Source organism: Bidens hawaiensis, unplaced genomic scaffold (assembly GCF_021521415.1).
Source record: "Bidens hawaiensis isolate Kalapana, Puna unplaced genomic scaffold, B.hawaiensis_p1.1 tig00000055_1, whole genome shotgun sequence".
Lineage (NCBI taxonomy): Eukaryota > Viridiplantae > Streptophyta > Magnoliopsida > Asterales > Asteraceae > Bidens > Bidens hawaiensis.
This window is the reverse complement of record NW_027491016.1, coordinates 3,947,051-4,019,139: the sequence shown is the minus strand read 5'-3', so window position 1 is coordinate 4,019,139 and position 72,089 is coordinate 3,947,051. Positions and strand designations below refer to the sequence as shown.

Genomic DNA, 72,089 nt, shown 5'->3' with positions numbered 1-72,089 from the left:
GACATAAGTATGTTTTCATTAAAAATAGAATAATATTTTGAGCGGAAAATTTGGCTAAAATGAATCTCTAGGTGACATGTGTCTCTAATTATTTTATTTTATTGTAATATATATATATATATATATATGTGTGTGTGTGTGTGTGTGTGTGTGTAATAGTTTTAGAACCCGTGTCACACACGGAATAATTCAAGTTATAAAATTATAAGTAAAACAAATAATTGCATAGCGTATAAAAAAATGTATTACATCTATACTTGTATCTATATAATGTGTACATAAATTGATTTTATTTATATCACAAAATGATTTTTTTAAATGAACTTAATAAAAAAATGCCCATGCAAAATCGTACCCGAGAATGCTTCTTTCTATTCAAAAATTCATTCCCGGTTTCATATATGTATAATAAAAAGAATTTTGGTTATGAACCAATTTCGAAAATAAGACTTCTCATACGATAGTAGTTCTAACCGCTCAGCCTAAATACAAAAAAGGTGTTACCTTTATTGACATATTTATCAATTTACAAAGGAAAGTAGGACATTAAATTGCAGCAATGGATGTTCTTCAAGAACTATGTTTTTCTGAGCTACACCATAAAAAAGATTTTGATACGTTTCAGAGGGCTTCTCGACTTTGTCATAATGACAACATAAAAAATAAAATGTTAACCCATGATAAAAGTTAGAAGCATTGATAGGCATGTGGTGTCATGTAGAAAGTGTTCACAATCTTTTCTTAAATTTTAATAGTTGAGGGGAAAATAGTCAATTTGCAAAATCCCGAACCTTTTGATTATTCAAAAAATGCCCTTAAAAATAAACTTGAAACCCGAATCATGTTTAAAATTCTAACTTTCATATTTTTGGCATATTAAAGTCAACACTTTGAACCCATAACAAATTTGACGATAAATCTATTTTGCATTCTCAAACTTTTAAAAATACTCAAAATTTTCATTTTGACCCGTAATAAATCTTAACCTAAATGTAGTTAACTTGTACCAAACAATCTATTTACCAACTTTTGACCCATAAAATCAAATTTAACTTTCATAAAAAACCCGAAACAATTTTCATTTGAGAAACATGATTTGTTGTTGATTTTTAGAATTCACCAATTATTTTGAAATATATAGTAAAATAATATGTTAATATTTATATTTATAAAAATATGTAGATATTATATAAATATAGTGTAAAATGAAAGTGAATAATTATTGATTTATTACATATATTAGGGTATATTAGTTTTGGAGGGAAAAAATTGTGAGAATTAACCAAAACATGACAAGTGTTCACATTTATTTTACTTTATTAGAATAGGTAGATATACACACACACATATACATATATAATAGTTAAAATAAAAACGCATAGTTTTCTAGGAAGTGTAAAATGACATAAAATTTGGAGTTAGGAAACTGTGCGAGTCTCTCTAAAGAACTACGTAACCTAAATCCTATATCCTAGGAAAATATTTGGTATTTTGGAAAGGGAAAATCTCATAGAATATTAACCAACTTTCAAAAGTGTTCCAATTAGTCACTGATGCATATTTTCCTCAAATCGGGTCACTAAATCTTCAAATCAAGTCTCATCGATTTTTTTGTGCGTCAAGAAAGAAATGGAGGATAAAATGTCGGGGTCGGAATTTTTGCAATATATGTAGTTAAATTCAAAAATTTTTAAAAAACGTTAATTATACTAATCTCAATCACTAGATCCTAGAACTATTCTTACCCTATCTAGGAAACTATCTCTTTTTACTTTAACCTACCCATATAATAAGAAATGTGGTAAGGATTTGTGACTACAAAAATACCCTCAACAAAAATTCAAAAAACATAATAAAAAAATTATAACTCAAAATATAAATAAAAAGCAAAAAATAAAAAATAAAAAAAACTCAAATGATTCTTATTAAAAAAAGGATGAAAAGACACAATGTCGAGATCAAAGACATAATGATGAAACGAGCAAAAGACAAAATAGATTGAAAAATATAACGCAATGCCGAACAAAATTGTAAGGCCCCGAACCCCGGGAACCCCACAGTTGGTAATCATGGAAAACACTTGTAAAAGTATTTAAACTTAAAAATGATTCATTTCATTAAAATAAGCAATTCAGAGTATAATTCAGCGGAAAACATAAATGATAAAATAAGTTCCCAAAACCCGGGAATTTTGCCCAAAATCTACATAGTTATCTTTAAATAAAAACTTTTAAAAATAAATGTTTAATAGTAAATCTTCAATTCTCGTATGCCCTCACCTTCCAAGTAGCTTCGTGCACGTCCAAGCGATAAGGCATCCTCTTCCTAACTTGAAACTCACACTAACATGCACACTAAGTCAGCTTGAGCTGAGTGAGTTCAAGTTTTAAGTAAATAATATCAGTAGTAATAGTTATGATAGTCAAACCAAAAGTTTTAAAAAGTAAAAGGGTGCATCCATCAAATCATCATTACCGAAAACTAAACATCCTCATACATACATATACAAAATGTATATGTAAACATCCTTCCAATTACATCTCTATATATATCACAGTATATATATATAACATCCACGTATAACATCAGGGTCGAGTAAACGTACAACCCAAACACGTAACATCAGTGCATGCAAACACAAAGTAGGCATACACAACATCAGTAGTCGAAACGACTACAACATCGCCAGATATAGGCCAAGCAATAATGTATATACATATATATATTTAACATCCCAAGGCCTACTATATGCTAGCAAGCCTATATAAATTCGTTTAAAACATTTCATCATGTAAGAAAACACTTAGGTGTGCATGCTAGCCAAAAAGTAAAAAAAGTAAAAAGGGCATCATGAACTCACCTGGAATCAATCGAACACCTGCAACGAGCTAGGAAATCCCTAAGTGCACAATCACAAGCAAGGGCCTGTAAATTATACACAACACGTTACTAAACTAGACCGTAAGAACACTCTTGCCTAATAGGCCGTTCAAGCCCAACACTTTGGCTCGAGGCCCAACAACTTGGCCCAAGGCCCAACACTTAGCCCATGGCCCAAGGCCCAACACATGGCCCAAGGCCTAACAACTTGGCCCAAGGCCCAACAACTTGGTCCAAGGCCCAAGGGTGATCAAATCGGGTCGAATGCGCGTGTAATAAACCTTAAAACCATTGGTTAAACGAATCAGCACCAAATGGACCAAATTCCATTTAAATCTTTTCATTCATCAAGATTATGTCACCCGAGTTGATAGGGTTGACTGTTCCTTTTTACAACTCTTACTTTAACATTTAAAAGAAATTTCGCGCACCGCCGACTCGATTGACAAAGCACTAACCACAACAGCCCCGAGCATCAAAAAAAATAATTTTTCCACAGCCCTTAAACCCCCATAGGGCTATACAAACTGATTCGGTCGGTCACCCGATCAATTAACGCATCAAACTCAACAATTTGCAAATCTACACCCGATAAACCCTAGTTTTCGAACTAAAATCGATTGACCGACCTAAACACCTCCAATGACCACGAAATTTTAATATGAAGTAAATGCCATACCTGGGGATCTTTCTACACCAAAAACTCTAATTTTTATCCACGGGAAGTGGGTCAATTACACCTTGGCCGAAAATCTATCCAACGAAAAGTTTCGGCAAAATTGAGCATCAAAATGATTAGGGGTGAACAAAAAGAGTGTTATGGATTGTAGTACATACCTTGAACGACCTCTAGGATCTTGGAATCGAACAAAAAGTCGAAGCAAGGAAGGGAGGGGGCTGGTCCTTTGGGCCGATCGCTGCTGCAGCTAGGGTAGGGGTTTAGGGTTTTTTGTTTATTGTTATATTATAAAACGTTTTCATTTTAGCCCCCGGAAGTTAATAATAATGCAAATTGGAAGAAATGTTAAGCGATTAGACGTACCGGGATGACGAAAAGGCTTCCGAGAAACGTCGGATAAATCCCGAGAATTATACATACTCTACAAGCTTTAGTTCTTGAAACCGGAATTAACGGGCGTTACAAGTCCACCCCCCTTACAATGGGATTCATCCCCGAATCCCGATGCGACAGGAAAAACTACGGATAATGCTTCATCATCTCGTCTTCGGTCTCCCAAGTGGCCTCGGAACCCCTACGGTGTTTCCACTGCACCTTCAACTGTCTAACCACCTTATTCCTCAAACGCCTCTCATGACGGTCAAGAATAGCAATCGGTTGTTCAACGTAGTTCAGCTTACTATCGAGTTCAATATCATCGAGAGGCACATGGGCCTCTTCATCCGCTAAGTATTTCCTCAGATGGGACACGTGAAAAGTAGGATGAATCCCCGCGAGCTCCTCGGGCAATTCCAGCCTATATGCTACCTCACCTACTTGGGCCAATATACGGAACGGGCCAATAAACCTTGGACTGAGCTTCCCCCTCTTAAGAAAACGAATAATGCCCTTCCAGGGAGAAACTTTTAACATAACCCGATCCCTAACCTCAAACACAATAGGCCTTCGCCTTTTATCTGCATAAGACTTCTAACGATCCTGCGCGGCCTTCATAAATGCTTTAATCTTGTCGAGCTTCTCAGTCGTAGCCTCGACCACCTCTAAACTACCCAACTGCTTTTGACCAATGGAACCCCAACAGACTGGAGTCCTACACCTTCTACCATACAACATTTCAAACGGTGGCATCCCAATCGTGGCATGATAACTGTTATTATACGAGAACTCTATCAACGGTAAGTGACGGTCCCAACTACCACCAAAGTCGATAACGCAAGCCCGCAACATATCCTCGAGAGTCTGAATGGTCCTCTCGGACTGACCATCCGTCTGCGGGTGATAAGCAGTACTGATGAGGAGTTGGGTGCCCATCTCCTCGTGAAACCTTTTCCAAAACCTTGAGGTGAAACGCGTATCCCTATCCGAAACAATAGACACCGGCACCCCGTGCCTAGAGACGATCTCACGAATAAACACATCGGCCAGCTGCTCAGAATTAAAAGTCTCTCAAATCAGCAAGAAATGAGCGCCCTTGGTCAATCTATCCACGATTACCAAAATGGTGTCATAATTACCCCTAGGAGTACGAGGCAATTTAGTCACAAAATCCATAGTAAGATGCTCCCATTTCCACTCAGGTATTTCTAACGGCTGAAGTTTCCCAAATGGCTTTTGATGCTCGGCCTTAACTTGTAGACACGTCAAACACTTACTCGTACTGAGCCACCTCAAACTTCATCGCAGGCCACCAATAATTCTTTTTCAAGTCTTGGTACATCTTGGTCATGCCTGGATGAATGGAATAGCGCGACTTGTGCGCCTCATCCAAAATTTTATCTCTGAATCCCCCATACCTCGGTACCCATAAACGACCATCCTTATATTTCACCCCGTCACCGACGTCTTCCAACAATTTCTCCTGACCCCAAACACGTTCTGACATAATCCATTCCACCTGCAACGCTTCATTTTGGATGTTGGCTATTTGTTTCAAAATGTCGGGTTTGAGAATAAGCTGGTAGGATTTCACACGAATCGGCTTCGGTCTCTCCTTCCTGCTCAACGCGTCGGCTGCCACGTTAGCCTTACCTGGGTTGTACATAATATCCAAATCATAGTCCTTAATCAACTCCAACCATCGATGTTGGCACATATTCAGTTCCTTTTGTTCAAAAAAGTATTTTAAACTCCTATGGTCGGTTTAAATAACGCAAGGAACACCGTACAAATAATGTCTCCACAACTTAAGCGCAAACACCACCGTCGCCAGCTCCAAATCATGGGTAGGATAATTCGCCTCATGAGGCTTCAACTGACGTGAGGCATAAGCGATGACTCGACCTCGCTGCATCAAAACACACCCAAGCCCCTGATAAGAGGCATCTGAATACACCACTAAATCATCGATGCCATCAGGTAAAGCTAAGATCGGGGCATGCATCAATCTGTTATTCAACTCAAGAAAAGCCTCCTCCTGTTCCGTACCCCAAACGAACTTAACACTCTTCTTAGTCAGCTTGGTCAGTGAAGAAGCAATTTTCGAAAAATCGGGAATAAAGCGGCGGTAAAACCCCGCCAAACCCAGAAAACTACGGATTTCGGTTGGAGACTTAGGAGACTCCCATTCATCCACGGCTTCCACCTGTGCAGGGTCAACCAGAATACCACTCGGGTTAATAACATGGCCCAATAATTGAACCTCACGTAACCAGAAGGAACACTTAGAAAATTTCGCATACAATTTGTTCTTTCGCATGCCTCCAGCACTTCCCTGAGATGACCGGCGTGATCGGATTCACTTTTTGAGTACACAAGAATGTCGTCGATGAACACAATAATCGAACGATCGAGCATCGGTCTACACACCCGGTTCATAAGATCCATGAACGCAGCCGGTGCGTTGGTCAAACCGAAAGACATCACTAGAAATTCTTAATGTCAATAACGATTGCGGAAGGCAGTCTTAGGAATATCTTCCTCCCGAATCTTTAGCTGATGATATCCAGACCTAAGGTCGATCTTCGAGAACCAATTAGCCCCTTGGAGTTGATCAAATAAGTCATCGATCCTCGGGAGCGGGTACCAATTTTTAACAATGAGCTTATTCAACTCACGGTAGTCAATGCACATTCGCATGCTACCGTCCTTCTTCTTAACGAACAAGACCGGGGCACCCCAAGGCGAGATGCTCGGTCGAATAAAGCCCTTTATCGAGCAAGTCTTCCAACTGAGCCATAAGTTCCTTCATTTCATTCGGCACTAGGCGGTAGGGAGCTCGAGCAATAGGCTTGGCGCCTGGTACAAGGTCTATCTGGAACTCGACCTCGCGATCCGGCGGCACATCCGACAAATTATCTGGAAATACATCCGGGAAATCCCGAACAATAGGAACATCACCGACGGTAGCCACCTCGGTATTCACATTCATAGCATACGCCAAATACGCCCCGCTCCCCCGCTGCATCAACTTTCCCGCCTTAAGCATGGATATAATATGTCGCATCGCAACATTCCGATAACCAAAGACCGTAATTCGAGTCCCATCCGGGGCCCTTAGACGAACGAGTTTCTGACCAGAAATGATCTGAGCATCAACATTCGCGAGCCAATCCATCCCAAGCACCACATCGAAACGACCAAGCGGCATCAAATACAATCGCACCGGAAATCTATAACCAGACAATTCGATAGAACAACCCAGAATAGCCCTAGACACGGACACGGATTTTCCTACGGTGACCTCAACCTCAAACCCATCGACTACGCGCTCGGGTGATTTATTCAACAAGGAACAGAAAGCGGTAGACACAAAACTCCTACTGGCGCCCGAATCAAATAAAACTGAAGCCTGTAACTCATCAAGTAGGAAAGTACCTGGGACGATATTATACTACTGCTTAGCTACATGGTCAACACATACGATTTCAAAGGAACAAGAAATTATAACGGTGGAATGAAAGCTAAATAAGGAAAAAGTACCTGAAACGACATCCGCATCCTCTTTCGCTTCCTTCTTGGAGATGTTGAAGGCCCTCGCCCTGGCCTTCGGCTTCTCATCCATCTTCCCCCTCGAGGAAGTCCCCTGCCCGGACCCCCCCCCCCCCCCCCGCCTTACTGGAAGGACAGTTTGATGCCAAGTGACCCGAACCCTTACAGCGGAAACAGGTCAATGTCGGACACTCGAAATGGGGGTGTCCCACCTTATCACAACGAAAGCAAGTGCCCGACCCAATCCTACATTCCCCCTTGTGCGGCTTCTCGCACTTCTTGCAATTACCGAACTCCGCACCCCTTTTAAACTCAGAGGTCTCAGTCTTTACCCTTTTCTCAGACGGATTAAAAATTGCTTCCCCCGGGCCGCTTACCGTACGAATTTGAGTTCCATGCCTTCCTATTCTCGGGCGGCGGTAACTTCTCTCTCTAATCATACAGCGTACCTGCTAGAGTGACCACCGAGTGAAAAGAGTTCATGTCGGTAGTCAACACAACCCTACGAATATCCACCGGAAGCCCCTTCACGTACTTCTTAATCCTCTTGGTTTTGGGAGTAACCAAATCGGGACATAAACGAGCCATCTTGTTAAACTTGGTGGTATACTCCCGATGCGACATAGTACCAGCCTCCAAGGTCAAGAATTCCTGTTCTATCTTATCAAATTCATGCGGAGGACAAAACTGATCGAGAACCAATTTCTTCAACTCATCCCACGTCATCCTCCTAATCGAACGATCACCCATAACTTGCGCCAAGTTATCCCACCAACAAAATGCCTCGGAATGAAACGAGGCGGTAGCATAAGTGACCATGTCATCCCCCTTGCACTTACTAACCCTCAGAACGGCCTCCATTTCTCTCACCCACTGATGCGCTGCCAAAGCGTCTTTAGTACCATCGAAGGAAGGGGGGTCGCATTTCTTAAAGTCACCATACGAGCAACCCCGGTCGATACACTAACTGTCCGCACCTCATCTTCATCCCCACTCGGCACATATACTTCCTCTTCCTCTTCGATCTGTACCTCCGTACTCTTCCTTCCCCTATTCGAACCCTTACCAACCAGTGACTCCTCCATGGCCCTGACGGCCTCAGCAACGATCTCAGGAATGACGCTATGGAGCACCTGGTAAACCTCATCCACGATAGCCGCGCGCATAGCAGGACCTAAGGCGGGGTTATCCCCCTCCTCATGAATCGGGGTGTCCTGCTGGGAAGTAGGAATCTCACTCTCGGCTTCGGCACGTGGCTTACAACCACGACCACGAACACTAGAACCACCTCTCTTAGCTGCTCGAGTATTAACCATGACTTATCCCTACAAAGACAGAATTTTAATATGGTCAGGTACAAGTGGCATTTAGAACATGTAAGGTAACGGTAAACTGCTAATGACGTTAATCAAGTGTAATTAGTCGTTTACTTTACCCGCCCGTCCTAATCACCCCCTGCCCCTATCCACATTAGCCTTCTATCTAACACTTAAACAGTTAATCACATAATGCAAACTTTTAAACTTAAAGTAATGACTAATAATCTAAAGTTACCTCTTCGCGTGCAGCTACTCGCGGTGGGCATACTGGTCTTTTTTCTTACAGTTCGAGTCCAAGCATTCGGGGATGCTCGGATCCCTTGAACCAAGGCTCTGATACCAACTTGTAAGGCCCCGAACCCCGGGAACCCCACAGTTGGTAATCATGGAAAACACTTCTAAAAGTATTTAAACTTAAAAATGATTCATTTCGTTAAAATAAGCAATTCAGAGTATAATTCAGCGGAAAACATAATAATAAAATAAGTTCCCAAAACCCGGGAATTTTGCCCAAAATCTACATAGTTATCTTTAAATAAAAACTTTTAAAAATAAATGTTTAATAGTAAATCTTCAATTCTCGTATGCCCTCACCGTCCAAGTAGCTTCGTGCACGTCCAAGCGATAAGGCATCCTCTTCCTAACCTGAAACTCACACTAACATGCACACAAAGTCAGCTTGAGCTGAGTGAGTTCAAGTTTTAAGTAAATAATATCAGTAGTAATAGTTATGATAGTCAAACCAAAAGTTTTAAAAAGTAAAAGGGTGCATCCATCAAATCATCATTACCGAAAACTAAACATCCTCATACATACATATACAAAATGTATATGTAAACATCCTTCCAATTACATCTCTATATATATCACAGTATATATATATATAACATCCACGTATAACATCAGGGTCGAGCAAACGTACAACCCAAACACGTAACATCAGTGCATGCAAACACAAAGTAGGCATACACAACATCAGTAGTCGAAACGACTACAACATCGCCAGATATAGGCCAAGCAATAATGTATATACATATATATATATATTTAACATCCCAAGGCCTACTATATGCTAGCAAGCCTATATAAATTCGTTTAAAATATTTCATCATGTAAGAAAACACTTAGGTGTGCATGCTAGCCAAAAAGTAAAAAAAGTAAAAAGGGCATCATGAACTCACCTGGAATCAATCGAACACCTGCAACGAGCTAGGAAATCTCTAAGTGCACAATCACAAGCAAGGGCCTGTAAATTATACACAACACGTTACTAAACTAGACCGTAAGAACACTCTTGCCTAATAGGCCGTTCAAGCCCAACACTTTGGCTCGAGGCCCAACAACTTGGCCCAAGGCCCAACACTTAGCCCATGGCCCAAGGCCCAACACTTGGCCCAAGGCCCAACAACTTGGTCCAAGGCCCAAGGGTGATCAAATCGGGTCGAATGCGCGTGTAATAAACCTTAAAACCATTGGTTAAACGAATCAGCACCAAATGGACCAAATTCCATTTTAAATCTTTTCATTCATCAAGATTATGTCACCCGAGTTGATAGGGTTGACGGTTCCTTTTTACAACTCTTACTTTAACATTTAAACGAAATTTCGCGCACCGCCGACTCGATTGACGAAGCACTAACCACAACAGCCCCGAGCATAAAAAAAAATAATTTTTCCACAGCCCTTAAACCCCCATAGGGCTATACAAACTGATTCGGTCGGTCACCCGATCAATTAACGCATCAAACTCAACAATTTGCAAATCTACACCCGATAAACCCTAGTTTTCGAACTAAAATCGATTGACCGACCTAAACACCTCCAATGACCACGAAATTTTAATATGAAGTAAATGCCATACCTGGGGATCTTTCTACACTAAAAACTCTAATTTTTATCCACGGGAAGTGGGTCAATTACACCTTGGCCGAAAATCTATCCAACGAAAAGTTTCGGCAAAATTAAGCATCAAAACGATTAGGGGTGAACAAAAAGAGTGTTAGGGATTGTAGTACATACCTTGAACTACTTCTAGGATCTTGGAATCGAACAAAAAGTCGAAACAAGGAAGGGAGGGGGCTGGTCCTTTGGGCCGATCGCTGCTGCAGCTAGGGTAGGGGTTTAGGGTTTTTTTTTATTGTTATATTATAAAACGTTTTCATTTTAGCCCCCGGAATTTAATAATAATGCAAATTGGAAGAAATGTTAAGCGATTAGACGTACCGGGATGACGTAAAGGCTTCCGAGAAACGTCGGATAAATCCCGAGAATTATACATACTCTACAAGCTTTAGTTCTTGAAACCGGAATTAACGGGCGTTACAAAAATATAACACAATGTTGAGTAATATAACACAATATCAAGAAAAAAAACACAATGAAAAGGAAAAGACACAATCAATAATAAAAATAAACACAAACGCAATGATAAACAAAAAGACACAATGACTTTTTCCCTTCACATTGTGTGTGTTTTTTTAACAGGGAAGACGGTGGAAACATTTTTTTGTTTTTTTATTTTTTTTTAATTAAATTTTGAGTTATGTTTTTGTAGAATAACTTGACTCTCTCTCTCTCTCTTTATATATATATATATATATCCCTAATGTCACATGACATGTCATAACACCTTTTTATCCTGTGTGGCACTACATAAAGCTTTCTAATCTTCCACTTTGCCACATATGAACTAATAAATGCAAATAAATTTTCATAATAAATGCAAACTAATAATTAATAAATATGGAATAAAAATAATATGTTGTTGCTAATTTATTTGTATCATTATTATTACTATTATAAGTAGCCTTTTAGTAATCAACAAAGGAGTGTGAAAAACCAACAACGTAGTTAAGAAAATAAGGATCGATCATCGGAATTTTATAAGTTTCTAAGTGCAAAAGAGTAATTTTATCATAGTCAATTTTTTACAATAGATTAGTTAAACTGAATCAAGGGTTTTGGACAATTTGGAAAAAAATGATTTCTGGTTATAATCATTAGCAGGGGCAGTTTAGAAACAACGCTTTTTTACTGCAAAATATTGTTAATCGATTCATAATTTGATACAGGTCGAAGTGGTTTTTTAAAAGCATTTTTATTTAAAAAGATTTGATGGGCCAAAGTGTGTTTTTAGGTGATGATTTTGTGACAAATCTTTGGGGTCCTGACTTTGGTGACATATCAAAAGACTTATTTTGGAAATTTAAAATTTAGTTTCGGATTAGATTCAAAGTCAATATTTTTTGCCATGATATTTTTTATTTGATAGAGGTCAAATTTCTAAAATAACATTTTTTGAATCTTGGTTTCTTTTAAACTACTAACAGGTCAAAGAAGAATCAATTCGTATAAAAGTTTGAAGAGGTACATGCATATGTTAGTCTATTTAGGTTATATGTTAGCCCATAATAATATCTCATTGTATGTATAATTTTTCTAAGTTATTAAATTTTGTGCATGACGTCGTGATATAGGCCACAAGAAAAAAAAACTATAATAATGTCATCGATATACAAAAGTTTGAAATGATTTATCGTTCAAATGTAATTTAGGGATATGCATGTTTATTAAATATTTCATATATTTTGAGTTTTTTATTACTTACAAAATTTAAATTGTCCAACCCCTGTAATACACAGGTAGCTAAGCCAGTATATAAATATAGGGAAAGAGTATATATATATATATATATAGGGAAAGAATCAAGGTAGAACTCTTTTGAGAGAGAATTAGATGACTAATAAAGAAATATTTTTAATTGAATTAAAAAAATAGTTTTAAATTTTTTTTCCTTCATCCTTCTTATCTATACTATACATAATGTATGGAAGGAGTGCAAATTAAGACACCTTGGCTTTAAGGGATTTACAATATATGTAACAAATGGTACAATCTTCAATGCATCTAGGATAAGGGCAAACTTGCCCAATAAAAATGCAAATGCTGTTATTAAACAATAGTTTACAACATTGGCCACTACACTTTGCCTAACTTTTGTAAATTTTAAAAACAGTTACAACTATGATCCTTGATCTTGCACCAATATGCGATTTTTAATTTCACTTTTAACCCAACTTTCCCCATTATTTTTAAGCGTTAATAACCTTTTCATACGTTAATATATTTTTAAAGAAATTACAACAAAAAAACGAGCATATTTTCCTCTTTAATTTGAGTAAGATATTGTTATAATTTTTTTTTCAGTTAAAAAAATAACATTTTATTTAACGGCGTGCGCGGTCTGGTTTTGATGGTTTTTAAACAGAACAGCAGACCAAACCGTTAGTAACGGGTTCTCGTTGTCGAAAACTAAAACCGAAACTTTGAAGACCGAAGATAACCTGCCAAAAGTTAATGAAAAAATTCAATCGTGAAACCAAACCAATGGCTAGTTTGAACGGTTTTACGGTTTCAAACCAAACAATGAACACCCATAAACTTGTTACGTGATTACCAAGTCTATGTTTCTCGCTGCATCGTGCGGGCACCCGTCTAGTATGTTGTTATTCTTCACCATAAAAAATATAAAAATTAAAAAAAACTCGTTGTAATGTGCATATGCAATACATCGGCTTTTTTTAATGCATATATGTAATAGTGTATATTTTGATATGTGCAATAATGTTGAATAGCATATATGCAATTTTTTGTATTGTATATATGTGCAATGGCATTATATTATAAAAAACATCAATATATAGTGCATATGTGCATTAGTGTTGTATTACATATATGCGATAATGTGTATTGCATACAATTATTAGTGTTGTATTTGCATATATTCATTAGTGTGTATATGTATAATGCAATTGTGTTGTATTATATGCAATAAAACACTATTGTATATGTGCAATACACATTAGTGCACATATGCACTACATCAACAGTTTTTTTCAGGAACAATATCATCCTATTAGAAGGAGGAAAGAAAAAAAATACGAAGAATTTAAAAAAAAAAGTTAAAAATAAGTTTTTATTAGTTCTCTAGTTCTCTCTAAATCACACCATATATATATATATATATATGTGGTGAAGATCCTAAGAGAACTTTGTGAAATTGAGAAGTTTGAGTACCATTTTGAACAATTAAAAAAACTCCATTTAAAAATATATTAAAAAATATATAACTTAAAAAAATTTAAAAAGTAAAAAAAATCAAAATGCTTATTTATCATCCCGGTTTCATAAAAAAAACCTGTAATTGTACATATATGTATATTATCATTTAATCTCTGGTTAAATAATATATACACATGTACATTATTATTTATCTAATTGTACATATGTGTATAAAGAAATACATATCTAAAATTAAAAAATAAATATTATACATATATGGTATAATTTAGCTAAACCGATAATTTTTTATTTTTTTATGAAACCGGGATGGTAGATAAATATTTTGGTTTTTTTATTTTTTTATTTTTGCGTTTTTTTTTTTGGTTTTATGAATTTTTTTATTTTTTAAGGGGTTTTTTTGTGCTTCAAAATGGTTCTCAAAGTTCTTAGTTTTCAAATGGTTCTCATACCATACCAATCCTATGTATGATATATATATATATATATATATATATATATATATACTAGGTTAGATCCTGTGTTACACACGGGTGGAAATATATAGAACTTCATACATATATACATATATATATATATATATATTTATGTGTTATACATTTTAATGAATTATAAACGGCAGATAATATAACATTATTAATATAAGGTATCACATTGTTGTTTTAATTAAAAAAATCCAACATATACAAAGAAAAACAAAGATTAATAACAATTTAAAATATATTTCTAACTTATACAATGAAATAATCAAAACTTCATCATATACTGAAATCATATGTTGTAAGCTATGAATCGTAAATATGTAGATGCTGTAGCATAAGTTGTGTGCTATAAAAACTATTTTTATTGAAATTATAAATATATAAGTACACAACATAAAGAATGCTACAATGAATATAACAATGAGATATAACAATTATAAGTTTGATTAAACCGTTTAATAAAACAACAACAAAATCTAAACTTTGTGACTTAACCACCATTTCAATTCAAATATCCATACATCCAGTCAAAACATTCATAAATAATTGCTCAAAATCCAAAAAAAATAAAATACAAAGTCTCAAAATTTTAGAAAATAACAATGAAGACAATTAATTGCATTTGTTATTCAATAAATGGTGCTTATAACCATTTATTTTTAAACATTCTCCAACTTAGGAGTTAATGTAAATGAAATTGTTTATTAGGTGAATAATTTATTTATAAAAATTGTATACTTGGCATCCTATATGGATAACCTAGTTAAATGAGATATGGAAAAAATATGTTGCTTTAATAGTATAAGTAAGATGGTTAGGATAAAATAAAAACCCATTTAAATTGAAAAAACTTTAGAAACCCATTCCCAAACATATGTTTTTAATTAAAATTTAAAACTTATGGTCAATAATTAAAGTTAATAAAACTTTAAAATTAAACTTATATTTTCTCTTTCTTGAAAAATATTTTAAAAGATAAAAAATGTAAAAAAATAAGAAACAATTTTTTTCTTTGTTTTGTATTAAATGTAAAAACATATACTACGTATGTAAAAAAGACAAAAAAAAAAAAGAAAAGATATGACATAAGGTTCTCTCGACTTAAATGGGTTTTCATTCTATACAAGCTATATATATATATACACACACAAGCTTTAAGAACTTGAGAATACAAGCTATATATATAAGGGAGGGATATTTTGAGAATCTTGTTAGGTTTTAAGAACTTAAGAACTTCATTTTCGACCACACATTTAGTTAAATAGATTAGATTATATGGTTGAGATTAAATGTAATTAAAAAATTAAAGTAAAAAAGAGAATAAAGATGCACAGTGATTACACAAATTTAAACGTCCGTTACACATATGTAATAAGTCGACTCGGTGCGTAAAAATTCTGTAATTTTTTTACGTATATGTAACCTACATATATTACGTATGTGTAAAAAAAATTCAAAAAAAGAATTGTTACGTTGAGTTCTTTCGAGTTCTTAAAACTCAAAGTGGTTCTCATTTGAAATATCACATATATATATATATATATATAATTTCAAGGCTGAAGGTTTTGGACCCAAACCAATAGATTATCTTTTTATTATTGTGGGTCGCCGTCAGTAGTGCAAAATATGGTTTAGGGTTACATTTACTATTCTATATAAGGAATGAAACTCCAATCACATAACAGCCGCTCTCTTCTCTCACTCTCTAAATCCTTCTCCCAAAGATGACATCTCTTATTCTGTGTACAATGTAAGCGTTTTTAATTATGTTTTACTTATTTGCCTTGTAATCATTCATTACATGTTTTAAAATCATAGCTTGTTTTCAAAAGTACGAATCAGGATTTTTAAGTTTTGATATTTTTATAGACATATATCCATTGATTGTGTTGATGTAAATGTAGCATGTTCACTTATGTTTGAAAAATGAAGTAAATCGACATTGAAAGCATTTTCTTAAACATTTTAGGAATTTTATTTTACTGCATGCACGTTATGACATAGATCGAAAACAAATGAAGAATGATTAATTTGTAGTGGAAATATCTTTTCTGGTTCTATATTTGGTTTGTTTAAAGTATCGGGGATTTAACGTTTTCTAATTGCTTTGTCCATTATTAATTTCAGGGTTGATGCTACCCCTTTTACGTTACAAACAAATTTGGCTAATCAGGAGGAGGTTATAACATGTTGATTATTCATAGTATCTCGGTGGTCGACATCAAGATAAACGCTTAAGAAACTTAACTACTTAAGAAAATGGTAATTGACAAAAACGTGGGATGAATTAGAAAATTAACTTTGTTTAGTTGCTGTGATATTCATTTGTTTTTGTGATTTTAACAATTTGCATATTATGTTGTTTTGGTCAATGTCGAGGGCGAAAAGTTGAAAAAGTTAATGTGAAAGTTGAGACCTACCTTTGTATCTTGTTTCAATCTCATAACAAAATATAAATTGGGTCAAATAGAAAATCATCCTTTTAACATTTCTTTATTCGTCTTCTAGTCTCACCTTTGTGCATAAATAGACCCCATTCTTTCCTTCTCAACACATATTTTTCTCTTCTTACTCAAGAACCCCTCGCATGCTTTAAACTTATATTAATGAAAAACGGTGCCCTCAGGTTGCTTCATGGGTTTAGATTCTACCTGACCGACGAAGAACTTCTTCTACGTTAGCTGAAACCAAAAACTCATTCTTTACCTATGTCTTACCTAATCCATGAAGAAAATGTTAGCAGTTGTGATCCATGGAATTTACCAGGTTTGTTTTCATCATATAAAAACAAAAAAAAATTACATAAGATTGGGTTTTTAATATTTTATGATAACTGCTTCTTTTTGCTTAGGTGACTTGGAGGAAGAACGGGTCTTTTTAGCATGGCGCAAACCAAGCACCCAAGGGGTAAACACAGCGATAGACAATCTCCATCGAGTTACTGGAGAGCTAATGGTAAAGAAAAGAAGGTTTGCGATTCGAATAACAAACAAATTGGGACAAAAAAAAACTCTTGTTTTCTACACATCCAAGCCTCCAAATTGGACTAAAACGAACTAGATTATGCATGAGTATAAAGTTGTTAACCCTACCCAAGTAAAAATTTGAAAATTTTATCAGGACTTAGAGAAAATATATTCTGAAAACTCGAGTTCAAATTTTCACATGGTACGAAAAACTGGATGATTTGCAGGGTGTTTTCGAAGAAAAGTTCCTTAAATGATGTTATGGAGGATGTTCAAGTTCACTTATGGTTGCAGCAGAAGATGAAGAAATAATAAATAGATAGAGAGAGAATATGTTAATAGTAGTATTAATGGTGTTTTTAAGTTAGAAATTAGTTTATGTTATTAGGAACCGGTTTAATATTAAAGGTGTAATCTTATGTAAATGATGATGATGATGATGATGATGATGATGAATATTAGTTATTATTTTAACTTTTTTCAAATAATAAATGTGTAATCTTATAGTTGATTATCAAATAATAAAGGAATATTGATTTTAAATAATTTCGACTATGCCCTATTGGTAAATAATAACCCTAACTTTAAACTTAGCTGGTAGCGGTCCCAACTAAAGGGGTATTTGTTTTTAACGGATTGTGACTAACGGATGCTAACTCCGTTAGTGATTTGCTGGTGTAGACCTTCTTCTTTGGCCGCATCACACCGGAAACCCGCAACTCGCCTCCATTTTCCGTAATATTATTACATCGTCTCTCTTTCTCTTTCCTCTCATTCGAAACCTAACCGACGTGCCGCAGTCGTTGTCTCCGGCAAAGTCCACCCTCGTCAATCGTGCACCATCCGAGGTAATTGACACATCATCCGACTCATTTTGATTACCTTAACAAATTCCCTGTATTTATTTTGTAAATCGTGTAACATTGATTTCGAATTTTTTAAAATAAGACCGAGTTTGGTATCTGGGATTGACCATGGAAGAAGATGAAATCTACTTCATTTTCTAATTCTCAATGTGTTTTAAAGAGGGAGGGAGACGGTGTAACGATATTAGGGAGAATGAAGGCGAATTACAGGTTTCTGGCATGATACGGCCGGAGAAGAAGGTGTACATAAGCAAATCACTAACGGAGTTAACATCCATTAGTCGCGGTCCATTAAAAACATATACCCCTTTAGTTGGGACCGCTACCAACCAAGCTTAAAGTTAGGACTGTTATTTGCCAATAAGACATGGTTGAGATTATTTAAAACCAATATTCCAATAATGAATGAAAACCAACAAATCAAATTCAATCTATGAATCTCAAGATTCCGTGCATAAATCCTTTTTGAGAGCTTAACACTATTATTCGATGATAATCTAATTGTCAAATGCATCAACGCATCATAAAATTCGTTTGATCATCTTCGATGGTGCTCACATGACATCGTTTGGATCACAAACCATTTTTCCCCGCCATTGATTTTCTGTCTCAGTGGCATGAAGGTGATGATTAAGGCTTGAGATTTTACGATCTCATATTCAAAACCTAACTCAAGAAGGTTTTTTCCCACAGTGGTGGTTCCCTCATTGATGGTGCTTTCGTGTGAGTCACGTCTGAAGCGTTAAAATAAGTATGAACGGTTGATATCCCGTCTTAAAAATACTCACTTGAATATTAGGGGTAGTTCATCCAAACACTGTAAAAAAAATAAAATAAAAAACAAACAAACAAACAAACCACTTTCCCCATTGAAGTGGTTGACACCGTTGGTCTGTGAGCAAGAAAAAAACAAACAACCATTATTAGTTTTATAATAAATAAAGTAAACAACCATTTAAAAGGTTGATTTATTTTTTTTCAATAAAAAAGCGTAACGGCTACTTTAATTATAAATTGTTGTATATTCTAATATTAGGGGTATTTTAAAATTGTTGTATAATTTAAGTGTAGTGTCTTTTTCTGGTTATTGATTTTTTTTATTATTATTTAATTTGTTTAATGCATACAAAACATAAAATAATTAATTATAAAAGATATAAATTAATACAGATTAAATAATAGGAAAAGTAGGTGATGAGGTAACTGTTTGAAACAAGAACATGTAATAATCAGTGAAAGAGAAGTACAAGTTTTGTAAATTGGTTTAAAATCTGATGTGGCCAGAGGCGAACCTAGAATCCTAGATGGTTGAGAAGGGGGGGGGGGGGGGTGGCTGCCCCCATGGATTATTTTTTTTTCTTCAATAGTATATATACGATCTAATCCCGACCGCCCGTCATGAAATTTGACGCCGCACCTCATGAATACGGGTAGAACCGCGGAAGAAAGAAGAGAGTTAAGGAACAATTTTTTTCTGGCGAACATGTGTATAACTAGGTTATGTAATGTTGAAGAAGAAAGCAAAATATTCATGGATAAAAAAAGGTCATACTAGGGACACCCCCTATACGTCTGGTATATATAGGACTATACGAAGTCTATAAGTGTAGGGTATAGTCCCTCGTATATCTCTATACGGGGTATGGCAGTTTGGGGGGGGGGGGGTTGGTCTCTAGAAAACCCTAAAAAACAAACATTTAATATAATAAAAGGAATAAATTATCAACGTTGTAAAACCTGTTTTTAGGTTTCATAGTGACTGTATTGACAATATGTCATATGTTGTTTTATTTTTATCATCATATTAGATTGACAGTATTACAAATTTTGTCCTTTAAACATAGTGAATTTATGGATTAGGTCCTTTAAAAAGTTTACTTGCACTTGCTGTCCTTTAAATGAAAAAATGTATTGGGTTTAGTCCTTTACACTAACGGGCGTTAAATTTTTCAGTTAAGTCACCCCATGTGCATTGCACATGAGGGCATTTAAGTCTTTTTACCCTTTAAAGGACTTTATGTGTAACATAGTTAAACAACTCAAAAAGTTATAGGGCTTTTATATTAAAGTGTAAAAAGGCCCTTCTTCCCCGTATTTTAAACCCTAATTTTCAGCCACGTCCAACCACACCTGCAACCATCGTAATCGCCACCGCCTACCACCTATACCGCTTACCACCCCCGTTTTATGTTATTTCCGAACATTATTTACCACCACCGCCTACTACCATCATCTATCACCACCACCGCCTACCAACTTCACCCGATTTGCCGTCACATACTCCGCCACCATCACAATCTTCTCATTAAAACCCTATAACCCAAATTTACCATCGCCTCCTTCAAAGACACCGCCACGTCTTCCTGTTTCTCAACGGCGGTCAATTATTAGTCGTTGGTTCGTATTCCGGTTTGATCCAGGTGTTCGATGTTAAGAAGAGAGCTGCCCTCTAGCATCTTGAAGGCCACTCGCCTCCGGTTCATTAAGTCAGCTACCCTCGTGTTGATAAGTTGCATCTGTTTTCCCGTAGCGGTGAAGCCATCGTTATGTATTGGGATGCTATGTGGGGAAATCGAATTACCTAATCGGCCATAAGGATTATGCCCGGTGCGACGATCGATCTTGTAACATCCCGAAATTTCTAAAGTAATATTTATTATATTATTTTGTCGGGTGAAATAAACGAGTTAGGGGAACGATAATAATAATAGCAAAATATGAAGACTTAGTAGGATAATTAGATGGGATTAGATATGGACCAAAAGGAAATATGGGCCTTCGGTCCATGGGCTTAAGGGAGTATAAATACCCCCTTAAACCCCAATCATTTCCATTTCATCCATTTATCCATCCTAATCTCTACACACTCCAAAACACACAACCCGAACCAAGATCCAAAGGCGAGGACCCGAGCTCGTTGGTGCTAGATCGTCGTGACGAACCAAAGCAACAAGACCAGCTCGTGTTCGTAGTTCGACTCATTTACGGTACGTTTATATCGAGAACTTGTTCGTTTAGGTTTGGATTAGTATAGAAATGATAGATCTGTGTTTGTATGGTAAAAACGAATCCTACAAAGCTAAACTTACTGAAAATGGATATGATTTGATGGGTTAATCGATTGATAAAAGAACCAGTAACCTATATGCCTAAATCGCACCCTTTAAACATCGATGTTAGGTCGATTTGATGGTTGGGGTTTGTAGGCGCTGGTCAGACGATTCCGTGGATACCTAAATCGAGTTATTTGGTTAAGAAACGAAGATGATTAAGGGATTTAAGGACGAACAGTACCTGCAGCTGGACAACTTCGCCTGCAAGCTAAGTTCGCCTGATGAACTTCGCCTGTAAAGCTAAGTTCGCCTGATGACAACTTCGCCTGCAAAGCTAAGTTCGTCTGATGAACTTCGCCTGCAAAGCTAAGTTCGCCTAATGACAACTTCGCCTGCAAAGCTAAGTTCGCCTAAGGTTTAACTTCGCCTAAAGCTAAGTTCTCCTAAGGTTTAACTTCGCCTGCAAGCTAAGTTCGCCTGATGACAACTTCGCCTGCAAAGCTAAGTTCGCCTGATGACAACTTCGCCTGCAAAGCTAAGTTCGCCTAAGGTTTAACTTCGCCTAAAGCTAAGTTCGCCTAAGGTTTAACTTCGCCTAAAGCTAAGTTCGCCTAAGGTTTAACTTCGCCTAAAGTCAAGTTCGATTAGAAAATAAATTAAAAACGATAAGTAAAAGTAAGCTAATACTAGGCCACCAGATTAAATCAGGCGAGTATTGATACGTGTAACTTATACAGTCAGCCGAGCTCAGTTAAAGAAGGGATTTACAACTATCGGAGGAAGAAGCAGAGTTCAGGTGAGTTCTAGCCCCATTTATGTGTTATGTTTTCGGGGCTGTGTGCATACTCGATATGTTTGTTAATACGCTTATCCTAAGAGATAAGTGTATGCCTTATGTGAATGATGTAATATGTATGAATGATTGCTTGATGGTACGTGAACGATCTTCGGATATTGCATGTACTGTCAGGTTGTAACGCTATGTATAAGGTAAGTATGATATGTATGCTTATGTGTATAAACGTGATAAAGTTAATAAAAGAATGAAATGATGGTTGTATGGTTGTATGGTTACGAAAAGGGTACCGAGCCCTAATAATACTCGAGGTATGATGTATGGTTGTATGGTAACGAAGAGGGAGAACCCTACTAATATTCGAGAACTAGGGAACCGAACCCTACTAATATTCGAGGAAAGAGGGTACCGAGCCCTAATAATACTCGAGGAAAGAGGGTACCGAGCCCTAATAATACTCGAGGAAGGAGGGTACCGAGCCCTAATAATACTCGAGGTATGATGTATGGTTGTATGGTAACGAAGAGGGAATCGAACCCTACTAATATTCGAGAACTAGGGAACCGAACCCTACTAATATTCGAGGAAAGAGGGTACCGAGCCCTAATAATACTCGAGGAAAGAGGGTACCGAGCCCTAATAATACTCGAGGAAGGAGGGTACCGAGCCCTAATAATACTCGAGGAAGGAGGGTACCGAGCCCTAATAATACTCGAGGAATGTAGGGCGTAATGCTCTTTATAACGTAAGATATGAATGTAAGTTAATACAAAAGAAAGTATGAAAGTATGAATGAAAGAATATAAGTTTATGTGTATTGTATAGTGTATGATTAACTAGAACTCACTCAGCGTAGCTGACTTTTAGTATGCACGCAGGTGAGTAGAATGAGACAGCTAGCTTGAGCGGGCACATGGTGGGCGAATAGGAGACTGACATATGAAGACTCAAGATGTTTTAATGTAATTGACGTTTATTTTGAAAGACAAGAATGTTTAATTGAGGCAAGTTTTGGATTGCTGTAACGTTTCATGAAAGTTTTTATATTCCGCGAAAGTTTTAATGAACTCTGATTTGTATGAACTGTGTTTATGAGTAAATCCGACGCTAAAGTAGGGCTACCGGGTTCGGGGCCTTACAGATCTTCATGGAACAATGATGTGTTTGTTGCAGGTTCATCTGATGTAGATGGTGGTAGACAGAGGCGGCGGGGATTGGTGTGTTGCAGGTGAGTTAGATGGAGGCTGAAATTTTGGGGAAGGAGTTTTAATTTTGGCATAAATAGCCCTTATAACTTTTTGAGTTGTTTAACCATGTTACACATAAAGTCCTTTAAGGGGTAAAAAGACTTAAATGCCCTCATGTGCAGTGCACATGGGGTGACTTAACTGAAAATTTTAACGCCCGTTAGTGTAAAGGACTAAACCCGATACATTTTTTCATTTAAAGGACAGCGAGTGCAAGTAAACTTTTTAAATGACCTAATCCATAAATTCATTTTTTTAAAGGACAAAATTTGTAATTCTGTCTATTAGATTTTCATTTTCTACCAATGGATTAGTGGTCTATTGGTAAAGAAAAAACCTTTAAATACCATTGATTTAGGAGGTGGAGGTCTTAGGTACAAATCCCACAAACCACAAGAATTAAAAGAAATTTGCTATTAAAAAATATAATATTTTCAGTCTATATTGGTTTTATATCATTCATAATCTTTTATTTAATTAAACTTTTTTTTTGTTAGATGACAAGTTTGGTATAAAACTCAAACCAAACATTGAAATTTCATTGTCTGTTTACTATGAGGTAATGAAATGAATGAGGGAACGAAATGGACGTAGGAATAGAATCGACAAGGTAATAGAATAGATCAATATCATTCCATTATCTTGTTGGTTACAGTGTGGGAAGGCCTGTAAATGAACCGAACGTTCGGTGAACTATTCGTGAACCGCTCGGCGGAAAGTTTGTTTATGTTCGTTTATTTAATAAATAAACGAACATGAACACATGTTCCGTTCGTTCATTTATGTTCATGAACGTTCGTTTATGTGTTAATAGAAAATAATTAAATATTATCTGGATAGGTCATCTGCTTAAATGTTTTATATTTGTTGATTTGTGTTCATTTAAGTGTTTTCATTTAAGTTCGTTTATATTTGTGTTCATTTACATTTGTTCATACATATTCATTTATCTTTGTTCAGTTATGTTCATTTAGATTTTAAACAAACGAACACAAATCGTCCATCTTTAAATAAACGAAGATGAACATAAATATTTTTTCGATTAAGTGTCCATGTTCTTTTAAAATTAAATGACGAACAGAACATGCGCTTGTTCGTGTTCGATCGATTCGTTTACAGGCTTCATTATTCACATTGATGAACACATTGGTGTCAATCTCTAGGTTCTGCCGATTTTATTTGTGTTTTTGTTTGTGTTCGTGAACCGTTCGTAAAACATTAATTTCCATAATGAACGAACACGAACATAAAATCTTGTTCGGTAAGTGTTCGTGAACATATTATTTTCTTAACGAACGAACATCAACAAGGCCTTGCTCGTGTTTGTTCGGTTTCTGTTTACAGCCCTACATGTAGGAATGAAATGAATTATTAATTTGTGTTGCTTGGCATACAAGAAAATATTATGGAATACAATAAATTTGACGGTGACACATGGTGGGGCTAGTGGTGTTGATTGTAGCAGATGGCAATGGTTGGCGGTAGGGATGAGCAAATTTGGTACAGATACCGAAATTGGTACCGTCGGTATCGAATCGGTACCAAAGTTTTGAGTTTCGGGATCGGTACGGTGCCGGTTCCGGTACGGTACCAATATTTCCCGAATTTTTACCTTTAATACCGGTATCAAGAATTTGTGATTTTCGGGATCGGTATTTTTGGTACCAGTACCGGTACGGTACCAAGCTCACCCCTAGTTGGCGGTAGTGGTGGGCAGCAACGGTGGGTGGCATGGTTGGAGGCAACAGTTGGTGGTGGTGGTAGCGGCGGTGGTGGCTCGGTTCGATTTTGGCTCGTATCGTTTTTGGCTCGGTTCAAATTTCAGCCATTCGGTTAGGTTGTAAACAAACCAAGCAACGAGCAAACCTTCGCTCGGTTCAGTTCGGCTCGTGAACAGCCCTAGTCGTGATTGATTTGAACAAGAAAATCAATGCTTCAAAAAACATTGTATGTTTCTCACATTAAGAGAATAGAGTCGGTTTTCGAAGGAATAGTAAAACGCAACATGCTCATTTTCTTGTTGCGTATGGAGATCATGATCATAATTAATAAGATTTGTTTTTTTAATTTTGTTTAATTAAAGTATCTATAATATATATAAACGAAAACCCTAAAATCCTACGTGTCGCGATGTGGTCGCTCGACCCTTTTATGGAAGCCACCAGATTGCTTGATTTTTAAATGGAGGCCTCTCATTGATTTAACTCAAATTCATGGGTATGGGTCTTACCAAAACCAGATAGCTCTTAAACGGGTTATAACATCTCATTAAATTAAAAATTAATCTTACCAATTATTTGATATGAAAATCCTATAAAATATGGATATACTAAAATTTAATGTCCAATTTAAAAAGAAAAATATATTTTTATAATTAATAAACAATTTTATAGTAAAAAACATAAGCGGGTCATGGGTCACCAAATACAGATAGCTTTTAAACGGGTTATAACATATCATTTTTTATGAAACCCTTTCATCATCAAACCCTAAGTATATTAACTTTCTTACAATAAAAAAAATTAAAATCCAGAAAATAAATATTAAAAAAAAAATATATATAACAATCATTTTCTTAAGCCATCAGATTGCTTTATTTGTAAATGAAGGCTTCTCACGTATTTAACCCGAATTCACGGGTGAAGGTCTCACCAAACCCAGATAAGTATATTAATTATTAACTTTCTTACAATAAATAAAATTAAAATCCAAATATACATATATAAATATTAAAAACGAATAACGTAAAGCAATCCCCGTAATACGAAGGATAAAATCTAGTAGAAATATAAATTTGTTTAGCATGTGAAATATAGACACTAGGTACATTTTTTGTTTTCTTTGAATTTTGATTGATGTAGTGATTTAGGAGGTAATTCTCATCAATTACTTAAGTAGTATACGGTCTTAATTCTTAGTTTTCTCTTAATGCAATACTAGGACAAAGCCCGTGTAATACACAGGTGGCTAAAAAAATAAAATAAAATAGAATGTTGTGAATCTATAACAATTAAGTAAAAGAAAAGACTAACATCTATTCATCCTAGTTGAGTTGGTAAGTCACAAACATTTTAAAAGTAAGGTAGTGAGTTTGATTTTCACCAACATATTTTTTATTTTATTATTCATGTAGGGAAAATTGTAAAAATGGAAACTTACTCTTGACAGCATATGTGAATGGTTTAATTAAATGACATATGAAAACATTGTCTTGCTTTAATAATATATATATCATCATCTATATTGTTATGTTTTTAGTCAGTCTCACACATCTTTACCCCTTTTCTTTTTGATTTTTTTTATTTTCATTGTTTACCCTCACACTTTGTTATAATTATTATTTGGCCTATATTCTTTTGTAATAACATGCTTATCCCCTTAACTTTTAAAAAAGTTTATTTTTCTCATGATTTGCTCTTATACTTTGTCATAATTACTATTTTGACTGTCAAATTTTAGTTTTTTTCTTTAAACAACCGGCGTGCTTCAACAATTTACGTCCACCTTTCGTTTGTTGAAGCTTCTTCGATCTCTATTATTAATGGCTTGAATGCGTTAAAGACTATAATAATGCTAACAAATTAGTTTTTTTTAACAGTTTACGCCCCTGCACATCACAAGGGTCATAGTATCTGTAACTTTCGGGTCAACCAAAAAAAAAAGAACTTTCGGGTCAACCCAAAAAAAAAAAAAAGAAAAGAAAGAGAAGAAAAAGAAAAACCCAAGTATTTTACACGCAACATATCTTTATGGTCATAAACCCTGGGGTTTTCCTGCACTCATAAACCATCGCCGTTCTTTCACCGCCGCCGCCGTCGTTTTAACAAAATACAGCAACTTTAGTCGCTTATAAGCATGAAGCTGAAAGTAATATCTCGTTCAGCAGATGAATTCACACGCGAGCGAAGTAATGATCTTCAGAGGGTTTCTAGAAACTTCGATCCCAACCTTCGTCCTCAGGAGAAGGCTGTGGAATACGTCAGAGCTCTTAATGCTGCTAAATTAGATAAGGTTTTGTTGTTGTTATTATAAGTTGTTGTAGTTTGGATATGTTAATTAATTAGGTGTTTGTGATAATTTGGGGGATAATAATTTAGGTATTTGCAAGGCCGTTTATCGGAGCCATGGATGGGCATGTAGATGCGGTTTCGTGTATGGCGAAAAACCCCAACCATTTGAAAGGGGTGTTTTCGGGTTCTATGGATGGAGGTATGACTAGTGTTTCTTATGCCATTTGTTTTAAGCTAGTATTGCTTGTTTATCAAACTTATTAAATTACGCTAGTCCGGTGATGGGGTAATAGGGTTTAATCGGATTGGAATTTTATATGTAAGTTTTCAAATTATATATACACACAAAAAATTTTATTTGCAATTTTTCAAATTTATTAATCGGATTGGATTAACAACTTTTTTTCAAATAGTTAATAGTTTTTGACTAAAATTTGAACGGTTTGGGGGTGGTTTTGACCAACTACCGATTATTGGTTTCACATACCTGAAATTGCATTGCTTATTCACCATTATCGACTTGGCAACTAATACTGATTTTTACAACACTGATTAAAATGGTTTTATTTTTTGTTTTATGCATATCTTGAGTGGCAAATCCAATCTGCTTGTCTTTTTTCCTATTCAAACCAAGAATTTATGGTTTATCTAATGCTCAGAGCTGATATGTTTTTGGCGTATACATAACTGTGTTATGATGAGAATGATAACATAGATGGTGAAAAATATTGCATTTGAATGTATCTAGTTTTAATGCTGTTAAGTATGTTGGGTCGGGACCTTGTAGTCGTTTATATTTTTGTCTCCTTTTCTTGGTTAGTGGCCTTGTCAAATGACATGCCGGTTTACTTTATAAAATTTAACAAATAGTTGTCACTCTAGTCACCAACTGTGTCCTTTTGTCAGTTTGGTAATGGGAAGTCTCATGCACCATGCCTTAGTAGACCATTGTTTTAAATGTGGGGTTTGACCAAAACAATATGCCCTTTATGTAGGATAGAAATATACACAGGTTTTACCATTTTTGAGCTACAACCTCTTAGTCACAGAGTACTTGATGGTAGTTTGGATTGGAATTATAATGTACCTTGACCTGAACCCAACCAACGCTAGGGGTGTTCACGGTCCAGTTTGATCAGGATTTTTGGGCAAACCGACAGTTTGGTGGTTTTGCATGTGAAGTGTGAACTAAACCGGCCGACGGTTTGGCGATTCGTTTTTGACGGTTTTAACAGTTTCCTGGTTTGGTTTTGAAAGTTTGACACTTTGACCCCTTTTTTACTTGCAACTTTATTCTCTTTTCACACGTCAAAACAATGTATGCCCAAACTTTTAACCCCAACCTGTGCCATATGCTAAGGCTGCAGACGGGGCACTGCCCCTTCTCATTGCTAAATAGGTCTTGCTTGTTTTCTACTTTTGTAAGTTCTATCTTTGATAAGTTTTAAAACGTTTTTGCTTTTTGCAGATATTCGTCTATGGGATATTGCTTCAAGGTAATGCTTTTCTGTGCTTTAACCTTTTAGTTGTTCAGTATCTATCAACATTTCAGCCTTTTAAGATAAAGGATCCGAGCTGGCTATGGTTTGTAACCAAGGTCGGCTCGGGCTCGGTTTGGCTCTTTTGCAGCTTTAATTGTGATCATGTAGAATTGTAGAAATTCTACTTTAATATGAAGTACTCGATACTTTTTAAAAGTAGAGAGCATTATAATAGCGCAATGAAAATATTATTACATAATTTGATTAATATCAGTACATATAAGCTGGTGATTTCTGCTATCTAATATATACTGTTTTTTTTCTTTTATTTCTTCTTATCTAGAAAAACAGTATGTCAATATTCTGGTCACCAAGGTGCTGTACGTGGGTTGACAGTATCTACAGATGGACGTATACTTGTGTCATGTGGAAGTGATTGCACGTAAGGCCAACTCTTTTTTCTGGTCACCAGAATTATTCATATATTTTTTGATTTATTTAGTTTGTTTTACCTGAGATAGTTTTGTGGGTTGATATCTTTCAAAATTCTTGTAGCAATAATGATATTGATATATGTATCTTTAATGATTGAATCAGTGTTAGACTGTGGAGGGTCCCTCTTAAAAGTGGCATCGAACCAGATGATTCATCTGATAGCTCAGACAAGGTCAGTGGTTTCTTGATTATTTATCAAGTGATTTTCCTTTTTTAACACACTCGTATAATTTGCTTTCTGTGAATGCAGTCACTGGCATCCTATGTTTGGAAGAATGCATTTTGGTAGGTTTGTTTTGCTATATTTTAAGCGCAGCATAAAACTTGTTGCATAGTTACCTTTTGTTTTGCAGTTCATATCTTCTCATGTTTATTTAAGCTAGTTTGTTTTAAGACAGTCTTCACATCTAGGGGCCCAAATTAAACATAACACGATCAACGCTAAAGTAATTAAAGCATATTTTGGTATACATGAGCTTAAGAATGGAACTTTAGTGAACGTAGTTCACTAGTTTGTTTCAAAATCATATAACATACAATATCTCACTTTTTATTGGCAAGTAGTATACCTTTCATCTAACACTAGCAATGAGTTCTTGCTCTTTTTAGCTTAACCGGCGCATTCAATATTGCATAAATATATTTTAACATACTTTTTGGTTATGCAAGGTTGCTAACTAGTCACCCTTAAGTGCAACTTTATTCTTAAGTATAATTGGCACTCACATTCCACGTATTATCTTAACCAAGTAACCAACCAATCACTATTGATTATTGGTACAAACAAATTTTATTATCGCAACTTAAAGAACACGGGTTATTACAAGCATGCTTTGATATGTGCTCCTTTATGAGATCTACCATGTGCGTGCCTTGCAATTTTGTAGAAAGTTTTTGTGAATTGTTGCATGCTTGATCATCTATATGCTTGTTGACTTCTGAGACTGGTAATAAAATATGTAAGCATTATGTGATCTTGGTTTTAAAAGGGTTTCTAAGCACTTAGGGTCTTGTAAGTCAAGGCGTGAGGCAAAGGTGTTAGCTTCACGTACGAGAGGTGCCTGATATTATCCAAATACTTATAGGTTATCTCCAGATAACGTTTCTTACTTGTTAATCTTTAAGTACAAAGTAGATGATAAAAATAGTATTTAATAATATAAGAAGCATGCACACTCTTTTCTGTTCCTTTTTTTAAGCCAACACCCCAAATTTTACCCAAATGCACATGATTACTTTCAACTAGATTTTTAAGGATATTGATCATATAAATAACTTGTTTCAACCCAAATGTGTACTTATAAACATGCTCTAACAACAAAAGTATCATCCAGTTCCTTTCTGTTCTTCGCTCAAGCTCTTCAAACCTTCAAGACAAAAATAGACTCCTTTTTCAGCCCATCTTAAACACACGCCTGAGCTTTTTTGTAAAAATATTAATATTTTTCAATTAACGTACTAGTAAAGTGTCCATTTTCTTCTCTCTTATTTTTACCATGACTAAGTTTTGACTTGCCCATTGACTTCTTTTGACACTGTCTTACGTCACACTTTGGTTAAATCTTGACTTGACTTTCTTTTCTTTTCTGTTTCTCTACAAAATAAGTTCACATCGGACATCAGAATATAATATGATTTCCATTACATTGCATTCTTTTTTTTTAATTTTGATTTTTTATTTTTTTTAAAAATTCTCGTGTTTATGGCGTCTAAAGAATAAAATGATGTGAAATTGTCACCACTAATTGTGATCTGTTTTCATAAAAACTTTTTATGATAAACCATGGCTTTCATTTTCTAGGGCTGTGGACCATCAATGGGAAGGAAACTTATTCGCCACAGCTGGTGCTCAAGTGGATATATGGGATCACAATAGGTAATGATCTCGACATTGTTTAGATCTTTATTACAAGATTTATATGTGTTATAATTATTCTGTACATATAGATCACAGCCAGTCACCAGTTTTTCTTGGGGAAATGAAACGATTATATCAGTTCGTTTTAATCCTGGTGAGCCGAATATCTTGGCAACATCTGGCAGGTATTCAACACTCTGTAAAGTGACATTTTACATGCAAAGCATCAATATGATGATGTGATTTGTTATGCGAACTTTTACTTTGTGTCGATGTAATCACAGAATATATTTTTGTGTAGTGATCGGTTCATAAAAGTTTATGACCTTCGAACATCATCACCAGCAGAAAAGGTTCCGTTGCAGGTATGTATGCAATATGGCGTTTTAACTTCTCAATATCTTATTCCTTTTATTTTCCATCATTTCCTTACATGATTCACTCAAAACTCTTTTTGCTAGTTTATTACTAATTCGTGTGTGCGTTTGTAAAATGGCTTAGTGTTCAATAGGCAAGTTCAGTACCAACATTAGAGAGAGAAAACAAACGAAATAGAATGTTATATAGCAATTGACCATTTGATAATTGATATAAATACTAGTACTAGTATAAGTTTTATTATTAAATTTATTCTTACATTGTCTTGGTTACGATTTCTTACTATCAATGTCGTAATTAGTATTATTCCAGGACTGCAAGTGATTGATACCTTGTTAATATCTTCACTAGTGTTAGTTTAATATTTTCACTTTATTAGTATAAGGTTCCTTATAGTTGTAAAACATTCACTAATGTTTTGAGTTAACGAATATACTTTCTTATTAGGTTAAAAATCAGTTTACTTATTTTTCATTTATGCAGACAAAGACCAATTCTATAGCTTGGAATCCAATGGAGCCCATGAACTTCACAGCTGTAAGTGGCTATTTAAAGCGACCTAAGTTGAATTAGAAAAATTATTTAATAGGAACGAAAATTGCACTTAAAACTTGTTATTGTGCCAGGCAAATGAGAACTGTAACTGTTACAGCTTTGATGCAAGAAAGTTGCAAGTACCCACATGTGTACACAAAGATCACGTGTCTGCAGTGTAAGAATAACATGAGCAATTATATATACGGGTTATGCGAATTAATAATTTAAAGTACTAATAATTGTTGTATTTAAACTTTGCAGTATGGATATTGATTACTCACCAACAGGCCGTGAATTTGTAACCGGATCTTATGACCGAACCGTAAGCTATTGTTGTATCAGAATTAGTGATGAAAGCATCCTCGTTACTCATACCTTACTTTATTCTGCTTTTGCAGGTGAGGATTTTTCAGTATAATGGTGGACATAGTAGGGAAATCTATCACACTAAGAGAATGCAAAGGTTTGCTTTCTAGATGTTTATTTATAATAATAATAACACGTATTTTGTTTTGTGGGCCCACACATAATATTTAATTTGTGAACCCAGGGTCTTCTGTGTTAAGTTCAGTTGTGATGCAAGTTATGTTATTTCGGGTAGTGATGATACAAATCTTCGACTTTGGAAGGCTAAAGCATCTGAGCAACTCGGTGTTGTAAGTTTTGTTTATTTAACCTTTTTATTTCTGTTTGGTTGCTAGTTTGCTATTAATTTTTTTTATGCCTCAAAACACACTTCATTTGATTGTACAACACTGGGCGGATAGGGTTTTAAAATGGATACTTTTTTATATGATTTAAGTCAGAATTCTGTCCAAATTATGAAGAACGAATTACGTGGGTGGTCTCTGTGGATTACCCATATAATGGATTTTATACTTTATTTTTTGGATTTTAAATCTTTAGTCTAATGCATTAATAAAGAGTAACACATTTAGTTCCCCACCCTTAGATGGGGTTAACTGTTCCTGTTTTGAGCACTTTTGTTTTTAGATAATTTTATTGATATTACCTGTTTGACCTGCTTTGTTTTTAGCTAATCTCATTAATATTACCTGTTTGACCAGGTTCTACCACGAGAACGCAAGAAGCATGAATATATGGAAGCTCTGAAGAATCGTTACAAGCACCTTCCTGAGGTCAAACGCATATTGAGGTATTAATAAGACCCTAATGGATTGGTCTATTCACGAGGCTCGTGTTTCTCTGTTATAAGAGAGCTAAATTGGTTCGTGTTGGGCCAATGATAGTCAAATCGGGTTTTTGCTTAAACCGGCAGGGGTGTAATGAGCCAAGCCGGCTCGTGAGCTACTCGAAATCGGCTCGTTTAAAGATCGAATTAAGCTGAGCTTAAACGAGCTCGAGCTATAAATTAATCTTGTTTAATAAGCGAGCCCAGGCTCGAGCTTTACTTATTAGCTTAAGCTGGATCACGGGCCTATTATATATAGTTATTTATTTAATGTATTAAAATATACTTGTATAACATTAATTATTGAATATAAATTTCTGATAAAAAGGCTAAACAACATATTTCATGTTATATATAAAACTTATAGCTAAAAATGTATAAAAATAATTAAAATTGTATATAAATTAATTAATAAACAATAAACGAGCTGAGCTCAAGTGTGAACAACAATTTACAAGCCGAGCTTGAGCTTCAGGAATAAGAGCTTCAATCGAGTTGAGCTCGAGTTCGAGCCCTCGTAAGTCAAAACAATATGAGCTCGAGCCTAGTTGAGCTCTGGCTCGGCTTATTTTCACCTCTACTAACTGATTTGGGTTGAAACTGGTCTTTTAAAGGAAAGGATGTGGTTTGACCGGTTTTGAAGTATAGGGTTACAAACTGATTTCAACCCTTCAGTTCAGATCTGAACTGGGCTCAACCAAGCCGGTTTTCAAATTGAGTCTATCAGGTTCGGTCAGTTTGGGCTAAGAAACTGTTGAAAGCAAAGTTGTGTCAAATGCAACAACCAGTGGATTAGATAAGGTGTCAAATGTTGAATATAATTAAGTTCCGTCTTGTACAATGTTCTTTTTTATAATGATAATATAATGATAATCTCTAATTTGTTTAATTGTTTTTTTTTCCATTTTGATGTTGATAATTTGTAATTTGCTTAATTGTGTTTTTTATTTTGACGTTGATGCAGGCATAGACACTTACCGAGACCAATTTACAAGGCTGGTTTGCTTAGACGTACAATGGCCGATGCAGAGAAGAGGAAGGAAGACCGAAGGAGAGCCCACAGTGCCCCGGGAAGCATGCCGAGGAAGTCTGTACGCCAAAACAGAATTATTCTAGAAAAAGAATGACACTCAGCGATTTATCACATGTTTCTCTCTGTTTGTTAATGCTCTAAGATTTATGTTAAAATTCAAATTAACCCAATTTTGTTATTTTATTGATACATCTTTTAAGTGTTGAGAGTTAGTTGAAAGTTTTAAATCCATGTAAGCTTTCTATTTCAGCTTTAAATCTTTCTAAGTGTGAGATATAATTAGGTTTTTGAAACGCACCTTTTGCGACTGGTAACTCGATTCTTGAAATTCTTCAAGGTTTGTGGAAGGCTTGGTTAGATTTGTCTTTAAACGTGTAATTTGTATCACAATAAGTTATGTATTCCAAATCATAACTCCAAAGTCAATGTTGCTTCTTTGTTTAGTGTCATAGGCAAGTGGTTATTCAAGTTTCTTGCCTTAACCGTAACTGCCTTTTTTACCTCCTAAGCTTTTGATAAGACTATGCTTTGTGGCCTGCTACCACAGCCGCGACTGGCCTGGTGTGAGCCACGTCGGCCACGAACACCACAACGGCCAGCCGCAAGCGGCCGTGAGCTGGCTCGCGGTGGCTGAAGTGAACGTTGGGCATCGGGGATCGTGATATGACCGTTGGCTAACAAACAAAAAACCTTTTCTTTTTTGTTTTTACCTATATAAACCCCAATATTAACTTTAAAAAATTATAAACACTCTCAATTATCCCTACACTACTTTAAAAAATATATATTCATATTACTCATCTATATTTTTTTAAAAGTATTTATCAATAGGGTGGTTGTTATCGACCGGAAATGCCTTTTGGTCAAGACGACGACAACATGTTTGACACCACCGAGATGGAACAAAACTTGAGTCCGCCAAGGGCAAATGAGCTCAAAAAAAGAAATAAGGAGGAGTGGGAGGCTCGAGCCGAGCGGCCGAAGAAGTCGTTCCAAAAAGAAAAACAACTCTTTGGATAAAAGAGGAGAAAAAGGCTTTGTGTCGTGCCTGGGTTCAAATATTCGAAGATCAAAAAGCCGATATTTTTTTAGCCTTATTCTTTTGTTTCGTATAAAATTTTAAAAACATGTTTGTAACTTATCTTTATGTAATTGAAGCGAACTATCAAAAGCACCGTATATTTTGGGCAAAAGTGAAAGAGTTGTTCTATAAGATGGTGGGAAGTACAGACCGTACCGACAATATGATATCGTGAAGATGGTCCAAAACTCGCAAATCTGTCGGATTTTTTTTATAAATTTACATAACAGAAATAGTCGTCGAATGCGACCGAGCGGGAGCGATGATCTTCAAGTCTAAAATTTACATGCGACGAATGGAAAGCCGAAGTGTTCAATAAGTACGGAACGGTAAAAACGTGGGACGAGGATGACTTGTGGCAAATACTCAAGTCGTGCTCGAAATAGGTCGAGCTCGTTACACCAGACCTTGATGGTGGCTCAATGCCAAAGCCTACGAAAACTACTTCGTGCAGTGCATATGTCTCATCTAGTAGCTCAGATGCTCATGTAGGGATCGACCCAAACATGTCCGGGCAAGAAGATCAACTACGAGTCCTACGTTGACCACCCGGAAGGGACCAGGGAAAAAGATCAACCACAAGCACCGAGGTCGATCTAGAATTTGTCAAAGACGTACACAAAATATTGAGTAGTATCGAGGCAGCGGCCAGGGTAAAAGTTTCAAAAGACAAATTTAGGAAGTTAGACTCTCTTGCCAAGGACTTTATCAACCTCGACCCCATACGTCGAAAGGCATTCGAACAAGAACAAACGATTGCTCTTGAGGAAATCAAAGCAGATCAAGAACGAAGGCGAAGAGCAGGAGGCGGTGGAGATCGGGAATAAATTTTATTTTTATTCTTAAATTTGTAATCTTTTTATATTTTTAGGATGCTTAATTTTTTTTATTTGTATTTTTTATGTTATTAGGATGATTAATGTTTTTTCATTATATAAATAGTATTTTAGTTATATTATTATGTTATATTAAAAAAAATAAAAAATCAGATAATTCGTTGAAGCCACCGTTCGTTTGGACCACAACAGGCTCAGGCGGCTTTAGCGAGTGTCCAGTCAGCACTATATGACACAATATTATTGGATGAATTTGGAGCCCGGCTTCAACGACAACACACAGACTAACAGTGTTATAGTGTTATATCTGAAGACAATAAACTCATCCTAATTTGTACTTCAATGATCATTTTGTTTTCTAGATGTTGTAAGATGTGAATCCAGGCTAATTAGAGGGCCAATTATACAGAAATAATTTTTTTTCTTAAAACTACACTTATTAATAAGTGTGCCATATACAGAAAGGTAAATTAAGAAGATTAAGACTTTATTATCAGTTGTTTAGCATATACATCAACAGTTCTTGTACATGAAAAGAACAACTCTTGAGCTAATTAAACTCAAGACAAGACACAATAACAAGAACAAAAGGTAACCAAAATTAAGCATTAGGATGCCACTGTCACACATCCAAGTTCTGAAACGTCGTCGAATTGAAGGGGATTGAACTTCTGCTCTGGACAAAAAATTTCCCAGAAGCAACCACCGCGCATGTTAGAGAGGCTTTAAACGCATGTCGGTGGTATTTTTTGAATCCCTTGTCTATGTAATTCTCCCATCACACTATCGAGTGCGGGTGGTTTTAGTCCAAGTGGAAGAGGCTGCCATGGCTTTGATAATATATCTCCAATTGCTGCATCAATGCTCTCCTTGGTCTGTTGCACAATTAAGTTGTAACAACAATTAACAAGTAGTCTTTTTCCTAGTATTATAAACATTAATATTAACAAATATAAATTTGTATATATGAATATGCATAGATATGTGTGTGTGTGTATTAGTTATATATGTACATGGCCTATATCTATTTGGATCTAGTAAAAGATATTTGGTTTGGACCGGTGTATTTTGAGGGCTATTAGGACATATCATGCTGCATGTGCTATTTATTGGCACCTAGTACTCTCATTTTCAATCTTTCTTGTCCTTTAGAAAACATGACAAGTACTTATTTTTGGCCATTAAAATTCAAAATTATTAAGTAAAATCTTGAATTAGCTAAAAGTTTCATATAGGGTAATTAACTTGGTACTAGTTGGTTGTTAATTTTTTTTTACCCCAAGAATTGGATTGAATTAAATGAAGTACAAAATCGCGGTCATATTTCCGTAAACATAACTATTTTGATTGTACAAACCGTATCATAGTAATTTTAGAACTATATTTTATGTGGTTAAGCTTGTTTGAAGCTTTAACTCCATGATTAATCAGTGTAGATTGGTACTTACAGGATGTAGGTCCAATGGTGGCCGGGGGCAGGATTGTCCGCTGGATGGAGTGGTGACAACTACGCCTGAGTCTATTCTGTACATGGCATGGGGTGGAGGTACACCGGGGACTGGTACATGTGGAATTGGAAATCTCTGAAAATGTATACAAAAAAAAAATGAGATCCATTTTTTTTTCTACAAAAGTTACCTAACAAGGTAATAAGCTTACCGCTTGTGGTAAAATTTGTGGGTAGTATGGCGCCTGCACAAACAAATTAATGTATTAGATTAAATATATTAGTTAAGAGCTTATTGTAATTATTCTTATCATATTGTTTTCATAAATTTGTTTATTTATTATCATTTTTATAAGTGTATAAAGGTAGAGTAAACAGATAATATCAAGTGTGAGTGTAGCTAGAAGTATGTGAAGAACAAGAAAACATAAATAACAAACATAGAGAAAGACATAAATTTTGGAGAAAAACATACTCTTTGGTGATGAGGGTGCCAAGTTGGTGGAGGAGACGTTGATGGTGGCCAAACATGTGGTGATTGCGGTGGTGGCGGTGGTGATGGTGAGTGCGCGATATGCTTTGGCCACACCGGCATCAAAGGCCTCTCCATAGAGGGGTGACCCCATACATGCAACGGTCTATAATGAGGAACCGGTGCCATAGAAGGGAAGCCCATGCTTGGTGGTGGTGCGACCCAAGGTCCCATGTCCCTCTTGCCACCTGGGCCGCTAATGGGCTTGGTGCCACCATACATTTGACGCCTATGACTCCAAGTTGCCGCCTCGGCTTCCCTTGCAAGCAGATGTTTTCGATGCGACCTATATTTCTGCAGCAAATTGCATTTCTTTGAGAATAGATTTACATGTTAATTTGCATATATATCTTAAAAGAAAAGTCCCCTCCATGCACATTATCACATCCTCATAACTCCATTTTTAAAAGTTACAAAAACATTTTAAATAATCACAGAAACATCAAACTAGTATCAGAATTAATTACCATTAATTCATATATTTAAAGAAAGTAAATATAATGATGAAAAGACACAATATTCAGTTTACGACATATATTTAAAGAAAGTAAATTTTTTTTCTTTTTCAAATTTTAAGACATATGATTCTTCAGTTTGATAAAGTGAAGAAACACTATCTGAACCCTGGACAGATTATAGATAATCTGGGGGTTAAGTAATGTTTCCCACGAGAATGAGGTCTAGCAGAGAAGGTTGTTCTTCAGGGGACCTGCAAAACAGACACCGTAAGCTCGTCACTGAGAAGGGGGGGTTCCTCCTTGTGACCACCCTCCGGCGTGAGAATCAGACTAGATTGCTCTGAATATAAGTGTATATTAAGAGATTGCTAGATAAGATTGAGATATCAGATGATGTCCTTACCATTCCAAGATGTTGGAGTATTTATAGCCGAAGGTAGGTTTCCAAGCAGGTACAGCCGGCTGAATAGTATTCCTGTTCTACCAACAGTAGACTACGCACAGGCCATGCTGGTTGGTGGATACGTTACGGCCAACAGTAATAAGGTCGGCTGTATACTGTTCCTTTACTGCTGGCTACACATTGTTCCACCAACTGTAGGCTGCGCACGTCTCATCGTAAGGGTTGGTGAGTAGGCAGCGGCTAATAGTGACAAACAGTACTAGAGGGTGCTCCTCCTCGTATTGTTGTCGGTGAGCTGTCACCCTGTGATTAGTTCATGGGCTGCTGGTCAAATTGTCTGTTCCGCCCATACCTTAGTAGGTATAGTACGAAAGACCTTCCAGAAGCATACGGACTGGCTCATTTAGGCGGGAGTATTCCCGCCTTGCTCATTCCTTCATGTGACTACTGAACGAATGCCTTGTGCGTGTAGCCTTGCTGTTAGTGCGGGTAGCCTTCCCTGATGGCTTGTATCCGCAGCTGCGGGAACAGGCGGGGTACTTCACCATTGGGAGGCTTTCCCTGCGGGTACAGCTGGCGTACTGCGCGTAAGGTTCTTTGAGCATGGTGGGTCCTGCTGGAGCAGTTGGTCATTGCGCAGACGTCCCTGTTCAAGGTGAGTCTTGCGGGTCCAACTGGGCTCTGCTGGGACCTACCTCTTCAAGTCCCCCCAGTCCAATGTTCTTCTCATGAATTATTAATAAGTGAGGTGAACTTTTGGACTTAGCAAGGGGTTTTGAAAAGGGGTTTAGTTTTTCGGTTTTCCGTGGTGATTCATCCCGCGGTTTTCCTGATGTCACGCAGAAATTCCTGACTTTTCTGCTTGATCTTTGGGTGTGAAGCGGGTAGGTTTGTAACCTCCTCGCACGTCAGGAGCGTTGAGTCCCACTTGTGTGGATTCTCCATGGGGTCTTGGTAGTTTTCAACATAGTGATCAATTATGCTAAAACCACCAATTCCATCTTGGAGTTTCAAACAATATAGTTCTCGACGTTCCCGTCATGCGGGGATGTTATTCCCGTTTCCGCAAACATGGCCCAGAAGATCCTTCTTGGTTTGAATTCCCTGCAGAGTGCTAAGTACGTGAAGGGTTTTGCCTTGACACTGTACCCGCACTCGTCTTACGGTTACTTTACTTCCAAGGTATTCCTGGCGTCAATTCCCTGCGGGTGCTAAGTATGTGAAGGGTTTTGCCTTGACACTGTACCCGCATCCGTCTGACGGTTACTTGGTTGCCAAATTATTCTTGGCTTCAATTCCCTGCGGGTGCTAGGTACGTGAAGGGTTTTGCCTTAACACTGTACCCGCATCCGTCTTACGGTTACTTGGTTGCCAAGTTATTCTTGGCTTCAATTCCCTGTGGGTGCTAGGTACGTGAAGGGTTTTGCCTTAACACTGTACCCGCATCCGTCTTACGGTTACTTGGTTGCCAAGGTAAGGGGTATTTTCCCGCTTACTTTTGAATCTTTTTGAATTTTGAATTTTGAAATTCGAAGAGTTGGTGAAAGGATAAGAACAGTCCAAACCTCTGAAACGTCGTGCGACGGTTTCTTCTGACTGTGTCAGGACGTGCAGGAAGTTATGGTGACGTGACAGTACATGGTCATTCCAGACGCTTTTTCAGGCGCGTGGGCGCGATTTTTAGGGCGCGTGGCCGCAAAATTAATGGTATGCGTCCTATCAACAGCTGTTGCCAGCTTGCTTTTTGCCACGTGTCATAGTTTCATTGCACCTTCGTTTTCTCTCTCTTCCGCATTAATTTCATCGCATTAATTGCGATTAGTATATAAAGGGGGAGAGGGTTCTTTGTAATCCACACTTTCACTCTTCTCTTCATCTTCTTTTGCGATTTCCGGCGAATACTAACCTTTTCAGGCAAGCATTCTCCCGAAATCGTTTTCTTCTTCTTTTACAAGATGTCTCGTGATCTCGAATCTACGGCTGATGATAAGAGTACTGCTGGCGAGTGCCAGTGTGCTCTGCCTGGCGACCTGTATCGATACGTCGTCAGGAAGTTCATGCTCGAGTCTCTCGAGCCTGAGTTTCCTGAACCCCACCAGACGGTGTACGATGCCCCCAGAGGCAAGATCGGGGTATATGCTGCATTCTTTGTCTATGGGAATCTTAGATTCCCATTGACAAAGTTTGTTTACCGTGTCCTTGAGAGGCACGGTGTTCATTTGACCGAGTTACACCCCATGGCGATCGCTAAGATTCGCCACTTTGAGTGGGTGTGCCGGATACTGGGCATTGAGCCCTATGTTGACCGCCTGATGACCTTCTACACTTGGAGGTGCATCCAGGGGTGGTACACGTTGACAACCCGGATTAAGGGTTTAAAGATCTGCGTGACCGAGCGCAGTCTTCGCTCGTGGAAGCGGGAGTTCTTTTTCATATCCGCTCGCACCATCCCCATTGCCATGAAATTCAAGAACGGGCAAGCACTTCCCAGCCTTCACGCCTCCAGTTACCAGGAGGCGGAATGGTTTGCGAAGATATCTCGGGTCCAATCTCCGGTTTACCGGTTTGCGGAGTCCGGGATGGTGATGCTGGGGATGAGCCGGGTGTGGAAGGAGGCTGATGCGCGCAAGATTCCGATCGTCCTCGAATACGGTTCGAACTCTGTTCCTTACGGTATGCCTTTTCTCCTTTTGTTGATTTTGAATTTCTTCTAACTTCTTTCCTGTTTATTTCACAGGGGAACGACTTGCAGTTGCTCCTGAACCCGCGGGAGGTTGACGGTCCCGCACGGATGGGTACTCGCGCTCTAGATGAGAACGGGTTACCCATCCTAGAACAAACGGCGGATCGGTTCGTGGAGGTCTATCCGCTAGGCCATGAGATCCTTAGCGCCCGTCGGCCAGGTAAGGCGCTCTTCGACCCTCGACCCCTCAATGTTGAAACCTCTGCTGGAATTCCTCTAATCGTATGTTCTGATGAGGAATCCGCAGATGGTCCTCCGTTGGTGCGGAAGAAGAAGGCTGCCGGCGGGAAGGGGAAGGAGAAGGCCTCCACTGCCGATCCAGCGCCTCGGTCTGATTCGGAGACCGAGAGCGAAGAGGTGGCGGGGAATCCCGGTGGTGATAAGACCACAGCTCCGGAGGTTGCGACTGTCACCTCCGGAGAGCCAAAGAAGACGACGGTGACCGGCGCAAAGAGGCCGGCTCCATCGGGTCCGTCCCCGCCTCTCCGTACCTTTAGGCTCAAGAAAACCCGTAAGTACAACTTTCCTTTAGCTTTTATCTTCATAGCTTTATCTTTTAACACTTTTCTTCTTTACGCAGGCGTGGATGTTGACGCATTCCAGGGTGGAGCGCCGAGTAGTACCTCCCCGCCAATGACGGTAGGCTTGGTCAGCCTACCTGAGGCGACGACCCAGGCGCCTGCGCCTGCTTCCGCTGGTCCAGTTGCTCACTCCTTTGAGCCGACTGTTCCAGCTGAGATGACGTCACCGCCGGCTGTGAGTGCTATTTTTACAGCATCTTTCACCGAGCCGGCGGTTACTATTGCTGCGGATCCCGCGGCGGCGACCACGGCGGCTGCTACCGTGCCTCCGCCATCGGCAACGACGGCCGGTCCATCAGGTACGCATGGGGCTTCTCGCCAGTCTTTGCCACCTTCCCATCTGCCTGACCTCTTGGATGGATTTCCTTTGGGTTCAGGTGATGGGTTCGGCGGCTATCGGCCTGTTATTGACCCTACAGGTGCGTAGGGTTCTTCTGGCCCATTTTATATATATATATTTTATCATCTTTTCCTAACTGCTTTGTGTTTTTTGCAGTGTCGGATTCCAATGAAGTGTATGTTCCACGATGGAACATTCGCCGAGGAACAACCCTTCGCACCCCTGTGGAGTGCGTGGAATGGGCTCGTCACGCTGCTCCCAGTGGTGCGTTGGGGGAAGCCATGGCTAGCTACCAGGAGGGTAGGCTAACCAATGAGCTTCGGGTTCTCCTGGCCCGGATGCAGCCGCGCGTCGAGCTGCTTTGTCGTGAAAACGACAAGTTAAAAGCAGCTCGCCTTAAGGAAGTAGCTCAGGCGCGGGCTGTCCGGGAGGAGAACCAAAAACTTGCCGCAGTGGCTGCGGAGAAGGAGAAGGCCTTCAAGGCCCTCGAGGTTGAAGTTCAGGCTCGACTCGAGGCCCGTTCCAAGGCCGCCCAAGCTGTTAATGAACAGCTTCGGCTGGCTAAGGAAACTGCGAGAAACGCAACCGAGAGGGCCACCAAGGCTGAAGCTGTTGCTGAGCCTCTACGCGTGGAGAATGAAGAGCTTAAAGCCAAATTAGAGGCTCTTCAGCAGGCTCATGATGCCTTGGCGATGGAAGACGCCAAAAAGCTCCAGGAGATCTTGGACCAGAGGGGGGTGCTTGACCATACTGAGCGGAAGCTAAAGGGCGTCGAAGAGACTGCGGCTAAAGAAGTGTTGCTTGCCAACCTTAACAAGAGTGAAGCCGAACGCGCCCGTAACGAAGCTCAAGCTGCCCTCCAAGAAGCTCTGGTTGCCAAGGAATGGCTTCTTCGAGAAGCGTTGTCTCAGGTAAGCTTTCATGTCTTTACGCTTTTCTTAAATAGAAAGGGTTCTGATACTTGTATATTTTCTTGTAGGTTGTGCATCGGGTCTTCTCAGAGACATCTTACGACGATGCTATGAGCGCAGCCCTCAACGCTTCTCACGAGGATGGAGAACGGGCCGGCTTCCTGCTTGGTCTAGGGTTCGTTGAGAAAGGCGTCCCGCCTTCCAACTTCCCTTTGTATAATGTGGATACTGAAGCTGCTTATGACCAAGCAGTGAACCAGTATGCCGCCTTCCCGCATCCGGTGGTGTAGAAGGTGAACGAAGTCGCTGCTGCTGATGATGGGCTTGCTATCCTTAGAGCTTTCCTTGAACCACCACGCTCTACTGATGGAGCGGGTCCAAGTGGAAGTGGTCCTGAAGCTTGATTCTGAAGATCCCTTTCCACCACTAGCGTAGATTTTTGCTTTTGTATAGCTCTTTGTAATATTTTAATTTTGATGAAATAAAGATTGTGTTTGTTCTTTGCCTTGTTTATTTTACGCATGTTTTAACTTAGCAATTTCTTTAGTACTTAGATAAGTTAACTTTTTAACGTGGTAAATTATAAGTTTGTTTTGCTTCCTCTTTCATGATTGTGCGGGTATGACCGTCACTTACACTTAGTAGGATGGCTTAACTTTACTTATATCTGACCTGCGTGGAAGTTTTCCTCATCTTTTCTGAGGATAAGTTAACCTTTGAACGTGGTAGATAATAGGTGTGAAGTTTTGCTTCCTCTTTCGTGATTGTGCGGGTAGGACCGTCACTTGCACTTAGTAGGATGGCTAAACTTTACCCATATCTAACCTGCGTGTAGGTTTTCCTCATCCTTTTTTTTGAAATTTCTAAGTGTTCAGAATAAGTTAACCTTTGAACGTGGTAGATGATAGGTTGAAGTTTTGCTTCCTTGTTCGTGATTGTGCGCGTAAGACCGTCACTTGCACTTACAAGGATGGCTAAACTTTACTTACATTTGACCTGCGTGTAGGTTTTCCTTATTTTTAGCGTTGTGTTTATGCGGGTTTTGCCGCCTTCCACACCTAACGACTTACTTCTTCCCCCATTTGTGCGGTGAATACCGGCACCAGTGTGGGAAGTTCATAAGTATAAAGGTAAGGCTATCAACACATTGTGAAAGGAGAATCATTTCCATTAGAAGTGGCTCTAGGCCTTTTCTTTACAAGTTTGGAATTGATCTACATATAACATTTGCGTAATTGAGCTCCATTCCATGTTCTTGGGATGGGAGTGCCATCGAGCCTTTTGAGCCGGTATGCGCCCTTTCCCAGGACTTCTTTGATAATGTATGGCCCTTCCCAGACCGGGGCCAGCTTTCCTGGGCGTTCTTGGTTCGAAGCCTCGTTGTTACGCAGTATGTAGTCTCCTATATTGAAGTTGCAGAGTTTTACCCGCGTGTTGTAGTACTTTTGCATTTGTCGCTTGTAGTTCTCTTCACGCACTGCGGCTAAGTCTCTGCGTTCCTCGGTTAGCATAAGGTCCAACCGTCTTTCCGCATCATTATCTTCTGGCTGAATCAAGACCCTTGGTGAGGGTAAACCAATTTCGACCGGGACCATGGCTTCAGTGCCATAAGTGAGACTGAACGGGGTTTCTCCCGTACTGGCCTTCTTCAGCGTTCTGTTTGCCCAAAGGACGTGCGGAAGCTCGTCCACCCAGCCGGATCTGTGTTCCAAGAGTCTTTTCTTTATGCCTTCGACGATGCTCTTATTTGCTCTTTCCACCTCACCATTACCTTGCGGGTGTGCCACTGAGGTAAAGGTGTGGGTGATTTGAAGTTCTTTCAGCCACTGTTGTAGCTTCTTGTCAGCAAAGTTGGTGCCGTTATCGCTCACCAAATTCTGTGGAAGTCCAAAACGACAAATAATAAATTCCCAAATAAATTTTTTGATATGTTTCGCGGTTGTTTGGGCTAAAGGTTTTGCTTCTATCCACTTGGTGAAGTAGTCGATGGCTACCACTAGGAACTGAACATTTCCTGCTGCTGTAGGAAATGGGCCTGTCACATCGATGGCCCACTTCTGAAATGGCCATGAAGAAGTGACTGGAACAAGTTCATTCTTCGGGCGGTGCGTGTTGGGTGCGTAAAGCTGGCAAGACCTGCATTTTCTGATGTATGCCAAGGCATACATATGCATCCCCGGCCAAAAGTATCCCGCGTTGTTTAGCTTAGCTACAACAGCGCGGGGGCCTGCGTGTACTCCACAGATGCCTTCGTGTACTTCCCTTAGGAGGTAGTCAGCATCTTGGTTGTCCACGCATCTTAAGAGTGGGCCAAGAAAGTTACGTCTGTAAAGGATGTCATCGATGAGTTGATAGTTCAGTGCTTTACAGCGTAGTTTTCTTGCCTGTGTTTTGGATTCTGGTAGTGTACCTGCCGCAAGGTATTTTATTATTGGTGTCATCCACGTTTCCGAGCTGGTTTGGATGACACAAATTTCCTTGTGCGGGACCGAAGGTGTCTCGAGGAGTTCAATGCGGATATCCTTTCCTAAGTGGGTGAAGGCTAATGATGCAAGCTTGCTTAACGCATCCGCAGATTTGTTTTCACTTCGCTTGACGTGTATGACTTTGCAGTCATTGAAATCGCGCATAAGGGATTTTGCTTGTGCGAGGTACAGGGCCATTGTGTCGTTCACGGCCGTGTACGTCCCGTTGATTTGATTGGCTACCAACATGGAATCCACGTGGGCTTCCAAGTTTTTCACCCCCATCTTACGCGCAATTCTCAGCCCAGCCAAGAATGCCTCATATTCGGCTTCGTTATTCGTACTTGGAAAATCCAGTCGAATAGCGTAAGTGTATTCTTGGCCTGCTGGGTTGGTTAGTTTCAGCCCTGCACCTGAACCCTCGTTACTGGTTGCTCCATCAGTGTAGAGTTGCCAGACATCATTGATGTCTTGTGCTGGAGAGGGTTGAACCTCTTCCTGGCACTCTTTTTCCCGCGATGCAGGCACTTCTGCAATAAAGTCGGCCAGAACCTGGCCTTTTATGGCTGGTCTTGGTTTATACTTTATCGCGTATTCTCCCAACTCAATTGCCCATTTGGCTAGGCGTCCCGATAACTCGGGTTTGCCTAGAACGTTTGCAAGTTTGAAGTTAGAGAGAATGGTTATCTTCCTGAGCGTGTTGAAAGTCTCTTCGATGTCTTTCAACATCACTTCTGGGTCAGGGCTTTTGATGACCAAGTCATCCATGTAGAATTCCAAGTTCCTCCCAATTTGGGCATGAAACTGGTTGTCCATCAGGCGTTGGTATGTGGACCCGGCATTCTTATGTCCGAATGGCATCATTTGGTAACAAAATGTGCCATCGGGCGTCCGAAAAGCGGTTTTGTCCTGATCATCAACGGCCATGTGTATTTGATGGTACCCCTTATACGCATCCAGGAAGCATTTAAGGCGGAACGGTGCCAGCGAGTCCACCTTAAGATCAATTTCGGGTAACGGATAACAATCTTTGGGGCATGCTTTGTTCAAGTCCTTGAAATCTATGCACATGCGCCATTGTTTGTTATTCTTCGGTACCATAACGGGATTTGCAACCCAAGTTTGATATCTACTAACGCGTACGATGCCTGCGTCAAGGAGTTCCTTGACTTGGGTTCTACACGCGTTAGTTTGTTCTGGCCCCATTACTCTGCGCTTTTGTACGATCGGCGTAACAGCCGGATCGCATTTGAGCTTATGCTCTGCCTTACTTCGGGGTACACCAGTCATGTCAGCTGGTGTCCACGCGAAGATGTCAGCGTTTTTTTGTAATAAGCGCTTGAGTTGGGTGCGTGTGGGATCAACAATTGTCGGGCCAATGGTGACGGCCTGGTCAGGGTACTTGCCATTGAAGGCCCATTTTTCTGGTTCGGTGATGGTTGGTTTAGCCATCTTTGGTTTGGGTTTAGATGAGACAGATGCGATGCATACCTGGGGAATGCCGGTGATCATCGCTACACCCTCAGCTGTTGGCCATCCCATCATGCCGTGGACTGAGGATACCACGGCGTTGAACCTTGCCATCCCGTCTCTCCCGAAGAGGATGTCGTATGTGTGGTGTGGCTTCTTCATCACGACAAAGTCCACATCTTCTGTGCGGGAGTGTTTCCCATCCGTAAGAGTGACGGGGAAAGATAGGATACCCAGGGGGGTGTTTGTGCTGCCATCAAACCCTTCCATCGAGGCGCAGATCGTTTCCAGGCGTTCCTTATCTTCGTCATCTAGCTTGTCGAAGAACTGCCTGTACATCACCGTTGACGAGGCGCCGTTGTCAGCAAGAGTGCGAGAAGTGATGTAGTGCCCCAGCTGGCTTTTGATGACGATAGGGCCTTCTTTGCTGGGTCCTCCTGGCACTCGCGGGAAGCGCACCTCAGCTTCCTTCCACGCACATGGTTCTGGCGTTCGCCTTTTTCTTCCTCTGATGTTACCATGAACCATGTTGATGCTGATGTCAACGGGCTTTCGTCCGTTGCCTCGGTACCGGTTGTCTTTCCGTCCTCCCTTCTTGATTGATGCCACCAGGTGTGCCAGTCTTCCATCCTTGACGAATGCTTCAACAATATCCTTCAAGGATGTACACTCTTCCGTACCATGACCTTTTGTCCCGTGGAAGTCACAGGATTTGCTCTGATCCGCATTAGGTCGGTGCCGGATCACTGGAGCTTTTGGCCACGGTAGCTTTTCAGTGGCAAATATCTCCGTGACGCTTTTGGTGAGTGGCGTCCACCGGTGCTTTTGGCTTGAAGGGTGTGTGTGATTTCTTCCGCCAACAAGAGGGTGAGAGCTGGATGAGGTGTCAAAGTTTACCCTTGACTGCCAGATACCTAGCTTCCTCTTTTTGTTCTACCGGGCGATCCGGACATTGTTCTCTTTTGTCCTTTGCGTGTAGAGGTGTGTACTCTGGGGAAGATCCCTTCCCAGTTGCTTCTCTGTCTCGGCAAAGCGCTTGGCCGCCGTCATGATGGCATCCCATGTTGATGGCATGCCATCCTTACCCGTCAATGTGCGGATAAGCTCCGGGTATTCGGCGCCTTGGATGAAAGCGGCGCGAACAAGATCTTCACTTACGTTGCCGAGACTTAGCTTTTTGGAGTTGAAGCGGGTGATGAAGTCTAATAAAGATTCATCCTCCTCTCTAACGCAGTTGAGGATCGTCCACTGTTCCTCAGTGTATTTCCTCTGTTGGCTGAAGTGCTGGCTGAACTTGTTCTGAAAGTCCGCCCAGTCATATATGTGGTGGACCGGTAAACGATCGAACCATGCCCTGGCCGCTCCAACCAGAGTCATCTGGAACATATAACACCACGTGGGTTCCGTCCAGTTACTGACGGTTGCCCCCGCAATGAATCTGTTCAAGTGGTCGTCTGGGTCGGATAGACCATCATAGGTGCCAATGTTGGACATTTGCTTGGCACTTCTCGGGGCGATTGCTTCCGCAATGTCCCTTGCGAACTTTGATTTTCCTGCATTTGTAGCAGTTGGCCTAAAGGTTTTTGAGAAGTCACGCGGGTTTCTCTCCGCATTTGTTGGTTTAAAAGCTTCCCCAAAATTCCTTTTTGGCTGGAAGTCCGTTTCCTTACGCTTCCCTTTCGCCTTATGGCGAGGGTTTGCGTCGGTATCGGATTCTTCTCTCTCCTCGTCTGAGTACTCGCACTCGCTGTTCATATTGAGCTGTTGGCGAGTACTGCCGAATTCGTCAGCCTGTTGAACTGAACGCAAGCGTTCATCCAATTCAGCTTGGAACTCTCTTTGACGTGCTTCGGCCCACGCCTTCACTTGATCAAGTGTTTGGCGAGGGACCCTCGTTCGTTTTTCCAACTGGGCATCAGTGAACCCCAGTGGAATATTTACTGCACTTGCCCCGGCTTGGGTAGTCGGGGTAGTGTTCGTAAGATTTGTATAACCGCCGGTGTTCCCCCCAGTTGCTGGGGTTGTGGTTACCGGGGTTTCTTGGTCGGTTACTGGCCTTGGGACCGGAGTAACGTTAACCATTTCTTCAGAAATTTTGAAAAAACTAAATTAGTTCTAGCTTTTATGCACGGATGGTGCCAATGAAGAAACACTATCTGAACCCTGGACAGATTATAGATAATCTGGGGGTTAAGTAATGTTTCCCACGAGAATGAGGTCTAGCAGAGAAGGTTGTTCTTCAGGGGACCTGCAAAACAGACACCGTAAGCTCGTCACTGAGAAGGGGGGGTTCCTCCTTGTGACCACCCTCCGGCGTGAGAATCAGACTAGATTGCTCTGAATATAAGTGTATATTAAGAGATTGCTAGATAAGATTGAGATATCAGATGATGTCCTTACCATTCCAAGATGTTGGAGTATTTATAGCCGAAGGTAGGTTTCCAAGCAGGTACAGCCGGCTGAATAGTATTCCTGTTCTACCAACAGTAGACTACGCACAGGCCATGCTGGTTGGTGGATAGGTTACGGCCAACAGTAATAAGGTCGGCTGTATACTGTTCCTTTACTGCCGGCTACGCACTGTTCCACCAACTGTAGGCTGCGCACGTCCCATCGTAAGGGTTGGTGAGTAGGCAGCGGCTAATAGTGACAAACAGTACTAGAGGGTGCTCCTCCTCGTATTGTTGTCGGTGAGCTGTCACCCTGTGATTAGTTCATGGGCTGCTCTGGTCAAATTGTCTGTTCCGCCCATACCTTAGTAGGTATAGTACGAAAGACCTTCCAGAAGCATACGGACTGGCTCATTTAGGCGGGAGTATTCTCGCCTTGCTCATTCCTTCATGTGACTACTGAACGAATGCCTTGTGCGTGTAGCCTTGCTGTTAGTGCGGGTAGCCTTCCCTGATGGCTTGTATCCGCAGCTGCGGGAACAGGCGGGGTACTTCACCATTGGGAGGCTTTCCCTGCGGGTACAGCTGGCGTACTGCGCGTAAGGTTCTTTGAGCATGGTGGGTCCTGCTGGAGCAGTTGGTCATTGCGCAGACGTCCCTGTTCAAGGTGAGTCTTGCGGGTCCAACTGGGCTTTGCTGGGACCTACCTCTTCATAAAGGTAAATGGAAACAAACAAAATACGACTGCTGCATCTCTGTCGTTGTTTCTTAATTGGGATCAATAAAGTTGCCTTTTTATAGTACAAACGTACTACTTTAGAACCGAAATTCATTTGCCTGCAAAGCTTGCATGTGAAGACTTTTAACATTAGATGTTTTTTCAAAATAATTGATATATCATATTTTAACACAACCCATTTAACTTCAACTTTAACCTAAATTTAAGAGCTTATCATAATCAACATGCCAAGAAATGTTATAGATAAAAATATGAAATGAGACTTCATCAAATCTGTTATATGTAAATTTGCTTTGGTTTAAAGTGAAACCAAACATATATATTTGGCGTTGGACATATAACAGTACAGTAATGGTAATTACATGCCAAAAATTTCCCACTGTGGTCCATATATATCCTTTTGTAATGACTATTTACTTAAATAAAAGCAATAGTACAATAACATTGTAGCCTACCTTACCTAATTGCACAATATATGAAATACTCCAAATAATTAATTAATATTTCGAAATGAAAATATATAGTATATAATTTTGATTTCCTGGATAGCACAATTGATACAGTTAACAAATGCTTAATCCCTATAAATAATATCTAAATATATAGTTAGAAAAATCTATAAAAGAATGTACCAAAAGATATAAAATTGCAGGTTTGATTCACATACATACATACATACATACATATATATATATATATATATATACCTGAAGATGGCTAGCTATGTTGTGGCGAGTAAGACATCCAATACCCATAATCTCTAGAATTCTCGAAGGGACTGCCTTATCCACCCCCAACTGCTCCACGGCTTGCACGAATCTCCGGTGAAGCTCCGGAGTCCAGTCCACCTAAAATATCGTATTAATCAAGAATCCCATTAATTAAAACAGAACTTTTTAGATCAAAGAATGAGACTTTAAAATTTTATTCTAAAGATGTTTTTTAGTATGTGCATATGTATTGGGATCTGTTAATTGATCTAACTTTTTCTACAATAAAAGGCTGCAGTTATGTTTCCTTCAGATGATACTCGTGAAGGGTTGGTCACCCGTGAACTTATAGATAAAACTTTCATTCCATTTTGTGGTCTACATGGAGTTTTATATAAATTTAGAGTACAATCATATTTGCACTTATAGATTGAGTATTTGTTTCTGTGCCACTTCTGCTAACTCAAGATTTCTTGTCTACACACTGTTTCCTTAAAACCCTAATTGTACTGAGTGATTCTTTAGAACCCTTAAATCTAAGTTTGTATCCTTTTAAAGACATCATATGCATATACATATAGAGAGAGGTGTATTTGATGCGGGTTTGGAAGCGCCCGTCACATGACAATCAAATACTCATATGATTATTAGTCAAAGTTAATGGTTCAAAGAAACCTAAAGCGGTGTTCTTTATAATAATTAAAACTCATAAAACTCTCTAAACAATTAACCCTAATCTCAACTTATATAGGTGTACTAATACTTGAACTAGATAACCAAATAAGATAAATTTAAATTTAAAATAAAAACAAAAGATTCATCTTGATTTTCCCGTATCAGTATTGTTTTAAACTGCAAAAACCATATCACTATATTATACTAAGCAAACAAAAGAAACCCTAGTTCTTGTTATAAGTGAATGTTATGGTTATGGTTATCCTACAAAAATTTATGTGAAAGAATCCTAGCTAATTTTCTTTACCTTCACTTTTCTTTTCCCTTGGGATGAATTCTTGGATTTATCCGACAAAGATTTCGTTCCTAGATTGGTTTCGTTTTCCTTTGGAACCAGATTTGTTGCCTCAGCTTCATGTCCACCATCTTTTTTGCTCACAACTTCTTTTGTTGACATCAACTCTTCAGGTTTCTTATCACTAGAGAAAGATGTCACACTATTGTTATTAAACTCACATGAATCTTCTCCACCACTAAGCGAAAATTCACCGGCAAGGAGTTCGGGGTCCATTTCCAAATCAGGCAAAATATCTTGACCATCATCCATCCCCACAAACAAATCATCAAAATCAATACTTTCCAGCAAATTATCATCCGAGAAATCCGGAAAATCGGATGAAAACCCTCCTTGATCTCTTCCATCTCTACCGGTGGTGTTGTTTTCTAGTGGTGACACAACAGCTAACATTACCACACTAGTAAAGTGATGAGGTTGTGTATATATTGCAACACAAACAAATTATCACAATATATGGTGGTCTAGTACTTGACTAGAAGATGATATTTTGCATTAGATACATATGTTTTCCGGTGAAATTTCGATCCGGAAGCTGGAATGAATGATAGAAGAGACAATATGCAATAAATAATTGGATTGCAATGCTTATTGCAGTGTGAGAGGGTGGTGGTGAGGATGGATCTCAACCACAACAAGTATGAGTTGAATCAGTGAAGAGGGGTCTTGTTTGTTTGTACTTATGCATATGTTTTTGTATTTTTTGTTCATATTATATCATATCTTTAGACAGACAATTTTATAGTAGTTGTATATAATAGAGAATGTGTGATATGTGGGTGAGGTTTTTTTGTGGAGCTTCAAAAATTGTTTCAGCATTATGCTTAAATGGCGCACTCGTGAGTAGTTTTATTATTTTCTTTGGCGAGAGTGATGGGAGAAAGGCAAGTTGGGCCCTAATAACTTTTTAAATATTTTTTTTTTGTTATATTTTCAGAGATGTAACGTTGGTTTGTGTGTATTTTTTGAACCATAAGATTATAAGATTATTGATCATTTTTTTACCGGTAAAACGGACTTCAGTAAACAAGCAAACAATTAGAGCATTCTCAACAGCTTTTCTAAATTTGTTTAAGTGAGTTCTACAAATTATATAATAGAGTTAAAAGTGGTTATGAGTAGAGAAAAGAGAAAAACTATTGATTTTTTGTAAATTTGGGTGAACATTGTTTGCCTCAATTTATTTTCTAATATTTGTTGAACTAGTTGTGAGTAGTGGAGAGAGAAAACTATAATGATAAATATATAAAAAATATTATTTAAGTAAACAGGAGAGAGAAATATAGTGATTTTTAATGTAATTATAGAGATATGAAGAGAGAACCTGCCGAGTATACTCTTACAAGGACAAGATCAACAAGATGCTGGATTAAGACCGCAACTTAGAAGTAATCCATGATATATCACCTACTAAATACCTCCTAGCTATTTAAACAACAAGAAACACAACCTTTTATTGGTTATTGATCATCTATAAAATGGACGACAAAGTACTCTAGTTCAATCAAATCCTTGATTTTACCCCAGAAGAAAAAAAATTATTCTAATCATTATTGATGACATGTGACCCAATCGTTGGACTCAGCTTTTTCTCTGTTTTTAAAATAATGTAATCTAAGAGACGTGCTATGTTTTACCTTTTCTTCCCCTTCTTTTAACAACGTTTGAGACCATATTCCCAATACCAAGTAACTTGTAACATCCCAAAAAATCCTATATTTTGTGTCAAATATGTCAATTTTGAAAGTTAAGAGACTAAAATTATTTTTAAGACAAGTAATAAGAAAAATGAGATAAGAAAAATAAAGCATCTCATGTTAAGGAAGTAAGAAAATTCATCCCACATGGAAAGAATAAAGAAAGTCAAAGCATTCCACATAGGTATAAATAAGAAAGAAAACTTCCATCCCACATGGAAAGAGGGAAGAAAATAGAAGCTCTTTATAAGGAAGATAATTTCCATAGTAATATTCTTATGTGGTTAACCACTCTTAGTAGTCCTAGCGAGGGTGCAAAGCTCCCGACGCGCACGGCGATGGGCGTAATGTGGTGTTTTGATGCCACACTGATAAAAAACAAAGGTGAACACGTACAAATTTTTATTTACGTGAATACGTCTAAATTCTTTATAAGCGTGAATGCTCTCAACCTTTTTATAGCATGAATATGTTTAAAGTTTCTTTACGATGTAAATACGTCTATGTACTGTCTTTTTAAAAGATATTTACTCTTTTATATTATGGAGGGCTATCCATATGCAAAGAGTTAGAAAAGTATTTACATGAGGATTGGTTCAAATCCTCTAAAACGTTTTGATGCAAGGTAGTATTAAACACTCAGACTAAAATACACATGTGTCTAGATCCTTACATATATAATCTGTAGTGGGCACACTACAGACATACTAACCATGAGGTAAGTGAATGTCTCTAGGGCGAGTGACCGTCCAACTAAGTGGTCTATACGTATTTTTAGTTTCGATTAGATGGGATTGAGACCCACTGAGTCGTTGAACACTATTGGTGTTGTGTCAGAACAAAGGTGATTATGTATTAACGAATGTGATGAATTATGAAAACCTTTTATTGAGTCAGCGTGATTCACCAGCATGTAGCTGACGTATTTCCCCTCACATTTCAGGGAAACAGTAAAGGTTAGAACAGACAAGCAAGATCATATGTTGTAAAACACACGTATTTTCCGCACGTTTTATCGACGTATTATATTATATTTTATATGTTTTAACTCGTTTTAAATAGCTTTTACATAATTTTATTCATGTTGTAGGTTTTGGGTGAAAGAAAGAAACCGAGCTTTTGGAGTGGTTTACGAGCCTATTACGCAAACGTTTTCAAGTAAACAACTCAAGGCCCGGCCCGTATGCATCATGGAGGCCCAAATATTATATTATATTATAATATATAAAAAATAAAAAAACCCTAGAGGGGCTGGAACAGCAGCGATCGCAACAGCAGATAGGAGGGAAGGAACCAAGAAGAAATCTTTTTTCGGCTAGGGTTTGAAGGTTGTGGCGGCTAGGGAAGGAAGAAGACACAAGAACCAAGCCTCGGAATTGAATCCCCATCGTTTTTGACAGCAAGAGCAGCCCCGAAATTGCCATATCCTTTCGCCTCTTTTTCATTGTTCATACACTTTTAGTTTCTTGCTTAATTGTTGAATTGTTTTGCAATTACTTGAGAGATTGAATTGTTTATGATTAGAATTGATTGTTGGACAATTGTTAAGATGATTGGTATGAGTTTTATGGAGTTTTTATTGAGTATATGCTGCTGTCCAAATAATATGTTAGGCTAAACTTGTTAGTTCTACCTAGGAATGATGATGATTGTTAGTGTTTGATAGGTTTTATGGATTGTTTGATTAATAGACCTTAATTGTTATTGTAAAGTTTGATTTAGACATGAAATAGATTGTGTTTAATGGCTGGAAATTATATCAATTTATTGCATAAACCCCGTGTGTTAATTGATTAGTTTTGTATTGATTGATCGGTGCATTGTTTTGATTCTAGACTTGGTGTTTAGGGTTTGTTTGCGGTAGGAACAACCGTAGGGTTTTGTTGCATGATTATTTGGTTGAAGTACAGCGGTTAGGCACCTTCTTTGAGACCGAGAGGTGATAAGAAGTTAGGGTTGTCTCATTGCCTTTGCATGCTAGAATAAGGATTGCGCGAGAGCGAGTTTGTTTCTTGTCAGGTTTAGGTGTTTTGAGCGACTAGTTGATCTATTTTAGTTTAAGTTGAATTGTTCCTCTATCCTTGGTTGTGTAGTATTCATTGCGATTAGGGTCGAGTGTTGGTGAGACCAAGAGGTGATCTAGCATTAGAACACGTTAGCAATTGTTTCCCGGTTTGGTCGTTTTAGGTGATTTTGAGTAGTTTAGGCTTGTTGAGTGAGACCGAGAGGTAACCCAGTGAGCCTGAGCGATCCTTAGTCGTGTCATCTTTAGGGACCGGTGTATTGATATCATCCAATCCATTAGCTTGTTAGGCCTACAATTTGATTCAGACCTATGTAGACGTTTTTCTCCATTCTAAGTTAACACAGTTAGTTTTCCGTTAAGTTTTCTATTTTGGTATGTTTTGTCAGTCAGTTAGGTTAGTTCAGTTAAGTTAAAAGAAATCAAAAATCAATTAAATATTATTCTAAGGTAGGTCTTGTCTAGGGTTAGTAATCGTTAGCGTCTTACGTGTCCACGTGTTCGATACTCAGACTTCCTAGGTCTATACTACTTGCGATCGGTACACTTGCCGGTTGTGTGTGGTTTTAGGATTTTCGTTTTAATATTAAAGCTTATTTGTGAGGGTCATTATTATAGGGTTATTAGACACACCTCAAGTTTTTGGCGCCGTTTCCGGGGACACGGTTTTAGGCCTTTTGAGAGCAATCCGAGTTAGGACTCACCTTTTGTGCTACTTGTAATTATTTTTGTTATATGTGACTTATTTGTTAGAATAATTTAGATAATCTTATTTCTCATTATAGTTTTTATGCGACAGACTCGATCTCGTGGACCACCCGACACCGAAGCATTCCCCAAGCCAGAGAGAGAGTTTCGTGAGAGACATCGTCCCGTTTCACCCTCGTCCATTTCTTCATCCGTTGACCCCGACTATAGGGATAGGATCATGGGCGACATTCCACCGAGGAGGACAGTTGCGTACCAGGCCCGACCGGCAAATGCTGGTGCGAGATCCAGCATCGCACCACCCGCCATCGGAGTTGCTACGAACTGGCAGATCCCGTCGAACATTCTAAATACCATTGCTCATTCTGCTCAATTTCACGGGTTGCTTCACGAGAACCCGCACTCTCATCTTACTCGCATCGTGCGTATCTGCGACACTTTCCATTTTGCGGGCGTTTCCGAAGACGCAGTTAAGCTCCGCGTCTTTCCGTTTTCTCTCGCTGATCAAGTGAGTCCGTGTCTCTAGTCCCTCCCACAGGGCTCTATAGCTACTTGGGCTGCCATGCAGACCCAATTTCTTGAAAAATACGATCCTCCGGCTAAGGCCGCTCGTTTGCGTAACCAGATACATTCTTTTCAGATGGAGGACACCGAGAGTTTTTACGAGACCTGGGAGCGATTAAAGAATCTATTAGCGTTGTGCCCGAACCACGGCTTACAAGATTGGGCGGTCGTCGAGAAATTTTATAATGGAGTGACGTACGCGACGCAGAGTATGCTCGACACGGCGGCGGGAGGAAATCTGTTGACGACTAAGGACCCTGATGAGTGTATCGCTTTATTCAATGGGCTAGCTATGAGTGGATACTAGAGACCACCCGCCAGAGGAGGTAAGACCGTCGATTCCATCTCATGAGGCATGCATTCGGTGGACACCACCACCGCACTGATAGCACAGGTCGAGGCGTTGGCGAAGATGGTGAAGGATATGCAGACGAAGAGCAAGTTGTGTGAGATCTGCAGAGGGGGCATGATACCGTTCAGTGCCCAGTCAGTTCGCAGGAGGAGGCCGTAGACTTCATAGGAAATCCAAACCGAAATCCAAATTCTTTCAATTCTTATAATTCGGGATGGAGAGGCAATCAGAACTCCAACTGGAGGAGCGGCGGCCAGTCCGGTTTTTAGCAACGCCAGAGTTTATTTCAGGATGCCGGTGAGGGAGCGAGCAGTGGGGAGAAGAAACCCACTTTGGAGGAGATGATGGCGCAACAGACACAGATGTTGTCGCAGCTTATGACACTTGAGGATTCCCGTCACAAGGAGACGTAGGAGAAGCTTCGAGAGCACGAGCAGCTCATGAGGAATCAAGGAGCATCGATTCAGAGTCTCGAGCGGCATATGGGAGAGATAGCGAGTAGGTTGAACGAGAGGCCGCAGGGTTCATTACCGAGTAACACCGAGCAGAACTCGAAGGGATTCGCTAAAGATGTGACAACGAGGAGCGGTGCAGGGGCATGAGATGAGCCCGGGATTCAGCAGAGGTCTAGAAGAGGAGTCGTCGAGGAGCCTGCAGTAGTTCTAGAGGAGCAGGTGGATGAGGAGATTCATATGGAGTCTCCACCGGCCCAGGTGCATCAGAGGAGCAGCCCAGGGAGTTCAGCACATGTCGAGAGACAGCAGCTACCGAGCGAGCCACCCAGAGTCTACAAGCCTAGAGTACCATACCCCGGGAGACTCCGTAGAGATAGAGATGAGGAGCAGAATTCCAAATTTCTTGATCTTTTGAAGCAGATTCACCTTAACATTCCATTCCTTGAGGCACTGACTCAGATGCCTAAACACGCGAAGTTCCTCAAGGATATCCTTTCGAATAAGGAGAAGCTTGCTGAGGTCGCTTCCATCCCATTGAGTGCTAGTTGTTCTGCTGTCTTACAGAGGAAATTACCAGAAAAGATGGCCGATCCAGGGAGTTCACGATTCCCTGCATCTTGAGTAATGATACGGTTATTCATGCGCTGGCCGATCTCGGTGCCAGTATTAATCTCATGCCGTACTCCGTGTATCGCAAGCTGGGTCTAGGCGAACCGAGGCCTACCAGGATGAGTATCCAGCTAACTGATCGTTCTGTGAAATACCCTCGAGGGGTGGTCGAGAACATGCTGGTTCGTGTCGACAAGTTCATCTTCCCGGTGGACTTTGTCATTATGGACATGAACGACGATGATAGCTTACTACTGATTTTAGGCCGACCATTCCTTGCCACTGCATAGGCGTTGATCGACGTCTGCGAGGGTAAGTTGATTTTGAGAGTTGGGGATGAGAACGTCACCTTTGATGTTCGACAGTCACTGAAACACCCCAAGTCTGCTGATGACTTCCTGTACTTTATCGATACCATCATGGAGCATGTTGGGGAGTTTTTCAGCGAGATCTGTGGAGGATCTGCCTCCGACACTCAGATTCTCGATAGGGACATTCTGGAGATTGAGATGGTTGCCATGACCGATCAGTCAATGGAAGATGACGCTGAGTCACATCACCCTGAGTTTGAAGTGTCTGCTGGGATCGTACGTGACGATCCGATGGACCGACCTTCTGTCGAGAGCCCCCTCCTTCCTTAGAGCTTAAGGATTTACCTGCCCATCTGGAGTACGCGTTTTTGGACGAGGAGAGGAAGTTGCCGGTTATCGTTGCATCTGCTTTGACGGAGGTCGAGAGAGAGAGATAGACTGTTGAGGGTTCTTCGAGAGCACAAGGAGGCCATTGCATGGAAGATTATCGACATCAAGGGTATCAACCCTTCGTTTTGAACGCATAAAATCCTCATGGAGGATAATTATAGGACTGTCGTTCAGCCGCAGCGGCGGCTTAATCCGAAGATGCAGGAGGTCGTGAAGAAGGAGATCATCAAACTCCTTGATGCGGGAATCATTTTCCCCATTTCTGATAGTTCGTGGGTTAGTCCAGTCCAAGTGGTTCCCAAAAAGGGTGGCATGACTGTCGTCACCAATGAGAGGAACGAGCTCATTCCCACTAGGACTGTGACCGGTTGGAGAGTCTGCATCGATTACCGCAGACTGAATGATGCCACGAGGAAAGACCACTTTCCTCTACCTTTCATTGATCAGATGTTGGAGCGTTTGGCAGGTCAGCAGTATTACTGCTTCCTAGATGGTTTTCCGGGTACTTTCAGATACCTATTGCTCCCGATGACCAGGAGAAAACCACGTTTACCTGCCCATATGGTACGTTTGCCTATCGACATATACTGTTCGGACTGTGTAACACTCCAGCCACATTTCAGAGGTGTATGGTGGCTATATTTCATGACATGATCAAGGACTCCATGGAGGTGTTCATGGACGATTTTCCTGTATTTGGGAGCTCTTTCAATCAGTGTCTCTCCAACCTTGAGAGGATGTTGGCCCGATGCGTTGACACCAACCTAGTTCTTAACTGGGAGAAGTGTCACTTCATGGTACGCGAGGGCATCGTTTTGGGGCATCGTATTTCGAGTGCGGGGATAGAGGTCGACCGAGCGAAGGTCGATACCATCTCTAATCTTCCCCCGCCCACTTCCATGAGATCCATCCGGAGTTTTCTGGGTCATGCTGGGTTCTATCGCCGGTTCATTAAAGATTTTTCTAAGATTGTGAGACCCATGACCAAACTCTTGGAGAAGGATGCCCCGTTTGTGTTTTTTGAGCAGTGTGTCGAGGCGTTTGATCTTTTAAAAGACAAACTCGTTAACTCCCCGATCATGATTGCTCCTGACTGGTCGCTTCCTTTTGAGTTGATGTGTGATGCGAGCGACTTCGCAGTCGGAGTGGTTCTTGGACAACGGAAGGATAAACACTTCCATCCGATTTACTATGCGAGTCAGACCTTGAATGGTGCACAGGAGAGTTACACCACCACCGAGAAAGAGCTTTTAGCTGTGGTGTTTGCATTTGATAAATTCAGGTCCTATCTTGTTCTGTCCAAGACGATTGTGTACACGGATCATTCTGCCATTCGTTATCTATTTAGCAAACAGGATGCTAAGCCACGTCTTATCCGTTGGATCCTTTTGCTTCAAGAGTTTGATATCGAAATCCGTGATAAAAAGGGGGCCGAGAATGTGGCAGCGATCATCTTTCGTGTCTTGAGAGAGCTGAGTTAGGAGAGCCGGGGGTCATGATTAATGACCACTTTCCGACAGAGTCTAATGTTTGTTTCGGCTCAGGATGAGGGTTTTCCATGGTTGGCTGACTTCGCGAACTATCTTGCGGACGGTTACTACCCGAAGATATCTTACCAGTAAAAGAAGAAATTCTTTGCTGATGTTAAGTTTTACCTGTGGGACGACCCGAATCTCTTTCGTATTGGTGCTGACCAGTTGATCAGGAGGTGTGTTGATGTTAAGGAGGGATGGCAGATTCTGAGCCATTGCCATGTTGGACCGACAGGAGGTCACCATGGTGCGAGTTTGACGGCGAAGAAGGTGTTTGATTGTGGTTTTTATTGGCCTTTGATTTTTAAAGATGCGCACGCGTTTGTGAGGAGTTGTGATCGTTGCCAGTGGGTCGGCAACATCTCGTCGCGAAATGAAATGCCCCAGAATGCTATTCAGGTTTGTGAGGTTTTCGATGTGTGGGGAATTGATTTCATGGGACCGTTTCCATCTTCGATTGGGAATAAGTATATACTCGTGGCGGTTGATTATGTCTCGAAGTGGGTTGAGGCCAAGGCCTTACCCACGAATGATGCCCGAGTTGTACTCCGTTTTCTCAAGAGCCTTTTTGCTCGTTTTGGTGTTCCAAAGGCGTTGATCAGTGATAGAGGAACTCACTTATGCAATGTGCAGATGGAGAAGGCGTTGCGACGCTATGGGGTCACCCATCGGCTTGCGACCGCCTATCACCCACAGACTAGTGGGCAGGTAGAAGTGAGTAATCGGGGGATCAAACGTTTTTTTGAGAAAACGGTTGGTTCGAATCGTCGGGATTGGTCCGACAAGTTAGATGATGCGTTGTGGGACTTCCTTACAGCCTACAAAACTCCGACCGGTTCCACACCGTTTCGGATGATTTATGGGAAGGCCTGCCACCTGCCTGTTTTCTTGGGCCCTACAGAGGGTCAATCTTGATATGTCCGCCGCGGAGGCCACTCGGTTCCACCAGTTGCACGAGTTAGAGGAGCTGAGAGATCACGCCTACGCCCAGTCATTTAGGTATAAGGAGCTGACGAAGGAACTGCACGATAGGAAGTTAAAGGGTAACAAGCAGTTCAAGTGTGGGGATTTGGTTTTATTGTATAACTCCCGGTTGAGGTTATTCCCGGGAAAGTTGAGATCCTGATGGTCGGGACCGTTCACGGTCACTGAGGTCTTCCCGTACGGCACTGTTGAAATAGAGGATAAAGGTGGGAAGTTTAAGGTGAACGGTCATAGACTGAAGCACTACATTGGCGAGCCGGTGACTGACCAGACGGTTGAGGTATTCTACCTTGACACGTTCTCCGAGACTTAGACGCGATGGATGCACACTCGGGAGACTGCTCGAGTTGTAGAGTTTGTATTTATGTATTTGTGTGATGCTATCTGTTTTCTTTGTTTTTTCTATTTCAGGTTGTTCCAAGATGAAACCACTCGTACTCAATCTCCATTCGAGTCGGTCGATTTAAGGAGTTACATTATGCGCATAGTAGCTATGGTGGCGTTTTAGAATAGGTTCTCCCGAGGTTGCGGCCGCGAATGAAATGCTACACGGTTGTTTGGATACTACTCAGCTGTTGAAGATTCTGCACACAAACCAGGGGAGTAACCCGTTCTTTGTTTTAGTCTTGTATACTTTATTTTAATTTTATGTTTTATTTTTATTTTATTTTATTTCTTTTCCTTATACTCATCGGGGACGATTTCGTTCTAAGTGTGGGGATGGGGTTTATTTTACTTAGTTGTAGAAATTTTTTTTAAAAAAAAATTATAAATAAATAAAAATTTGAAAAAAAAAAAAATAGTCCCTTGAAATTTGTTTTCTCTACGTTAAACAGGAGATGATATTATTACCGAGTAGTGGTTATTTTATAAATTCTTGGTGGTTTCAAAAAAATATATATAATAAATAAAAACAGTGCCCATTAGACCCGCACGTAATGTATGGTAATCGAACGGTTTAGACTCAGTAATCGTGTGTCGGTAGGCTCAGCCTTTGAGAATGAAAGGGCGGTTTGGTTGTTGACCTAATTGAACCTCTTAAATGGCCTGACTATAGTGGGAAACATCTTAGGGGTTTTGTTTGTTTAACTAAGCTCGTGACAGGACTGGAATGAAAAGTCGGGTCATACTCAAGCCTCGAGTCACATGATCGTCTGTATATATTAGTTGTTTTATCTTTTGTATTTGTTTCTGTTCATGCAAAGCCATGTAATATGAGTAGCAAAAAAAAATTGCAAAAAGACAAAAGGCAGAAAAAGAAAAAAAAGAGATGCATTTGTAATTGCGTGCACTTGAAAGAGAGCTAGAGTTTATAGTTTGTATAATGAATGAAATGTTTAATCATGTGGCAAAAGGTTTAAGTCAAATTGGGGTGGCTTGGCCCGATAAAACCATAATAGAATTGGTGAAGTGGCAGCAGGGCTTTTAGGTGTGGGTTCCACTTAGTCATTCAAATTAATAGAATCGTCAAGCCTTATTTGCCTCGGTAAGTATTAGGGGCATGGGTTTAAAGCGGACAACAATACCGGCAATCGACCTGATCTAGCTTATTAGGTGAAAGTTGGAAGAAATATTTGGGTAACGGGTCACTTGTTCTAATACTTTAATAATAATAATAATAATAATAATAAATAAATAAATAAATAAATAAAACCAAGAGTTGTCGGTTGAACTCGGGTATGATCCTGTGTAATATTCTTTTTCAGGGACGAAAAAGTGTTAAGTGTGGGGATATTTCATGTGTTATAAAACACACGTATTTTCCATATGTTTTATCTACGTATTATATTATATTTTATATGTTTTAACTCGTTTTAGATAGCTTTTACATAATTTTATTCATGTTGTAGGTTTTTGGTGAAAGAAAGAAAGAAACCGAGCCTTTGGAGTGGTTTACGAGCCTTTTACGCATACGTTTTCAAGTAAACAACTCAAGGCCCGGCCCGTATGCATAATGGAGGCCCAAATCTTATATTATATTATAATATATAAAAAATAAAAAAACCCTAGAGGGGCTGGAACAGCAGCGATCTCAGCAGCAGATAGGAAGGAAGGAACCAAGAAGAAATCTTTTTTCGGCTAAGGTTTGAAGGTTGTGGCGGCTAGGGAAGGAAGAAGACACAAGAACCAAGCCTCGGGATTGAATCCCCATCATTTTTGACAGCAAGAGCAGCCCCGGAACTGCCATATCCTTTCACCTCTTTTTCATTGTTCATACACTTTTAGTTTCTTGCTTAATTGTTGAATTGTTTTGCAATTACTTGAGAGATTGAATTGTTTATGATTAGAATTGATTGTCGGACAATTGTTAAGATGATTGGTATGAGTTTTATGGATTTTTTATTGAGTATATGCTGCTGTCCAAATAATATGTTAGGCTAAACTTGTTAGTTCTACTTAGGAATGATGATGATTGTTAGTGTTTGATAGGTTTTATGGATTGTTTGATTAATAGACCTTAATTGTTATTGTAAAGTTTGATTTAGACATGAAATAGATTGTGTTTAATGGTTGGAAATTATATCAATTTAATGCATAAACCCCGTGTGTTAATTGATTAGTTTTGTATTGATTGATCGGTGCATTGTTTTGATTCTAGACTTGGTGTTTAGGGTTTGTTTGCGGTAGGAACAACCGTAGGGTTTTGTTGCATGATTATTTGGTTGAAGTACAGCGGTTAGGCACCTTCTTTGAGACCGAGAGGTGATAAGAAGTTAGGGTTGTCTCATTGCCTTTGCATGCTAGAATATGGATTGCGCGAGAGCGAGTTCGTTTATTGTCAGGTTTAGGTGTTTTGAGCGACTAGTTGATCTATTTTAGTTTAAGTTGAATTGTTCCTCTATCCTTGGTTATGTAGTATTCATTGCAATTAGGGTCGAGTGTTGGTGAGACCGAGAGGTGATCTAGCATTAGAACACGTTAGCAATTGTTTCCCGGTTTGGTCGTTTTAGGCGATTTTGAGTAGTTTAGGCTTGTTGAGTGAGACCGAGAGGTAATCCAGTGAGCCCGAGCGATCCTTAGTCGTGTCATCTTTAGGGACCGGTGTCTTGATATCATCCAATCCATTAGCTTGTTAGGCTTACAATTTGATTCAGACCTAGGTAGACGTTTTTCTCCATTCTAAGTTAACACAGTTAGTTTTCCGTTAAGTTTTCTCTTTTTGGTTAGTTTTGTCAGTCAGTTAGGTTAGTTCAGTTAAGTTAAAAGAAATAAAAAATCAATTAAATATTATTCTAAGGTAGGTCTTGTCTAGGGTTAGTAATTGTTAGATTCTTACGTGTCCACGTGTTCGATACTCGGACTTCCTAGGTCTATACTACTTGCGATCGGTACACTTGTCGGTTGTGTGTGGTTTTAGGATTTTCGTTTTAATATTAAAGCTTAGTTGTGAGGGTCATTATTATAGGGTAATTAGACACACATCACAAGACACATTAGAAGATTGGTGATATAGTCATTAGACGTTATCTGATGGCTTAGATATTTTATTCGGAATATTATAAAGAGTTATAATTTCAAAAGACAGGTATTTGAAACATTAAACGGGTATTAAAATCTCGAGTTTTCAATATAATAATATTTTAAAAAAAGACTTCCATAAAAAGAACGTAACTCTGATTTATTTACAAAACGGGTACCAACTATTGGTCACACGCATAGGCCCTAAGTCGGGGTGTGACAGATGTTTTATAGAAACCAATGATTTGTCAAGGTTAAAGCTATACAAAACAGACTATAGGTCTGATGCTAGATTGTTGATCTAGATATTTACATAAGGGTTATTCTCGTACTATAGATCCGAGATAGGAAGAACGCATAAATCAGTAAGACACACTGATCAAGAACAAAGGTGAATACGTACAACTTTTATTTATGTGAATACGTCCAATCTTTTTAATAGCTTGAATACGCTCAACCTTTTTATAGCATAAATATGCTTAAAGTTTCTTTACGACGTGAATACATCTATAACCATGGACCTGTATTATCCTTTTAAAGATATTTACTCTTTTAGATTTTGGAGGGTTATCCATATGTAATGAGTTGAAAAAGTATTTACATGAGGGTTGGTTCAAATCCTCTAAAACGTTTTGCTGCAAGGTAGTATTAAACACTCAGACTAAAATACACATGTGTCTGGATCCTTACATACATGATTTGTAGTGGGCACACTACAGACATACTGGCCGTGAGGCAAGTGATTGTCTCTAGGGCGAGTGACCTTCAAATTAAGTGGTCTATGCATATTTTTAGTTCTGATGAGATGGGGTTGAGACCTACTGAGTCGTTGAACGCTATTGGTGTTGTGTCATAACGAAGGTGATTATGTATTAATGAATGCGATTGTGTCATAATGAATTATGAAAACCTTTTATTAAGTCGGCGAAATTCACCAGCATATAACTGACGTATTTTTCCCCACATTTCAGGAAGACAGTAAAGGTTAGAACAGACAAGCAAGACAGATTAGAAGATTGGGGATATAGTTATCAGATATTATCTGATGGCTTAGATATTTTATTCAGAATATTATAAAGAGTTATAATTTCAAAAGACATGTATTGAAATATTAAACGGGTAATCAAATCCCGAGTTTTCAATATTATAATATTTTATTCAAAAGACTTCCACTAAAAGAATTTAACTCTGATGTATTTGCAAAACATGTACCAACTATTGGTCACACGCCTATGCCCTAAGTCGGGGTGTGACATAAGTCTTTTTTAAGACGGATGCTAACTTTTAAAACTGATTTTGATGCTCAAACTCTGACTCACTCAAGAACATAATCAAGGAGGAAGCCCACTAATATGGCAAAACCCACTTGTGTCAAGTTTTGAACCTGAGATCCTAAAGATCCTAAACTTTAACCATCACGCTCATGCCATTGGAATAGAAGGCTAATGCACTTTTTATTTCCGTACCCAAAGGCTTTGGGCAATAATGTTGCTAAGTAAAAATCAAAATTAGAGAACAAATACTATGAAAATTGGGCACTTGCGATTGCAATTTTGATCGAAAATAGATTGCAAAATAGTCTTTTTTAGCTGATTTTCCGCAGGTACTCCCATTTTTCAACCACTTTATGGCACAGAATTAATTTAACGACCAAATTTCTGCAACAATCTTTGCCATTACAAATCTTGTGACTAAATTTGCGTGTTTGTCTTACATTCAGTGTGACTTACCATGAATCCCTTTGATTGACCAAGTTCGACGTACTCTGAATATGTTTTACGTAACATCTCATATCATTTCATAAGAGTCACAATGGTTTATGAATTATAATGGAGCATTATACGTCATACTGATTTTCGTTACTGAGTTGGACTATATTTGACATACACAGTGTGAGGAACGATTCTACTTTTAAGAACAAACTAACAAGATGCTACAATTAGTTGCCATGATTGGTAGAATGAATATTAAAAATATCACTTGAACTCTCAATAATTTATTTAGAACAATTTGGAACAATAATAATAATAGCAATAAGTTCCATAAAACACAAGTAATTCACTTTCATGTCCCAATTATATTACTCTCAAAGGTTGCAAATATTACAAGAAATATAAGACACTTATGTAGCATTCTTTGATATTCATGTGACAGACTACACACATATATATATGATGGGTATCATTACAGAACTTTTAAATTATTTAAGAATTTGAAGGAACTCCTAATAACTAACGTTTTTTATATCAAAAATTTGTATGTTCATGTTATCTGAGTGTAGTTTTATCATTTTTTATATTTATATTTATGATTACAATTATACAAATTAGTTTTTACACATATTTTATTTTCTTCTACACATATGTAAGTTTCTTATTACATAAATTTTACACAAATGTAAACTTGTGATTTATATATGTAAATAAAAAAGTTATATATCAAATATGATACAACTACTTTCAATAATGGTATTATATAAAAAAATTAAAAAAATATTTAGTTTTTAAAAGTTCTTAACTTTTTTTGAGTTATTAAATGAAACTGACCCTACACACACTTACTTTTGGAACCTTACCACCACTAGCAACCGGATGGACAACTAGAATATCAATACAAACCAATGATTTGGTTGTTTAGAATTAATATAAACCATTGATACTAAATTTGTTAGGATTAGTGAAGGCCTTTGGGTCGGGTTCGTTAGTTGACGATTAGAAGACAAAAGGGGGCGGGCCGTTTAATTATGAAGGATGGCCCATTTGGAGTTTTCTTGGTCCCTACTCTGTTAAACATAATTGTTATCTATAAATACCTAGTCATGTATTGTAATCTTTTGTACCATGCTTAATAAAAATACCTTGTTGCGGCCCGTGGATGTAGGTCGCCTTGACCGAACCATGTAAAATCTCATGTCTCTTAGTTATTGCTTTCATTTGTGTGTGTGGGTGTGTTTCCACTGTGTACGGACCTTGATTGATACATAACAAGTGGTATCGAAGCCGTAGGTTTGTCGAACGCATGGTTGGTTTGCACGAAAACAACTCACGGGAAGGTTTTGGTTTTTCGGTTGTGGTCCAAATCGTCATATCGTGGAGTTTCCATTATTTTGATCGATTTTGGATGTGTGTTTTTAGGAAAGCTACTGCCATTATAACTACCTTTTGGGTGTCGGTCAAAAGAAAAAAAAACAATACTAGGAAGGCATACTAACTTTTTTTCTTGGGGTTTGCGATAACCAAAAAGAAAAAGAAAGGGTTGTTATTTATATTTACGGCATGAATTCTGAGTACCAATATCCACCATTTTTTGAAGAAAGGATGTGATCCACAACCTACAACAATTATCTAAGCTGCCAATCATCCATTTATTTATTTAATTTCTGTTTCGGATTTAAATTGGGTTGTAGTATAAGGTTTTGGGTTTTCAAGTTTTGCAAGAAAGTCACCGGGTTTAGGGTTAGAGTTTTGTTTGTTGGTTTCTCTGTTTTCTCGTTTGCGATGGCTGAAGACAGGAAGGTTTGAATCGACAAGTTTAAAAGGACTGATTTTTGCATGGTGGAAAATGCAAATAGAGGCATTACTTGGTGAACATGATTTGGATGCCGGATAATATGGATAAAGCAGAAGAAGCCATTTGGAACTCAAAGGACAAGAAGGCTAGAGGTAAAATTACATTGGCTTTGATGAGGAGCGTTGCAATTAATATCATGAAAGAAACCACGGCTCGTGGTATGATGGCAGCTCTATCAAATATGTATGAAAAACCGTCTGCAGCAAATAAGGTGCTCTTGATGAGGGAATTCTTTATGACAAGGATGCACGAGGGAAGTTCAGTCACAGGTCACATTAATGATTTCAACTCGATTATGTCCAGGTTAGCTTCTATGGGCATGTAGTTGGATAATGAGAGTTGATCTGGAACTGTAAGGACCATTACTAGTTCTACCGGGGCCGATGGTTTGACATTTGAGGGGGTCCGAGATAATGTGTTGGGTGAAGACATTCGCCGGAAAAGCACGAGTGGTGGATCATTTTATGATATGTTTTATGCTGGCAGGGGAAGGGAAAATAACAGTAAAAGTGAGAGTTGGGGGAGGAGTTCGTCTAGAACTTGGAAAAATGTGAAGTGCTGGAGGTTTAATGAAGTTGGACATGTTAAGAATGACTGTCCAAATAGATTACAGGGAAAGACTGCCGAGGTGAACAATTCTGAACAGGTTAATAAAGGTGTCAGTCATGTCGAGGCAATATTTTGTTATGTTGATAGCATAGTGGACTCTTGGGTCATGGATTCCGGATCTTCATTTCACGCTACACACAGTGGGGAGACAATGGTGAATCTAAAGGTTGGTAACTTTGGGAAGGTAAATATTGCTAATGGTGATGTTCTTGATGTTACAAGCATGGGGGATGTTAATTTAGTAACTCCATTGGGAACCATTTGGAACTTGAAGAATGTTAGGGTTATTCCATCATTGAAGAGAAGGCTTATCTTTGTTAGTCAACTGGATGAACTAGGCATGGAAGTAAAGTTCGGTGGAGTTAAATGGAAGGCAACTAAAGTAGTCTGGTTATTGCTCGTGGAAACAGGTGTGGTTCATTGTACATGGTGGAAGTACCTCCTGAGGGAAGTATGACCGTCTCTCAAAAAAAAGTCGGGTTCGCTAAGTCAAAGGGGCAAAATAAGGTTCAGTTTGCAAGAGTGGAGCTTGGTGCCAAGGTGATTCAAGCTGAGCAAGGACGGAGGTCTAAAACAAGTCAGGGATTTGGTGACATTGGGAGCGCGGGTTGTGTTTCGGGAACAGTTACAAAACAACGTTGGGTTTTGAAGACCGTTATTCCGATTGATAAAATCTCTCCTCGGAAACTCTTGCTGAAAGAGGAGAGTGGTAATGATTCTCGGGTTATCTCTAGAACTGGTGGATTGTGCGTATTAGTTGAGATAGAGGACAGATCAGTTTTGGCTGATGAGTTGGAGCTTGGTGGAGCTTCAACTGTTCCTTCTTGTACTTGATGTTGAAGGGGTTGCTACAACTAGGGGGTAAGGCTTAGCTTGTTTACGGGAACTGGAAGCTTGGAAGACTTGGTAATAATGGTTACTGATATTACTGAAGATTGGTATGCTTTGCACTTGAATGGCGAGCTGGAGTTTATCCCAAGGCTTTCAAGTGGGAGATTGTTAGGATTAGTGAAGGCCTTTAGGTACGGTTCGCTGGTTGACGATTATAAGATAAAAGGGAGCGGCCCGTTTAATTAAGGAGGATGGCCCATTTGGATTTTTCTTGGCCCCTATTCTATTAAACCTAATTGTTAACTATAAATACCTAGTCAGGTATTGTAATCTTTTGTACCCTGCTTAATAAAAATACCTAGTTGCATCTTGTGGACGTAGGTCGCCTTGACCGAACCACGTAAAATCTCGTGTCTCTAATTTATTGCTTTCGTTTGTGTGTGTGTTTGTGGTTCCATTGCGTACCGACTCTGATTAATACATAACAAGTGGTATCAGACACGTAGGTTTGTTGAACGCACGGTTGGTTTGCACGAAAACGACTCATGAGAAGGTTTTGATTTTTCGGTTGTGGTCCAAATCTTCGTGTCGTGGAGTTTTCATTCTTTTGATAGATTTTGGAGGCGTGTTTTTAGAAAAGCTACTGCCATTACAACTAAACCTTAATAACTGAATGTAATGTTTGCTAGGTACTCTATCCTTGATTTCCTAAAGTGATTTTAGCGAATGTTGGTGATCAGTAACGCCAGGCATGAAAGTGATTTTATGCTTGGTATGAATGAATGATGAATTAAATACCAAATACTTGACCATATTAGATTGGTATTCTAAACACTCAATTGGACTACAACAGCCTAAGAGTACAACTTCTTGTACACATTAAGTGTAACACCCACAAAGTTTAGGTCCAAATTTGACAGTTTATAAAGATAAAGGACCAAAAATAATTATGAGAAAGGTAATGGGAAAAAGTATGATAAAGAAAAGAAAGCATATTATGTTAAGGGAATAAGTAAAAAAATTCCATCCCACATGGAAAGAGGGAAATGAATGAAAGCACTTTATAAGGAAGGAGTTTTCCATGGTAATGTTCTTATGGGGTTAACCACTCTCACTAAGTCCTAGCGGAGGGTGCGAAGCACCCGACGTGCACGAACACGGACTCGGACACGGACTCGGGCGATGGGCATAATGTGGCGTTTTTTTGGCGAACTTGGCACTTCGCACGCTCACATCGCCACATAAGGGCCGCTTTAGTATTTTTGAACTGTGGAAGATAAACCAAGAAGTGACGAGTTAACAAAGTCCAGGGGTTGAAAATAAAAATTTTGATTTCCTCGACCCATCGCGCTACGCGATGGGTATATAGACTAGATCATCGCGCTACGCGATGCAGTTTCCCATGAGTTTAGAAAAAGGGGCGTCGCGCTACGCAATGGTCCAGAAGGAAGGGGGTATCGCGCTACGCGATGACCCGGTTAAGTAACCGGATCAACCACGTGTCAACAAGTGGCAACCTCTGGTGGATTGTGGCGTCGCGCTACGCGATGGCCAGGGGAAAACCCCATCGCGCTATGCGAT

The 72,089-nt window shown here is 39.0% G+C and overlaps 2 protein-coding genes across 2 annotated transcripts; one reads left to right on the top strand and one right to left on the bottom strand.

Moving 5' to 3' along the window:
• The first annotated feature begins 27,110 nt into the window (after positions 1 to 27,110).
• Positions 27,111 to 34,446, top strand: LOC143530075 (uncharacterized). Its single transcript, XM_077025736.1, has 16 exons — positions 27,111 to 27,305; positions 27,392 to 27,503; positions 28,773 to 28,800; positions 29,129 to 29,227; positions 29,383 to 29,452; positions 29,531 to 29,565; positions 31,082 to 31,156; positions 31,228 to 31,323; positions 31,440 to 31,503; positions 32,000 to 32,053; positions 32,143 to 32,228; positions 32,315 to 32,375; positions 32,452 to 32,516; positions 32,604 to 32,709; positions 33,121 to 33,209; positions 34,210 to 34,446. The coding sequence occupies exons 1-16, from the start codon at positions 27,150 to 27,152 to the stop codon at positions 34,370 to 34,372; spliced, it is 1,359 nt and encodes a 452-aa protein (XP_076881851.1). The 5' UTR covers positions 27,111 to 27,149; the 3' UTR covers positions 34,373 to 34,446.
• Positions 34,447 to 36,859: 2,413 nt separating this feature from the next.
• On the bottom strand, positions 36,860 to 53,415 carry LOC143529966 (transcription activator GLK1-like). Its single transcript, XM_077025652.1, has 6 exons — positions 52,367 to 53,415; positions 51,382 to 51,522; positions 38,118 to 38,468; positions 37,855 to 37,887; positions 37,644 to 37,778; positions 36,860 to 37,070 (listed from the first exon to the last, which is right to left on the bottom strand). Exons 1-6 carry the CDS (start codon positions 52,805 to 52,807, stop codon positions 36,921 to 36,923), a joined length of 1,251 nt encoding a protein of 416 aa, XP_076881767.1. The 5' UTR covers positions 52,808 to 53,415; the 3' UTR covers positions 36,860 to 36,920.
• Between the last annotated feature and the right edge of the window lie 18,674 nt (positions 53,416 to 72,089).

Coding starts and splice junctions, on each gene's coding strand:
- LOC143530075 (XM_077025736.1), top strand. CDS start 27,150: ATGAAGCTGAAAGTAATATCTCGTTCAGCAGATGAATTCACACGCGAG. Junction 32,517..32,603: donor CACACTAAGAGAATGCAAAG/GTTTGCTTTCTA, acceptor TTGTGAACCCAG/GGTCTTCTGTGTTAAGTTCA. Junction 33,210..34,209: donor GAGGTCAAACGCATATTGAG/GTATTAATAAGA, acceptor ACGTTGATGCAG/GCATAGACACTTACCGAGAC.
- LOC143529966 (XM_077025652.1), bottom strand. CDS start 52,807: ATGTTAGCTGTTGTGTCACCACTAGAAAACAACACCACCGGTAGAGAT. Junction 38,469..51,381: donor ACATAGCTAGCCATCTTCAG/GTATATATATAT, acceptor AATTTGCTGCAG/AAATATAGGTCGCATCGAAA. Junction 37,071..37,643: donor CACCATTGGACCTACATCCT/GTAAGTACCAAT, acceptor ATTGTGCAACAG/ACCAAGGAGAGCATTGATGC.